We start from the raw sequence: 71,120 nt of genomic DNA, 5'->3' as shown, positions 1-71,120 counted from the left end.
TGTTTCGCTTCTCATCCAAGGGGCTTCTTCAGTTCTAACTGACTGGTGGGGAGTCCCAGGTATTTAACCTCTGTGGGGTCATTATCAAGGTCATTGATACCACTTGTTTTGTTAGTGCTCCTGGCTGTTGTAATGACAGTCGTTAAGGTCTGTGGACTCACTTGAGGCCAAGTGTAAATGACAGTCGCTGGAGTTGTCACGAGGCCAAATATGAATAGCTGTTAAATCTCCTGGGAAGGGATGAAAGGACAGCATTGTAGGTGGGGGATAAGTGGTGTCGTAAACCTCCTCCCCCTGTTGAGAGATGGTTTCTCTAATTTGACGTATATGGCCTCCTTCATTCCTGTTTCAAACCATCTGTCCTCTCTATCCAAAATAGGACAGGATAAACTCAACAGGGGAGGAGGTCAACGACACCATTTATCCCCCACCTCTCGATTCAATCCTCCTTGGATAACCGTGACCTGGATGACTGAGAATCTTCACAGACGTTTCATATGCCACTTGGCGAGAGAATATTTGGATTAAATTAAATGTTGACAATTAAATGTTTTGTGTTGCTGTCAACGCCTTAACAGCTCAACGGGAGAGGAAGCTAATACAGTAAATGCTTGAAACAAGTCAAAGTAAAAAAAAAAAACAGCTTTACTAAAAGTGGAATTGCTTTGAAAGTGGTTCTTCTTACTTGTATTGTCTGCCGGTTGTATACTTTGACCACGTGAAAGCTGAAACTGTAGACTCCTTTTCTGGGAGCCACAAAGATACTCCTCGCTGGGTCAAAATGGCCGCCAACGTTTACTAAGATCTGAAAAGGAAAAAAAGAAAAAGAGAGAGAAGTAGTACAATCAGGCCTTGAGTCAAGCTTCTAATAGTCCATTCAATTTTTTAATATTTGATCAAAAATATGTAATTCGAGGAAGGTTTGTGATATTTGTTGAGCCACAATTATGTTTTTTCATCAAATTTTTCATCATCAAGCACTTAAATCCTGCCCACTCTCTTTGACGCTAATTTGAAGAACAAGAAAATGAGGATGTGAAAAAAGTGTTCTAGCAGGACTTTTGAAAGAAGATGCAGTACACCCACTGCAAGACACAAACCACTCTGAAAACCAATAGAAAAGAGAATGACGTATAAACCAGACCGAACATGACATATAAGGACTCGTCATGTCTGGTCTGGTTTGTACATCTCTTTTTTCATTATTGGTTTTCAGTCACAGTTCCTAGAAATTGCATTCATTACTCAGCATTACTGCTTAGTATCATTATTATGCAATACTTCCAGGCTAACAAATTAATATGAGACATGCAGCTTGGTGTTTGTGGCCCTGTTGATGATGATAATTTAGATACCGATAATGACTCAGGTTATAATGTTTGCTGCCAGTAATGCAGTGTGCCTTCTGTGTTTATAGTGTGATCAGTGACTGGGGAGTCAATGGGAATAGATCCTGTTTATTTGCAGTATTTGCAGGCAGTATTATCATAGATCCAGTTATGATTGCAGGAGGCGAAAACACAGAACAAAGACAAACAACTTAAATTGAGCTCACTATTTAATATGTAGAAAATGGGGGAGCTACAAATTACACTATACATTTTGGTCTGGGACTTCATTTTATGATTTGGACCCTTAGTGTCAAAGTTCCTGAATTAAATGATGGTATCTTAATATGTTTGTCATCTCTAGTCTTTTATTCACTTTTTATCACTGCATTTTCACAACTAGTGTCACACTACTGTTGTCCCTTATAATGTGATGTTATGTGAGTCCATGTTGCCTTTTGTCTTGAGTACATCCTAAAAGCTGTGGACTGCTTATTCTTGGGATTCAGTTGTCCACATTTGGTGCTTGTGTTGTGATATTTCGTCAGACAATGAACTCTTGTCCCCATTTTGTTAAATGGTTGATGATCTGTGAAAGCACCACGGACAACTATATAAAGAAGTCTAGGACTTTACTGTTCGGTCCCTGAAAAGCCTACCTAAACCTAAACCTAAAGTTTCAATGAAGGGGAATCTTAATGCTACAGCATGCTTCCAACAAAATCTTGTGAACCATCCCAGAAGAGTACGCACCATGTCTGGGTCTCCACATACCTTTGGCAATGTAGTGTATGTTTAAATGGGTAACTTGAGTTAAGATTATATGTAATTAGCTTTGTAGAAATCATGCTTTTTGTCCAGAAAACATCCACTGAGACTCCACTGAGCTCAACATCAATCAGTTACAAAGATTTCATAACTCTTTCTCTCCTGAACTTCATGAACTATTTAAACTATGCATTGCTGATATAAAATGAAACACCATTCCTTGGCTGCATAATGTTTTTTGTACCTCCAATATATTCAGGAACCCACTTAACTAACATCTCTAGTAGGCGTCCTCGTTTTTGTTTTGTTTTTACAATCAGAAACATAAATCCAATCACAGACCAGTACAGCAATTGGAGTGTTCATCCAATCTGGCGCAGAAGAGGTAAAATATTTTGTTTCTTCTGGGATGCTCTGCAAGTGGTTAGACGTGTATGAACTCTCTGTGAACTCAACTTTTAAACTTTTTTTTTGCAAAGCCAACTGACTTTTTTTCTTGGATTAACCAAAATGCCAAGACGGGAACAAAAGACTGAAGCAATGCTGAGTTCAAATTTATTTTCATCAATTCCCACTGAGCACTGCTAGATTGGGCTGTCTTTGTGAAGCTAAGGTTCATCTGGACATCATCCAGATAATAAGCTGCTGAATCCTTGTTACCAATAAACAAGAAGCATATTAGCACAAATACTACTGAAACCCACCTGGTCAAAGTAGATTGTCATGGTGCGGTTGCTCATCTCTGAGGGTTCATGGTTGGTGTTACGGATGGCTGAAAAGGCCACCCGACCAGTTCCTGACCTTACCGACATGCCCAGAGCATTACCCGCTGGCTCTGCTGTGGGGTTGGAGTCGCACACCACCAGACACTTTCCCTCCAACACGATTGGCTCTGTGTCATTCTGGCAACTGACCTCTGATGGCCCCCAATGGATGAGAAGCAGCAGTCCAACGAAAAAGACAGAGCGGGGAGCAGAGTAGAGTGAAGCGGGAGGAGATGGATAGGGCATAGTTCCAAATGAGGACGAGCTTTGAGACCTGTTAGGTCTTCGTTGGTGTTTTCACTCCCCCCACACTGAGGAAGATCCTCAGAAACAGTATGGCCACCACAAATCTTCAGCGAGAACGTGAAGATGTGGTTGGAGCGCACCTCACTTTAGCAACAGGGTCATAATTTCATCTGAAAAGAACACATCAACCAAGGATTTCTCGCATCCCGTGGGACATGAATCCTCAACTAACAGTTCTGCCAAGACTGGGTGGAGATGGCGTCTCTTCGGAGAGGGCTATTAGTTGGCACCAAGATGGTGGCCTCCCATAACAGCAGACAGGAAGTCCTTATATGGACAGTAAAGATGGAGGCTATTGAGCTCCTCAGATCACAGTGAGAATGCCCATCAGCTAGTTGGATACTGACAAAGAAGTCCAAATCATTTGGCTGTCAATGTTTCAGGCCTGTTTGACTAGAAGAGAAATAAAAGCACAATTTTGCACATGACAATTTCACATATTTTATGTATGTGATATTCTACTATCTGCATCATATTTTAAATTTAGAATTTATGGTTAATACAACCATATATTGACTTTATTAATATTTAACCAAATAATTTTTCAGTATTAGCAAAGACCACAATCTTTCCTTAACCTTAATCAAGTGCTGTGAGTGCCTAAACATAACCATTAAAATATTTAATAATGCTTAAGTTGCAGTGAGCAGGAAAACAAAGGAAAACAAATGATATGTCAGTGATTGTCTTGCAAAAATGTTAAGTGCACATTTACAGATATGTTAATTAAAACCTTTTTCTAATAATGCTGATTAAAAAAACCCAAATTTGGGCAGCATTATGTTTCTGTCAAAATGTATTTGCTGGTGCAAAACAGGATAACGTAAATTTAATTTCTGGGAGACAGGGTTAGATAAATACAGTACTATAGAAGCCCCCACTTGACCGAATAAGTTCCTGTTTTACATAATTCATCTTATTCAAGCTCAAAATATGTATGTGTGCATATTTTTGCTATTCTATGCATGTAATACATGTATAAGTATGTATCTATTTCATGCAAGGTTATTATCTAAATTAAAACTGAATTAAAATCAGACAAAAAAGGGCAACAAAATACACAATCTCCAGCATCTCCAACTTCCTGGTGGCACATTTCTGCCACAAATCTTCACTGTATAAATATCAATGTGTTTATTACATTGGTCACCTGTGGAAATTCTTTAAACTTGCATCGTGGCTTTAGGTATATTTTAAAAATCACATCACACCAATATATTTGGCTGTCCAGCAATGTTAAAATCTACGGTGCTGTAACATGAAACGGCCCAGATCACATAAGACAGGAGAAATCCAACATCCAATAACATATATAAGTGGATGGCAATAAAAAATACAAGAAAAATTATTTGAAGAAGAAAAGTGATGAGGTAATGCTTTGGCCAGGAAGAGGCCCTGAGTGCTGCCAGCTGGACTCAATAGGGGGGATAGTGGACTATCACAATCCCACCACCGAGAGGCCATCTGTGGGTAAATACTCCCCCTCTTTCCCCCCCTGCACGTTTCCAATTGAATCCCTGTTTCTGTTCTTGCATTCCTTTACATAAACACACACACATAGAGTACTGCAAACACATATTCCAGCTCTGTCTTAAAGTACACCCACATTATTTGAGAACACTATTACCAATTGCCAAAAGTCACACAGCAGTTGTTTCATACTTTGATTAATGATAAAACATCTGTTCAGCGTAGTGAAACTGGAAGACTTCATTAAACATTACTAAAGATATTGCATCATTCTGCAAAGTCAGACGACTAACCACAAGTAGCGCTTCAATATCACACCCAACAATAAATAGAACAAGCATTTTCAAGAAAAACTACCCTTGCAACTTGTATACAGTAAGTATGTCATGAACAAAATTTAGAAGAAAAGTGAAAAACACCCACCTCTCACTCTTAGCTTTGGCTCTGCAGTGAGATACAGTAACCAGCTTGCCTCAGTAAAGTTAGAGCATCCCAACAGCCCGGTTCTCCCCTTACCTGCAGCTTTATCTCTGCTTCTCTCCCTCTCTTTTCCCCATCTCTCTTCCTCTATCTCTCTGTTCCAGGAAACCCCAGTGTTTGAGCAGACGTTTAATTACATCACGAGCATTGCGGCCCTTCTGTTCTCACGTCTCCTCGACCCCCTACCCGTTCCCCCCCCCCCCCCCCTTCCTCCTCCTCTCTTTTAACTCAGATCACACATCGGATGCCGGAAATGAAAGACTTTATCCCAAACTGCTATGTATCCGTTCTATGGGGAAAAAATCTGTCATTTCTGACAAAAACATCCCTTTCATGCAGGTTTAGAAAAACAAAACAAACGATTTGGCAAAGCTGTTATGTTCTGAGGTGTCAAATAAAATTTTTCACAGAATTTATCTCATTAAACTGGAGAAAGAATTTGTGACATCCACCACTTCATATCACATCCCAGAATGGGGCGAATTCATTGGGTTTTAGAAAGATATGTAGCTGGATATCATCTGCATGGAAATTAACAACATCAACTGAGAAGAGCAATGGGCCTAGTATTGACCCCTGAGGAACTCCAGGGGTACAGCTTGCACAGAAAGAAAAGACCTAACAAAGTACAACTCAATATGTTTAGTCACAAATGTAGGATTGAAAACATGGGAGTGCAGACTGTGATTGATGGTAGACCAACAAGCTATGGGAAGATGTCCATGGAGGAGAGAAATCCACTTTTATATGACCCTTCTCTACCAGATTCCAAGGACATGGACAAAAGAAATGCAGATTGGCACAAAGTAGTGCAAACTGTCAGAGAAAGCGGTGAGTTATTTATTTACTTGTTTATTGCTAAGAAATGTTAACAAGCTAAAAACTTGTTGACATTATGAAGTAAACATCTCCACGTTCTTGCCAGCAGGTGTTGACATGCCCATAGTGACAATGGAGAAGTGGCGAAGGCGATGTTGTGTGAATTATTCGCTTCTAGTGGGTCTTCACTGTAAGGGTTTTCAACAGCTGTGAGACTACAGCATGCTTTAGGCTAGAAGTGAAAGAGCCAGTGGAAAGAGTGCTATTTATAATGAAGAGAATAGGTTTCCATGGCTGTTGGGCTGATTGGGATCATGTCATTTGTGCAAGAAGTGAATCAAATCTAATCTATAGTTTCCTTTTAGATAAGAGAGAGAGATCCAAATTGTTCAGCACTGGAAGGGAAGGGTAAAATGAACAGACAAAAGTGTGGTCTCTAGGGAGGTTTACTGTCATACACTCAACATTTTTTATTTTAAAAAGGTGGAAAAAATGCATACATACATCCCATCAGATGATGGGTGAATTACAGGGACTAAAAATGCTCTCAGTGTTTTGTTGCTGTTACCAGCAATGTCAAAGGAATAGGTGAGTCTTTAGAGGTGTGTACTGTTTTAATTGTTTGATCTGAAAACCAGTTTTTACACAATAAGAAACCATCATCTGATAACATAATTACTGCTCAGAAATGAGCAGGCTCACACCCAGTCATATGGGTATGAATTTTAAACACTGAATAAAGTTCATATAAATTTTAGAGTCATGACATGGTAACATTTTGTAAAGATTCTTTTGAATAATAAAACAGTGAAAAATTCTAAATTCTAAAAAGCAAACAATTCATGTTGTCTTACTGCCATGTTGTAGACAGTGAAAACATGTGCCTCATGTCTTCCACAGAGCGTAAATTTCGGCCTGTTGCAGGTCAATGTTGGTCAAATACTATTATACAATAAATGTAAAAAAAAAAGGTGGCTCAACCAAAATGGTCAAAAAATGTTATTGAACAAGAACTTAGATATGTGCTTTTTTGAACATTGGTTTGCAACTCCCTTTCTTTTGACACATCATACAGCTGCCTCAATGAGTACATTCTGTCGTTCTCTGACCCCTACCTCAACAGGACAGATCACTAATGGGGCGATGTTCTTGCCGTTGTCTTGAACACAGGGATTAAAGTATGGGTGGAGAGATTCAGTGAAGGTGCACCCGCTGTACGTATAAATGTGAGTCTTTGCTTCTACATCAAAGAAGGAGACCACACCTTCCTCATAGTCCAGGAAGACGCCCACTTTCTGTGGGGTTTCTTTGAGGTGGAGGGTGATGGAGGGGCTGGTGCAGGCACTCAGGCTACCGCCTTTCCGTCGGCAGATTACCCAGTAACCACTGTCGGGACGCACCTTGATGGCCCCCTTCCTGTTTATAGAGTCTCTGGCAACGCCGAGATCCCAGTCTGTTTTATCATCAACCTGAAACACAACGTCCAGAATATTGAGTCAGACAGGCAGCAATAAAACCAGAGAAAAACAAAACATTCTTAAGAAACACATTTGCTAGGTGCTTTCTCACAATGAAAATGTGTGATGCACTTTTACAGCGTATCACAGTTAGATCAACTGTGCTTGAATTTACTACATGGAGAATGTCTTGTGTGATTTTTAAGCTTTTCTTTTAATATAACATGTTAAATAAGGTATTACTTCAAATGAAAAATAAAAAAAGACCATGAAACAACAAAAGAAACAGCAGAGTAAACTAGCAAAGTCTAGAGAGAGTGTTTAAACTGATGTTAAATACTATTCATTACATCATTACTGTGTATGCAACATGTTTTTTTTTTTTTTTTAAAAAAAAGGCAATTCAGATTAAGACCAACAGTACATGTCACAAGTAATCAAATTCAATATATTTATGCATGAAATAAAAAGGTGGATTTTTGACACAAATGTACTTCCGTATTTGGTTACAATCGCTATTATATGTGCACTAAATGTCAGCACAACCTTTACTTTATCCCCACAAAACATGCCTAAAACTGGTCATAATTACAGTATTAATTGTGATTGGTTGTGCATGTTACTTGTACCTAAAAGTAAAGATAATATGTAGCTTGCTGTGTCTGATCAACCAGTTTAAAGATGTTGGTGTAAAACTATGGTTCCTTTGAAGACCCAATATATTAGATTTTTTTAAGTGTACTGCTGGCTTAAAGTGTGTTTTTATGTTTATTAGCTCCTACCTGAACCACCCAGTAGCGTCTTCCAGATGCAAAGCTTTGTTTCCCCAGGACACAAACACAGGAGTCAAACCGCTGAGGATTGTCTGGGAGTGGAGCCTTCTTCTTCTGGCAGCTGATGCTCACCTGAAGATCATCATCATCATCATTATCATCACTATCATCATCATCATCATAACGCAGAGCTACCAGCTGGTTATTGTTCTCCAAATAAACAATTAAAGCACTTTTAGCTTCACTTCTAATGCCTCCTCACACCTCCATTTTTAAGTCAGTGTCACATTACCACCACCTCTATTACAGTGCAATACAAGCCAGCAGGGGGTGTTTCAGCACAAACACTAAAACAATTTTGGCTCAACACGCTTTCAACCTGCTGCGTCAGAACAAAAGATATCACACAAACTTGAAAAAGATGTCCTTTTCAATGCCATCCCAATCTTAAATGTGAGAAACCCAAACGATCTTGTAATCTCCTTTTAAAAGTGAGTCATTTACACTAATTATTTAGCAATAACACAGTCATGCTTTACCCTTTTTCCATCTGGAGACAGCGCCAGCCAGCCTGAAGCAGTCGCAGGATCCAGAGTGACATCAACTAGAGAAATAGAAAAGAAAAACAATTTTGAGTACTCAAAAGGGGCTCTGATCAATTTAAACATATTTACTGAAATAAGCAATTGGATGTCTGATCGAGCGCTTACCTGCGTATTGATTCATCTTGTCTGCTTCTGTAAAAAGGGAGAAAAAAAGGGTTATTTTCATGTATTGATTTCACAAGAGTCTCTTAAATCTTTGGTCATTCTGTGAATCAATCAAAGGATTACTGACCTGCTGCATACAGTGAGTTTGCAAGCTCCTGGCTGATGTCCACAAGCTTAGCTATGCCTCTCCTCACTGTCCCCATGCAATTATCTGAGTGGACTGGGACCTCAGACCAGTCCCTGGTAGATGGGAGTCTACTTAGAGATGGGAAGCTCTAGAATAGAAAAGGACATGTACTCTTGAGTACTGTTTTGGTATGTTTCCACAGTAAAGAAATACTGAAGTGTAGTTCATATATCTAACCTGTAGGAGGTGAAGAGGGTTCTGGGTGAGCTCCAGGTGGTGCAGCTCGCTGCTTCTCGTCTGCAGGTCATTGATTTCTTGCTCCAGCTCATCGAGCAGCTCCTTAGCTCTAGTCTCAGCTTCTTCCTGCTTCTGCTTGAGCTCCTCGACAAGCCCGGCCTGGTGTCTCTGAATGGTGCTTATCAGCATGCTGCAGACCTGAACGCTGCTTTGAATCTCTTTCTCTGTGATTTTCTGTTGAATGAAGTGACAGAATGTGTAAACTTACAGGTAAAAACAGACCAACCTGACTAATTAAATCTTTCTAAGTATGCTTCCATGCAAAGCTTACTTTGCTTAGATCCATTGAATGTTTGATTTCTTCCACTTTTTTCAGTCTGGCCTGGACCAGCTGTTGAATGTCGGACTTTGTCTGCCTCAAATGAGTCTGCGAAAGCCAGGAAAGATTTGGGTTTTTAAGACAAGAATTGTACGAAAACTTGTAAGAAATTGTTTACTGGCTTCAGGGAGAAATACGCTACTTGCGAGTTTATTTCCTTGCTTAAAAAAATACAAAATACATAAACAAATTTGTCTAGATCAATAAAATAAACTCCTCCTCACCTTGATCCTCTTGCTCTCCTTCTCCATGGGAACGATCTTGTGCTGTTTGTGGTCCCTCTTTGTGCATTCCACACACACGGGTATCTGGTCTGTCTTGCAAAACATCTCCAGAGGCTTGTTGTGATTTCTGCAAAGGTGACTGGTGGCGAAGGTAGCCGGATCCGTCAGCCGGTGTCTCTGCAGGGCTGGATCCCTCAGGTGAGACATGAGGTGAGTTTCACAGTAAGACAACTGGCAGACGAGACACGACTTTGCCGCTGTCAACTTGTTTTCGTGACAGATATCACAAAGAACATCGTCAGCCTTTGAAAGTTGTTTTGGGGAATGTTCCCCACTTCCTAGTCGCACCGCAACGTCAACATCCTCCTCTTGCTTTAGTGTGGGTGACAGAGACCTTTTGATTTGAATTAAATTCAGTTAAATTTCAATTTAATTCAAATAATTTGCTCTAAATTAAATGGCTTACACGAATTTGAAAGATAAACGTTATTGAGATAATAAATATAACAAACCTTTTAAAGAATTCAATGATATCAGCAAAGTTCCGGTTGATCCTGAGGTCTGGACGACCTCGAAACGTCTCTTTGCACAGCGGACACTCCGACTTGTCCTTCGTATCCCAGAAGTGTTCAATACAGTCCAGACAGAAGTTGTGTCCACATGGGATGGAGACGGGGTCGGTGTAGATATCCAGACAGATGCAGCAATGGAACTGCTTCTCAAACGGCTTGGAGGCCATGTTCCTGACTGGAAAATTAGATTATTTTACTCAAACATGCTCAGAGGTCATGTATGCACAAATTACATGTCATGTATGGAAGGAATTTTTGCTTCTAAAAGAAGGGTTGAACATGACACAAATAGTGTTTTTCTCCTCCCACGCAGGTAAAGGTGTAGTTCAAATGTTTGCTTGACTTCTTGCGAAAGCCATAAACCCATATCTAAAAATCTGACAGAGCAGGAATTTTGTTCACCCTGTTAAACTAGTGGTGTGTTTTCAGTCCAGCCAAAAATAGTTTCTACTCATTGCAACATTACATCTGATGTTGCACGTCTACATTTATTCAGGAGAACTGGTGAAAGCTTTTAGTTTAATGTCAAGCTGGGCTAAAAACCTACTGACTCTTGGGTCATAAATCTAATCACATAAAAATATTACAATAAACTGAAAATGTGAGAAAAAATGTCTATTTGAGGAGTTTTCCTGCAATACTTTTAAGCAAACTGATTTATTTGTTCATGTAATGTAATTATATTCTCAGGTAAAACTAGTACTGACATATAACTTTTATAAAACATATATACACTAGTGCTCACTCGCCATATCATTACAACATGAAAAACAATATCCCACTGCTTTGACACACTCAAACACACTGGCCATCAGCCCGTATTACATGCTGAAGTCACTCTAGTCAACACATGTTAATGTTCCTATTAACTTCTGGGCCAGCACACACATGCTGAATGATAATTACACAAAGAAAATAAAGTTTTTCAGGATTGTAGCACATATATGACTCATTGTAATTGAGTAAAAAAATGAAATCTAACACTGAACAATATTAAGTTGCTGTACAACAGGCTGCTAATGAATTGCACTTTGCAATGACATTTATAATTACATAGGATAGATTATAATGTAATGACCAGTTGTTGCCAGACAAGAAATAATAGATCCTATAAATAGCTATAAAATATAATAGACTTACGCTCAGTTACCTTTAATGACACATTAATTACTGTTCTTGTGTTAAGAACAAACAGTAAGTAGATTTTGGTGAAGTTTTGAGAAGTTTTTCAGTTATAAATCTAAATTTGGAGATTAGAATTGAACCATCTCTGTGGCTGCAACGTCTTGCAAATACAGAGGTTTGATTAAATAACGTAAACACTTCATGACAAGGGATGAAATTTGAGGTACCTAAATAACAAGACAACAACAAATACTGCAATTAAAGTGAGCCGAGTTAAGACTGATTGACAAGATGTAGAATTTTTCTCTTGTATTTATGTCTATCATGTCTCTGTTACTAACTCTTTAAATTTAAATCATGATACAGTAATGCTGCATATTGAAATTGTAAATTTACAGACTGGTCCTGTACATTTTAAATAATTGTACAGTTTTTTTTTAAATTCCTATGCACTTGCATGCTCATGCTGATTTGAAAACTTAACTAATTGAGTTACATCTGTGTTGAAGTCCTACTGTCGATAATTAATAATTTTAACAGTAAGCAACATTTTTTTGGTACATTTTCTGAAATAAAGGTGTTTGTCATCAGCTATGAACAGGTTTTAAATTTACAGAATGATGTTAATTGAAGCCTGTGGAGCAGCAGCTTTGCGCTGCATCAATCTCACAGTATAAAAGTTTGTTTTCTTGCAGCAGCAGTTGAATATCAGTAACGTCTCACCTGTGTGGGTTGACATCTCAAGAGTCCTGATCATCCTCATGAGATACTGTGCTGATGCGGCCAACAGTGGTTTTAGACACAAGTCCACAGTCACACCCACTATTAAGCTCCTCCTGACACCATTCAGATATATTTCCTTACATAACCTCAACTGTTCTGGTATTTCTGGTTTTTTCACTTTGCTGTTACTGTATTGCACCACTGAGCTTTAATTATGTGCAACAGTTGATGTTGAAGGATTGAAGGGTTGGGTCTGTGTGACTGCAATACAACACAGAAGCTGCAGAGTGAGCTGTAACTGGAACTGTTTATAAAAAAGTTTGATCCTTGTGTTACGGGAACAACACTATGTCAGTCATTGAGTAACAGCCAGGAACTTGATCAGGATAGAAACCCTTCTAAAATGATGTGAAAATGCCAACAAATAAGCAACTGAAATCTGTACATGTATGTGCACTTCTTCCAATCTATCATGTGATTTGACTGAAATTTAACATAATAAACTATTCTTAAGAATAATATTCCCTTTTACTTGCAGGTAAACAGGAACTTACACACAGAAAACTTTAATTTGTGCAATTTTGTATCTTGAAATGTATCCAGAGTAATGCCCCGACAAAGTGCAGTGGAGGTAACAAGGAGGAGAAGACCAGATTCAAAAATGTGACTAATAAACTCACATTTCTTAATGGGCTAAATGTTAGCAGTTAGAAAGTTTATTGTTTTGTCTTTAGCTAACAAGGTAGTATGTAGTGTTTTTTTTTTTCTCCTGTAGCACTGTGATGCTTTCACATTTCCAATAAGCTGAACCATAGCATCTATCTATCTATCTATCTATCTATCTATCTATCTATCTATCTATCTATCTATCTATCTATCTATCTATCTATCTATCTATCTATCTATCTATCTATTTATCTATCACCAGACTTACCAGACTGTTGTCTTAATCTTATCAAAAATCAAAACTATATATTTCTGACCGGTTTTTAAAGATTTACATCTTTAGTAGGAACAAATGGGTTGTGTCTGAACACCACAGACAGGGTAAGGAGGACAGAAAGAGAAGGACTAACTAATACATTGTTGGTTTAGGCATTATTGTTTTGGAAAAATACAGAATGACACTAGACTTATCCTTTACATTGACCTGTTTGTGTTCCTTTAACGTCCAGTGTGTAGAGTTTAGTGGCATCTAGCAGTGAGGTTGCAGATTGCAGTCAAATAAGTACCCCTCCCCTTCCAAGCGTTGTAGGGGAACCTATGGTGGCCGCAAAACTCACTGTTTTGACTGTGGTTTAAAGTTTCCTTTGGCATGAACAGTTGTTCAGTCTGGTTTGCAACCAATTATTTAATCACCTTAGTTCACAATGGAAGAAGGAAGCGCTGTGTGGTTCTGATGGCTCATATGACAGGTGCCCTTTAGTGGGGTGGGTTAAAGTACAAAAAACAAGGAAGTCTTGCTTGACATTTGTCCTTCCTGGATCTTGTTTCTTGTAAAGGTGCTTGATTTTTTTTGACTAAAACCCCCAAATTTACTGTGTGCAAGACAAAAGCTAAAGGAGAGTTCAGGCAATCCTGGTCGACTTTGAGACATCAAGCTTACATATAATTGTCATTTCAACTGCATTTTGATCTCTAGATTTTGTGTTTAATTTCATTTAAAAAAAAAACCCCATATTGAACAGATATAGAATGGATGAACAAAGAGGTGGACTGGATTAATATGATTTGGTACAGAGTGTCTTGTTGACTTGTGTTGTTTTTGTTTGTTGTTATTGTTTCTATGCAAGTTATATTTATTCTCTTGTGTTGTTTTGAATGTTTTTTGGCTTTGATTTGATCAATAAAGTATACAAAAAAAGGGGGTAGTACTAGAAAAGTTCTTTATTTCATCCTACGCCCTTTTCAAACATTGAAAGGTTATTATTTGTGTTGCTTACTGAAAATTTGCTATTATTTTTGTTTTTTGTTTTGTTTTTTCGCTGCCTATATATTTTATTTATTGTTATTTTAACATGTTCGAAATAAAAAAAATAATCTAAAAATCTATTTTTTCCCTCAGTTAAAAGATGTGATTAAAATCTAAATCAATTACAGCTCTAAAATGGAGATCATGCATCATTACAACATAATATGGTCTTATTTCTCTTACTTCTCTGCCCTGTATCAGTCTATACACAACCATTAAGTGGAAGAAGAAGTTATTTACTTGGCTTTATCTGTTTAAACTTCAGGAGAAGCTTGCCTGAAAATAATTAATCACACAAGGAGGAGGGACATGGAGCCACATTGCAAAGATGCTCTGCCTTCATGTGCCAGCTGCAAGGTGGCTTGTGAAAGAGCCTTTTATTATAAAATGCCAGGGCAGTTCCTTCAGATTGTCTTCAAAACAACAATGAAAATCAGACACAGAATGTTCACACTCACAATACCAACTGTCACGTGTCATTATTCACTATGGTGCCAATTAAACCTGCTTATCATGACACAATAGTGTTTCTACAGTTCATTCTGACAGGAGGATTAAGATCTAACAGTACAATCTGTCCTTTACAAACAAAATAACAATATGTACTGATGAGATCAGTGAAAAATGCCCACAACGTCACTGAATCAGAATATTTTCTTAAATCCAATTACAAACTTGTCTGTGTACTTTTAAAGGATAAATCTAGTGATATTTTATATTTTTCTTATTGTCAATAAAATTCCATGAAAAAAACAAAAGCAAATCCACCACAAATGCACTATTTACTCCTGTCCCAGCTTCTTTTAAATTACTTTTACTACTTTACTGTGTGGCAATGTCAGTCCAGAAGGAAATATCTCAAAGACTTGTAGATAGATTCCCATAAACAAGTTTCCTTTGGCAAGAGAGGGTGAGAAGGCAGATTCCTGAGGGGGGAGTTGGTTGGTCTGGTTTGCGGCCAATTATTTAATTATCTTACTCAGTACCTTATATAATAAAGTCACACTGAAGGAAAGGTGCTAGATTTCTTTTTAATAGATTGACATGTGTCAGAAGCACATGCACACACCCCTCCAGTATTATATAAGCATCTTTTGTGTAGGTTCAGCTTGCAAAAAACATTTGTTGGTATTAATAAGGTAAAGTCTAGTACAATTAATGTGCAACTAATGTCAGTTATGTAGGCCAAGTGTTGACCTCTTATAATCCTGTAGCCATAAGACTTTTGTGTAACAGTGTCTACAAAAAAATGCACACCATGTTAGGAATGCAGGATGCATTTTACATTTCTAAGAAGGTGGGACGTTATGTAATAATGTGTATGGGTTAAGCAGACTATTGGCTGCTTTCATCACAGTAGTGTCATCATTGTGCTCATGTACACGTGCTCAAACGTGAAACTGTCATGTCATGTTGATTTGTGTTTCATTTGCATTTATGTCTTTTTATAGATATGTTTAAGGTTTTGTTCTGTTTTTTCTGTTCTGTAATGATTTACTAGATGTTAGAAAATATTGGAAAACCTTCCACAGTTAATGGAAGAGTGTTTGTGGTGCTGTGCAGTATATTTATGCTTTGGACTCTGACAGCTTTGGACTGCAACACCAGTTTTCTCTTAAAGGACGCCAGCCTGGACTCTGGTTCCGGCCAATCAAGATACAGTCGATGTATCCCAATTAAGGGTCTCGCGAGGCCTGTTCTATTTCAAACGCTCCTCATAATGCAGCCTTCTTTGGTCCATATTTATCACAACCAGTGTATCAACTCACAGCCCCCAGTAACCCAAAATCTAGACAATAGCTAAAGGAGAGTTCAGGCAATCTTGGTTGACTTGTGAAGGCAGAAAAAGTCACATAACCACACTGTACTTAGAAAGCAGCATTCAGGCACCGTAAATACATAACATCAGACATCACCAGACCAATAAAACTGCACCTACATGATTAATCTTAACTGACACAACCTGCAGTACAACTGTGAAACATGAGGACCAAAACATGCCCAATTGGAAGACTGCAGTCAAAATGAAGCTCAACATGTTGCCAGTGTGTATAAAGTAACGTTGGAGCAAAGAGCTGCTTTGTCTACAAATTAGTAGTAAATAATGAAGTATTGACAACACAACGGCAATTAATCAGTGGATGTGCTGCACAACCGGTTCTTGACATCACACACATATCCAGTGTTAACTAAAGGATGAGTAATAAAGCTTCAGGACTTTTCCTTTCAACGACTGATCTATTCATGAATGACACACGCCACCTGGTGAATGTTTTGATGTCACTTCAGTTCAGTCGTGGTGGCCACAGTTGAAACAGAAGCAGTAACTTGGGAGGTGGACAATCTAGTTACATTCAAAGTCCCTGTGGGATTTCTAGTTTTTTTTTTTACAAACAAAAACATATGCCAGATGTAAAATAGTCATATTTAATCATCCCTAATCGTCCAAATCGTCAACATGTTTTATTTAAATGTACTGTTAATAGTTTAGCTGGCAGGCTAACAGTGTTGCACAATGGAAAGTAAACAAACTGCTGCAGCTACAAGTCATAGACAGACAGTGTGTCGCTAACAGGGATTTTATGGAGCAATGACCAAACCAGAATCTAACTGATCAGATATGTTTACATGCTGTGTAATGTGCTGCAGCTGAGCAGCTAATTAGCTATCTAGCTTGCTAACTGATGTTAGCGGTGCACTTCCCCCCCATGAATGTTTGTTTGGTGGCTCGTTCAACAAGCTGAGGTGCAGGACAAAACGTGTTCATGTCTGTACGTTAGATAAGAAGGAAACTTTAGCAGAAAAGCTAATGTGGCTTTTTGTTCAGAGTCTTTGGCTCTTGTGTTGTGTAGCAGGATGCTGTCAGGCTCAGTGTGACTGTCTGCGCTGCCTATCAAAACACCATGTTATTGCTTTGTGCAAGATTTCAAAATGAGGTCTTCAGCTACGTAACGGCAGATAAACAGAAAGGTATTTAATCAAAAATAATGTAAAACTAGGGGTCACAATCATGAAATTAAAGAATTTAAAATATAAATTTCTCAAAGGAGAACACAGAACAAGTGATTCAGGGAGCAGATATGTATGTTGTAGTTGACAAAAAAGGCAATTTAATTTCAGTTGGACTTAGATAAGACCAAACCAAAAAAAAGACAAAAATGTAAAAACCAAACTTGTTTTTCCATTTTTTATTATGTTTATGTAATTAGTGCAAGAATATATATAGTCCTGTGTACAATGAAAGCTTACACCTCCAGAATAAACATGATCTTGTGGTCATTTGTCTCTTTTCTTCATAAGTGTAAGCAAAAATAAATCAACTGAAAACATTAAGAATTTTTTTTTTAAATTGGAAAAAAAGCAATAGATCATTGTTTTAAGTCACATCTTGGTTCTAGAAAAGCAGCAGACATATATTAAAATAATAAATGCAAAAATATAGACCCACATTGTTTCACTCTTTGTACAAATATGTGGGTAAACATCAATAAAAATTCTCATTTTCAGTACACTTTTACAAAATACTACAAACACCTAATGGAAATTAACATAAACTCTGAAGTCACTTCATAACAATTCTTCACAGCTGGTTTATATTAAGGTGATTGCTAATTAGCAGCATTTGTCAGTGGTAAAACAGGTCTGGCATTCAACAATCTAACATGACTTTTCAAAGCAGCAGCTGACAACAGAGAAGTCAAATCATCTGTTCCCAAATTGCAGCTGTATTTGGTAAAAAAAAAAAATAAAAAAGGAAAAAAAGCAAAATTATTTGATATGTCAAGCAGAAAAGCCCATACAATTATAAAAAATGCCAAGCATAGATTTTATAGTACATCAAATTTTATAGAGCACAAAAATGACTGAAGAGAAAGTGATGCCTATTTTACAAATGGATAAATAAAATGTTAAACAGTATCAACTATAGACATGTCTTCTATTAACATGATAATACATATATATATATTAACCCCAAAACCAGACCATTATTAGAACAAACAATCAGGTATTTCACTTCTTGTTAATGTCATTCTGATTTTGTTACAGCGCCCACTTGTGCTCCCAAATTTCTATACAACTTTGTTGATATTTTGAACATTAACCTTAAATCATATTGAGTTTGAACACATCAACAGACATCTGGGAGAAAATTTAGGGATCTTAAAACACTGGGCACTTATAACAAACATCAGTACATGTATCTTTAAAGAACAATCTTCATAACTGCCAGCGATGAGCAGATTGGTAGAGAAGAATAGATGATTTCAGCAGCCTGAGTGACAGGAGGACACAGCTGTGATTGGTGCATCAATGATCAGCCATTATTGTATAAGAACTAGGCTACTCTTTATCTTAAAGGGTGGTTAGACCTTTTATCTTTAGGGAAAAAAGATAACAGATAAGGAAATGTGCATGGACTTCAGTTTAAAACTCTGCAGTCTCTTCAGTGAACCTCACCTCAACAGGACAGATAATCAAAGGGGCCGTGTTCTTCCCGTTGTCATGAAGACAGGGGTTTAAGTACGGGTAGAGAGGCTCGGTGAACGCACACCCGCTGTAAGTATAAATCTGAGTATTTGCTTCTGCATCGTAGAAGGAGACCACCCCTTCCTCAAAGTCCAAGAAGATGCCCACTTTCTGTGGGGTTTCCTGGAGGTGGAGGGGCTCAGGTTGCCACCTTTTCGCCGGCAGATTGCCCAGAAACTGCTGTCGGGATGCACCGTGATGACTCCCTTCCTGTTGATGGACTCCCTGACCATGCCAAGATCCCAGTCTGTTTTATCGCCAACCTGAAACACAACAAACAAAATTACAGAATTAGACAGCAAAGCACATTAACAGTGGAACAAGAGCTGCTGTTACAAGGATTGTCTGGTTTTCTTTAGTCTGAAACCATAGCAGAAATCGACATTTTTGCTGTGGTTTGGATTCACATTGTGGAAATACAAGCTCACCAGGGCTTGTAAACAAAAGTCACAAGAATTTGAAATTGGGAACAAGGCCAATTTTTTCAAGTCTATCTTAAAACAACAGTCAGGTGCCCATATGAAGATTGAAACAGGTTTTTCTGGTTGTAATCATTCCTCCTGCAAATATGCATAAATTGATGTTTATTAGCATATAGAATAGCGCAAATATTACTGGATGAAGCTGAATGAAAGACATGCTGCCACTGAGTTATCTGGACCATAAAACAGTGTTCCTGCAGCTTCTTTTAAAGTGAAAGACAACACTCAATTCACATTTATGATCCTTTTACAAAAAGTACCACAAAATCCATACATTCAATTTACGGGCGGTTACAGTGGTAGAGGAAGCTCTGGATTATAATAATAACCTCTGGATATCTGTACCTAATGTCACTGTAACCCATCCAATAGCCATCCTGCTAATGGCTAAAAACATCATATGTAGCTGTGTAGGAACCTTTTTCATTACTGCTTTTGTTCCTTCTAGAGCTGGTGAAAGATTTAGTGGCAAATTGTCTGATTAAAGTGTAGGCAACACAATAATCTCTCTCAGCTTTTGTGAAAACAAGTGGGGACACAAGTTTCTATCACATAAATGTTCATGTATATAACTGAAAAACACAAGAATGCAAACTTGCTTTGCTCATCTCCACTGAATTTTTGATCTCCTTACTCTTTCTGATTCTGTCCTGAATCATCTGTTGAAACTCTGCTTTGGCCTTCTTCATCTGAGTCTGTTCGAAGGTGCACACATTGATTTCAAATCAGATCACTTTTGATTTATAAGGTTATGGTTCCTAAATAGTTACATTATATTTGTAGACTCAGCAGCATAAAGTTAGTTATCATACAGTGGTATCGTATGGTAAAATGCATTATTATGAAAACTCACTGTACAAGATATAGATCACAAGATAAAATAAACATCTCTCACCTCGACCCTCTTGCTCTCCTTCTCTATGGGGATGATCTCATGGTGTTTATGATCCTTCTCTGTGCATTTCATGCACATGGGGGTCTGGTTGCCCCTGCAGAACATCTCCAGGGGCTTTCTGTGATTCCTTTCACAGGTGACCATTGATGAATGTGGCTGGATCCGTCAGCCTGTGTTTTGTCATCACTGGATCCCTCAGATGAGATATCAGATGAGATTCACTATAAGGTAACTGGCACACAAAGCACAACTTGACCGCTGTTGACTTGTTTCCGTGGCAGATGTCACAGAGAATATCATCAGACTCTGATTGTCTTGGGACACGTCTCCTTGGTGGTGCCACAGGGGCTGGCTTGTATATTGGCTTGTCCTTCAGAGACCTTTGGATTTGATACGGATAATTCAAATCACACATGGAAACTAATGTGCCAAAAAGCTCATAACATTAAAACCAATAATTATACCAACAGACCTTTGAAATTGCTCCGTGATGTATTTTAAGTCTACATTGATCCTGAGTTCTGGACACTCAGCAGGCTTACGTCGTCTTGTATCCCAGAAGCGTTTGATGCAATCCAGGCAGTAATTGTGCCCACAACATCTATAATAGTACCTCTATGAAAACACAGATTTATCATCTATTAATCTGTGTTTTGAATCTAAATCTCAAACATTTTTTATCTTGGCTTATGTTTTTGTCTTGGCAGTCATTAAATAGTCTTCACAGTCTTCTGTTGGATGAATGTACAAGTATTGCAGCCTGACAGCCATTTATAACAGAGTGGAGTAAACAGTAGCAGGGCCACATCTGTTCATATGTTTGTATTAAACCTCCAAGCATCTGCTTTGTGACAGTCCAGATGAACTTTGCGAATATGTGGAGCTGCTAACCAGACGCGCTGCTGGAGGAGCGACTTTGAACTATCAGACTTCTCATCTCAGTTACTCTGTAGCCTTTGAGCTTTTTAGTGTCAGGTGGCTGCCCCATTTTTTATGACGTTATCTTCACTGGAAATACAACAGCATTACTTGTTCTTCAATGGACTTTTTCTCTAACAATCGACCTTTTGCGGTTGACTGTGATGTGATGTTATGCCTCCACTAAAACTCTCAGGAGGAGGGAGGGTGGGTGGATGGTTAGGTAGGTGTAAAAGCATGTGATTTCAACAAAGGTTTATGAGACAGATAAAGAAAGAGACAAATTAGACAGACAAACAGAAAGTGAGAGTGAGAAAGCTGCAAACTGTGGTCTTGAAAACAGTTTTTAATGACTCCAACAATTTTTCGCATTTATTCAACTCTACCTCTGAAACTATTCTTAATACAGACTTAATATGCCTGTTAATTATTTTTTCATTTGTGGCTATGAAATGTATTATACTTTTGTGGTCAACGCCACGCATTTCCTGTGTTGAAATGTGTCTGGAACAGATTGGCGCCCTGATGCTGCTGGAGAAGTTGATGATTCAACGTTTAAGTGTATTTTTCTTTTGATCAGTCAGAAAAAGCCACAATAAGTCATCTTTTATTCCATGTTGTAAGACAATAAAACACTACTAAACAATACTTTTTAAAGGCACTGTATATCTGTGTGTTTATATACAGTCCAGACTAGTAAGTAATTGAACAGGTACTATCAACTCTGAGCTCTTCATTCTCCTAACTAACATTGAAACGACACACAGCTGCCCAAGAAACATTTAGTAGCCGAGTGTCTAATTACTTTTGAACCCTTGCAATTTGGGCGTTACGTGTGTAAAGGACTATATCTCACACACAGTTCTTTCTATATTGATGTAAACCTGCTCCAATTAAACTTGAGAATTGACACTTTAATGCAGTATTCATTGAATGAAGCACAGAGCCTGAAGAACAAAAATACAGACGGTCTAGACTGTATATGATAAATGTGACACTGAGTAGAGGTAATTTTCACTTTTACTTTTGATACTTAAAGTACATTCCACAACTTATACCTCTGTAATTTTACATAACTAAGACTTTAAATGCAAGACATTTACTTGTAAAAGAGTATTTTATACTGTGGTATTGCTATTCTTACTTAATACTTCTTCCAACATTAATTTTTCCCTTTTATTTCATAAATGCATTTTAGTCCAACCTATAATTACATTCTGTCATATTTACATTGTATTAAAAATGTTTTTTGTCACTTTTTGAAGAGCAATGAAACCATTCTATTAAACATCGGAAAACTTAGTAGGTTTTTACGACAAAGGTGATCTACTACATTACTCAGACTGACCTCATGGGGACACAAAATGACTTCACATGTTAGAGTAGTAGTCATAAACTCAAGATAGTTTTTCCTTTCATCACATAAAAAGAGGAACTGGATGCTTCTCTGCTTGTCTTGTGCTTTATTGCCACCGAGTGGATCAATCAGAGCATTGCAAGAAATGCTTGTATATTAATGAATTACTTTCATTTTAAGGTATGTGACTGTAATTATTACGTGAAATGAAAAGCCCTGATATCAATAAGGTCCTGGCTTTAAAGTCATTGAGGTCCAAGATGCATGTTGGACAACATAAAGATGCTCTTGTCCTTTAGGGTTGGTTTGTTACGAAAGATCATCAGTGAGGCTCCTTGAAATGTATGGATGTATGGATCTTACTAGCATGGCTCATACTGAGTTATCATGCATTTACATAGATGGGAGTTTGACTTGATTTAGACCATTAGTTTATACAATGAACATGAACCCAGAAGTAGCCAATATACTGTGCATATATATATATTCAATAGTATAACATAATATATGCACTTAATATAATTGTGCATCAATCGGTGAAAGTCTTAGCTTCTAAATGTTGCATAATATAATCTTTGTATACAAAATGTTCATTGACATTTCACCAGATATCACTGTGTAAATGTAAGCTTTATATGTTATAAGTTTATCCTAAATTTATTGAAGTGAAAAAAGAGGTTCTTTTAAACATTAATGTTCCCCAGTGGATTTACTTTAAAATTAAATAACACACACACATACACACACTCAGACTGATCTGGTAAAAGGAGAAAACACAGTATGGCAGTTCTTCAAAAAACTGTATAATATATAATTAACATTTACAATATAACTTGTGCATAATTTAGTCACAACCCCAATACAGTTTTCAAGTCACTGATAAAAAGAGAAATATACTACTGATGTTTTTATTATTTTAGAGGGATTTATGGATCTACAGGCATTCAGGATGGTGCATCAGCCACAATATTTGGTCTTCTAATGACCTGCTGCACAACAGGACTATGAGGCAGTAAAACCATTGACCAAGCAAATACTCACTAGTTTGCAAGGCTGGGAATGTCGAAGGATCATGCTAATTACTGACTGCCTTCCCTATGGTCGAATAAGCCTGCTGGAGTTTTTTGTTTATGTTCATGCATTGAAAAAATACTTTAAAAATACACATTTTTTTGTTTTTTGCTCAAAATAAAAAAGTTTTATCTGAATATGAATATTTTAACCTATGCCATACCTTAGCATACTGGACTGCAGGCTGGTGGCATTTTCAAACTCTCCAATAACAGTTCTGTATCTAAATTAGTCTACATTTTTAAACTATCTTATTTCCCCCATTCTCTGTCTTCTTCTTACTTTCTCTCTTTATAGCACATTTCGATCACTTGACATGCAGAGCACTGACCATCTCAACTCAACTGACAGCTGTCATGCGATCTCTCACACCTCCTTTTGAGACACTAACAGTGATTTAAGCCTCTGTGCCATCCCAGGAGCTGCAGGAAAATGCGTCTGATATGGATTTTAAAGCACCTCATAGTTGAAAACCAAATTAACAATAAAAATACTCCAACCGGAGTAGGTTAATAATAATTTAGAGTTATTTATAAAGGAGAGGAAGTTCTCATTTGAGGGTGATTGACATTTTTAAATCACTCAGAACTGTTAAAATGTTTTCAGATGGTGGAAAGCAGTAGAAGAAGTGAAGATAACTGTGACACTGATACAACAAAACTGCAGCGTCAGGTTACGTCAGTCATGGATGGTTTAGAAAATGTTTGATGTGGTCTTGCGCTGTGTGCACACATGCAAAGCAAATGCAAAAAGTATGCTAACATGAGAGTCGTTCCGTGTTCAGATGAGTGAACGTATCTTTAAAATAAAATCTAGACAGATTGTTTTCCCCCACAGGAGTAGGTAGTAGTTTGATCTTTCTGTCTCTTGTGTGTGGTGTCACCATCAGGACTTCTGTCACTTCTTGACACATTCTCCTGTTTTGATTTTACATGTTGTCTTTTCAGTTATTTAATGGCTAATTCAACATCTGGATGAAATACAACAGTTAAAAATTTGACATTTTTAGGGTTGGGGTTTGTTTCACATTTTATTAAATCAGAATCTAGTATTGAATCTTCTTATAAAATCAATTTATGTTCAGCTTTCCATGCAAATCATCAGTTGCAAGCTGCAGAAACACTGCAGTTTTGAGTGGCAGCCTTATTAATGTTCACATCTTGTAAATGAGCAGAAGATGAAGTGTGGATTAAATATGTATCTGACACACTTGCATTACTTTCTCTTTCAAACAAAAAGTCTCTGTTCTTGGTCAGCATCACTTAAAAAGACAAGCATGCCATCTGTATAAGTGTGTGAATATTTGCTAAGAAAAAACAAGAGCAATCAGAGGTATTTGAAGAGATTTGATTGCCTCAAAGCTTTTCACATCCGTTTTTATCAACCTGGAAACAGATCCATATCAGACCCCAACTGTAACTAACCCTTAACACTAACCCTAACACTGACACATGATGTTGATCAACCGGCATTAACCCTGTAAAAACATAAAATAAATGAATAAAGAAAAATTTCTGGACACAACCTTCCACACCTACCACATCATCACTGCTGCAGAGGCCAATAAGATGAAGAAAGTTAAAAACCTAATGTATTACACCTAGTAGGTCTTGATTGACAACTCTTATTTGATTTTATCTATCAACACAATGAAAACAAGGAGAACTTTTATATGAAGGTTCCAGTTTGCACCTACATTACCACAACACAACTTACTGGTTCTGTACTCCAGGATTATGTTGTTTTATGTTGAAATGTGTAAACCTGAATGTTCTTTTTGACCACACCAGCACATCAAATGGAAATGTTTCAAGAGATCAATCTAGAAATACATATGGTAAATGTCCTGTAAAGAGGTATTTGATAATGTAGCTAATGTGGCAGTAATGCTAATGACACGCTATTTGTAGTTAAACCTGCCGTGTGGAACTTTGAAATATAAATGAACGTCCGTTACATTCAAGCCCTTGCCAAATGAGTTCACACAATCCTGATTAAACCTATCACCATCAGATAAATCTCTCTGTATTTCACAGTATACTGGAGTTTTTAATCTGGTGTTGGGGTTTGACATTCCAGCGCTTCCACTGGTCGAGCCAGCTAACTTCCGGTTAGCTCTCTGCTAATTTGAAGGGGGATAAAATCATTTAATCACGCGGTAGACTTCCCAAATGTTATTGAACCGAATGGATCAAATTCTGAAAGTGAAACGACTCATTCCGTGGGGGTTGAGTGACGCTAAAAACAATTTATCCATCGTTTTACAGCCACAACAGTCGCGACGGAGTAGGCTACGGCAAACCCTATGATGTAAGCACAAGTCGACAGTGTTTTTTTGTAATTACTCTCACTGCCAGAAGGGGAAGACAAAAGTCCTGCACTCCAGCTTTAAATATGTATTTTCATAGTCCTTTATTGCAGAACCTGTTTGCCCTTTATGAGCCTATAAAAGGTTCACACACCTGTCACCTGATCTCTAATCTGTAAATGAGCCAATAATTTAGGTCAGCTGAGCCGGTCACAGACATTATCTAACAGGGTAACAATCACTCCTGCCTTATTAAAAAGATTATACTACATTCTTAGGGATAATTATAGTCAAATGTATGTTTCTTCATAGTGAGAAGTAAGAAATTAAGCATTTAACATGTTATAATGCTCTTCTATGAAGCAAAATGCTTCAGCATGATCATGATGCAATGTGGACCTGCAACATTCCTCTGGTCAGGTCAACAGTAATGTATCTCAGGTGTGTCACAAGTGGAAAATGTTAACCATTGGACTCACACACCACACCCGGGAGGCAAACACACTCCTTCCCCGTGTGAGAGCTGCTATTATGTATCCCTGTGATCACATATGCACACACACACACATGCATACAAAGGTTGAGCCACGACACGGGAGCGTAATACAACTGGATAATAACAGTAGGGTTGTGCAGTAAAAGCTGCTATTTTAAGATCAGGGAGTTAGAGTTAAGCAGACAGGAGGACCAACGCTGGGCTCAGGAGAGGGAGGGCTGGGCTGATGAATAACTGTGTTGACGTTACATTTTCCTGTTGCACAGATAACACCCTGTAACATATTCATACTCATTCATACAGCAGGGGAGTCACCTGCTCTGCCGTCACTAAGGACAGAAGTGTGACCAGCTTCAACTAAGAGACGTAGCTGTAAGTTTGAGCAATATGCAATATGACAATATGGAATGAGAGAGTGAAAGACTAAAATTTAAATGACATAAATTGTTTGAAAGGTGGAACAATGCTTTTATAGGAAGTTGTCAGTGCAGTTATATAGGTTAGCAGTGTAGATGACCTGCTGTATACAGAAGGAGAGTTTCAAGATATTTTAAAGTATCCTGTCTTTTGTCGTTGCTCAACATTCAGTGTTTAAATGTTTTATGGTTGCTGTTATGTCAAAATCACCTTTATTTCTGTGCCAATGTCCTTCACAACTTGACTTGTTGGCAGTTAAATTAATATGATTGTTAAAAATCATATGTACTGGTTGTTTCGGGACTGAATGAGAGGATGTGTTGCAGTAATAGAGAAAGTATACAAGTGTCTTCCTACAGTCAGAGAGGATTCGAGGAATCAGCCTCAAGCTTTCCTCTGTTCGCTTGCCAAAATACCAAGAGATGGTTTGGCACATAACCCCCCGTAAAACCACCAACTGTTTTTACGCTGCAAATCAAACAAACAATATACAACATGTTACTGGGCTTTACAGGTGCAAGTAGAAAGATTTATTTATTTATTGGCTACTGTACAGAGATGAAGAAAGTACATTTCATAATTGTTAAACCCTGAGTCAACACCTGTTGAATTACCCTGGCAGTGAATCACTACAACTTCCATAGTCACTATTTTGTAGGTGAGCTTAGCGTCTGTCCAGTTCAGGAACTGGTTGCATGTCAATAAATTAAATTGGGTTGCACCACACAAACTAGTTTTTACATAGTTGTTACTAAATATTTACAACAAGTAACTGCTGGCTGTTTTATAGCGAACTGACAAAACTAACGTTAGCTTGCTAATATACCCGTTTAACTTGAAGAGAAAATGAGGTAATGAACTATGGTCGACATCTGACACTCAAAATACTGTTAAATAATAATGTAAACTGGGGAGATTTTTAATTATATTTCCCAAAAATAACACAGTACACATTACAAAGCAAATAACAGGACCAAATTACTAGTGTTAAATAGCATTTGTCAGGTTAGCATAATCTCCCACTCATGCTAAACTGCATGAATGCTATTAACTTTGAAACACATTTCTACATGTATGCACATATAAATAAAACAAAGTAATACCTACATTAACAAATGACTGGAAGTTTAATGTATAGCTAGGCCACCTTAAATTGTTATCTTTGACAGTTATATTACAGTCTGTGATGCTACAATGACTTTCCATTTACACAGCTGATTGCTATCGAATGGTACTGATATTTTCCAGGAAACTGATTTACACCTTACTTAAATCTTTACTAGCAAAGACATTTCTTAAGATTTATTGATTCAATACAGTTAAATAACTTGTTAGATCAACTACCCAGTAATTTCTAAGAACTTAGGGAGAACTTAGTATATTAAATTTACAAATAGCTGGTGTTTCTTTTTGTTGCAAGCAATGATAACAATATTCATTGGTAGTTCATTGGTTCATTGGTTCATTGGCAGTGTGGTGTTGGTGTGCTGGTGTAATTAGGTGGATATTTTCTGTGTGAAGCATGGGTGTGTCTGGTGTGTGTATTTAACTGAGAAAACAATGACTAATACATCAAGCACACCAAGCAGTGCAGGGTGTATGAGTCCTGAATTTCAAGACATGCATGGGCCTACATATTTACACAATTACAGCATCTTCTACCTATTTTACGTGTCTTTTACCTATTATCACTGGTAAATATCAGTTATATTTTTTAGACATTGTTTCTCAGTACTCTTTCTGCCTTTGAATGCACTTTTGTGTTTGTTTTGCAGATATAAATCTTTAAACTTCCTCTATTAAAGGTCTTCCTCATCGACCAACTTCCTTTTTCTCTTTTTTATTTCCTATTGCCGTGCAGATAATGGCTTCCTCAGGTAACGTTATAGCAGAAAAACATTTGCAGTGCTCCATCTGTCAGCAACTGTTCACCGATCCAGTCACCATTCCCTGCGGACACAACTTCTGCCAGGCCTGCATTCAGAGTGTGTGGGACAGCAGTGAGGTCTGCAAATGCCCCACCTGTGGCAAATCATTCACACCCCGGCCTGAAATAAGCATCAACACGGCCTTCAAAGAGCTGGCAGACATGTTCAGAAAGATGGCAGTCAGCCAGCCGGCTTCACCGCCGTCCACGGCCAAACAGGGTGAGGTGGTGTGTGATGTGTGTGCTGCCACATCTCTGCAGGTGAAGGCACTGAAGTCCTGCCTGGTGTGTCTGACCTCTTACTGTGAAACCCACCTTGAGCCTCACCAGAGAGTCGTCACCTTGAAGCTGCACAAGCTGATAGATCCGGTGACGGACTTGCAGGACAGGATGTGTAAGAAACACGAGAGGCTGCTGGAGATGTTCTGCAGGGACGAGCAGAAGTGTGTTTGCCAATTCTGCACCGAGACCGAGCACAAAGATCACCAGACTGTTACAATTGAGGACGAGAGTGAGCAGAGGAAGGTACACATAGTATAACTCCGCATTGCCTAATAATCTGTGCTGGTATTTTTTTTATTATCATGTGGATTGACACATTAAAAGCTCTCCTGCCTGTCTGGAGGGACAGTTACACCTAAAAAAAAAACACGCTCAGGGCAAAAGATAAGAAATGGTCCAACATACTCCAGCAGTTGGGAATAAAAATGGTGAAATCTGTTCTCAATTGCATTTTTGTCAGGGAGGAAAAGCCTCTGAAGTACCTGTGAAGAAAATAATCTCAACTCAGGTCTACTTAATAACTTTCTCTGGGCTTTCAACCACATCTTGTTGACTCAAGTGGCCTTTAGTATAGGATGGCCTTCTTGATCTGTTCGCTGATGAAGACTGTGAAATGAGGTTAAAAGCTCAGACAAAGCTATTAAGTGGACTTTGGATCATTTTATAACATCTTCTACTTCCAAAGTCAAGAATGAACTTTCTTTGTACCATCACAGGACAGTAAAACTTTACAAACACTATGACATTTAGGCATCTGACAAATATAAACTATTCTTTTATATGGGTATCTCTGGTGCTCATTATATTTACAGCAGTTTATGAATGTTTCTTTAAAGATCCAGTGCTGTGTGAGAGCAAGGGCAAACACGTTACATTAAATCATATCTAGCATCTGTTTCTCTCTATATAAGTTATTTTTTAGACATATATCTTTAAATGGAATAATTAATTCACAAAAACACAGTTTAACAATGAAGTCCAACAACAAACTGTTTTTATGTAAATGTAGTCAGTCAGGAACTTCCATGATACTGATGCAGGACGATATATGATATGAAATTGAATGCTAATGCAAGATCTTGTTCCTCTCTCTGGTATTGTTGGTGACAAGCTTTCAGTGTGGAGGCTGATTTCTCTTCTGCCTGTTTAGGTCCAAATGAAGAAGACTGAGGCGGATTTTCAGCAGATGATTGAGGAGCGACTGAACAAAGTGGAGGAAATCAAAAACTGTGTAAAGCTCAGCACGGTGAGCCCCGATGGAAACATTAATCGCTGTCAGGAAGCATTTGGATTATTTGTCATTTGTCTTGTTTCGATTCGGCTGGTGACTCAGAGTTATTATCGAGCATTTTATTCCTGTTGCGTTACTTATCTTTTATTCAAGTCACAGTGAGATGTTTGTCTCAAAACTGCTTCTCAAAGTAAAAACCATCAAGATGAAAAGATTGAACAGATGACTCAGTTTACAGCCTTAAGACGAGGCTCCAAATCGATCCACTGTGAATGTTTTTGAGCACTTGACAAGACTGCAAGGATTTTGAGTCTTTCATTTGCCCAAATGTAAAGATGCAACATCAGGGCAAAATTGTTCGATGACATGCATTGATATTTAATAATCACACAGGTTAAAATGAAGACTTTCTTGTAGTGACTGTTAAAAGTAATTCCAGGAAATGTAGGAAATTGATAGGTTAAAGGAACTTTATATGCCAAAAAGTAAATTACACACAATCACAATGCAATGAACATCACAAATGACATCATCTAACTGTTTGAGAGTGGAAAATATTTATAAATAGAAGTGTCTTCTTCATATTTTACATTTATTTTTATCCTCAACCAGAGGAGTGCAGAGAAGGAGATGAAGGAGAGCGACTGTCTCTTTTGGTCTCTAATTCGCTTGGCCGAGGAGAGACGGGCCGAAGTCAACACCGAGATCGAGGAGAAGCAGAAAGCAGCAGAGAGGAGGGCGGAGGAGCTCATCAACGAGCTGCAGCAGGAAATCGCTGAGCTCCAGAGGAGAAACACTGAGCTGGAGGAGCTGGGGAACACAGAGGACCACCTGCACCTCTTACAGGTTAGAATCAACCTTAAACAGCTGTTTTAAATTATGGGGGCAAATCCAGTTTTAGTGTCACTTGCAGTCAACACTTTTTCAGCATGATACACACTGAATATTTTCATTTTTTCTGTTTAAGATAATGAATTTTGGCAGAAAATACAACCTTATGGACTTTTTAGCTGAGCATTACTGACATTATTCAGCAAGAACTGTCATAGAATTGAATTTATCTTCTGTTTATATGCTCACATGCATGGTACATCTCTTCCTAAATCAATGCACGGCACAAATTCATACAGTAATATTCAAATTTCATTCAGTGTTTTTTCTTTGTGACAGAGGTTTCCCGCTCTTACGTCACCTCCGCCCACCAGAGAGTGGATGGAGATTGGCGTCCACCCCAAACTCTGCGTTGGGACGGTGAGGAAAGCGCTGTCCAAATTGGACGACACCCTGAAGAGTGAGCTGGATGGCCTGAAGAAAGAAGGTAAAGTATATTGTAGGCTATCTCTGCGGATAGAGCAATGACATGCACCTGTGCAAATGGATCTTTGAATAAAAAACAGAATATTAGAGGAAGTGACAATGACATTTTTATACCGTATTGACAAGTGTTTTCTAAAGTTTTATTTCAAGTGTCTCATTGAAACTGGCAAAACTAATAGACCATATTTATCTTCCTGACAGAGATGAAGAGGGTGCAGAAATATGCAGGTATGTTTGATTATTGAATGATTAAAGCTGAAAGTAGAATTTGAAAATTTCTGACTCCAGTGTTAGATACAAGGGCTGAAATTAACATACAAACTGTACTAATGTTCACCACATTTTGAGTTATTTTTATACTGTTATAATGTCAAATGTTTATATTCAACATGGTCAAAGTTCCTTGAGGTGAATGTATATAAAAATGCTGCCAGATAGTCAAAAGTGACCTCTGTTTCCTTCATGATGTCAGATTGTTCACATAGACCCACAAACAGCTGTACCTTGTTCTGTAGCTTTTGCTACTGAGGTTGCTGATAAGGTTGTTCAAGTTGTCCACTCACCTATTTCGGCTTGAACATGAATGGATGTATTTGAGACATTGACATTTTGAGTAAAGAACAAGAAAGGCAGCTTCCGGGAACTAACCAATCAGAACAGAGTGGGCTCATCTGGAGGGGGGCCTTAAAGAGACAGGAGCTAAAACGGCCTGTTTCAGACAGATGCTGGACTGAAGGACTGCATAAAAGGCCAGTATAAGATAAATAAGGGGTTTTTAAATCTGTAAATCATGCAAAGATATTTCAGTCCAGCCACAGAATATAAATATAGACCTGGAAATGCACATGATACATCCCCTTTATAAAAATATAGTGAAATAATGCATAGTGGGAGTCAAGCCAACAGGGAAGTAGCCAGCCACCATTAGACAAATCTCATGAATCAGTTCTAGCCTATCTATGACTAGAAATCTGTATTGTTGCCATACTAGCTGATCAATCCACATTAAAGTGAGGTTTGGGATAGGTTTCCATACTGAAGTGCCAGCCAACAAGTGGCAGTAATGATGGTATTTGTAGTTAAACTAGTATTAATGGACCTTATGCCCATGTTGTCTTCCCAGTTGACGTGGTGTTAGACCCGGACACCGCCCATCCAAACATCATCCTGTCAGCTGACGGGAAGCAGGCGGGCCGTGGTGAGCTGCTGCACATAGTGCCTGACAACCCTCAACGCTTCGACCCAGTCATCTGCGTTGTGAGCAAGAAAGGCTTCTTGTCCGGGAGGTTCTACTTCCAGGTCGGTGGCTTTTTAGAATAAAGTTCTTTTGTGGATTGTTTTTATCTAAAAGCAGAGAAAAGGATGATGCTACTCCTAATTTCTGTTGATAAATGCATCACACAGTTGTTCTCTCATCAGTTTTTAACATAAACCCACAGGTGGAAACACCTAATTTCAAACAAATTAATAATTTTTTCTCCTAACATCTTTATCCCCAAAAAACCCAATATCTTCTCTTGCGTTGTTAATCAGGTTGCAGTGGGGACAAAGACCTTTTGGGACCTGGGTGTGGTCAAAGAGTCTGTCAACAGGAAGGGGATGATCACCTCCAAGCCGGAGAACGGCTATTGGACGGTGCGGCTGAGGAGCGGAGATGAGTACCGCGCTCTGGATTCACCTTCAGTCCCTCTGTCTCTCAAGGAGAAGCCGCAGACTGTCGGAGTATTTACTGATTACGAGGAGGGGACGGTCTCGTTCTTTAACGTGGACTCCAAGTCTCACATCTACACCTTCAGTGGGTGTTCGTTTTCTGAGCGGATTTACCCTTTCTTCAGCCCAGGTGTTTATGACGAAGGGAAGAATACAGCGCCATTGGTCATCACAGCTGTCAATCAGAAGACATAGGCTTGTGGATAAACCCTTGACTGTGATTTAAAGCTCAACGGGAGACGTTTCTTACAGAACTGATTCAGTATTTAATAGTAAAATTTTTGTTTTTTTGGCATCTTGACATTTTTCCTTGGTGATGAATAAAGTCATTTGGGCGGCATTAAGTTCCCTACAAAACATATTTACTAATAGTAGATGTTTATGAATGTTTTAGGAGACTGGATTAATCAGATGGACAGATATCTCAAAACCTTGGCAAATGAAACCAAAGATATCTATGAAACTAAGGGTACGTGAAAAAATGTGTTTGTTTTTGGCTTCAGTGGCCCAAATCTCACTTTTAGGGTCGACATGTACAAAAAATGCCAAATGCCAAACTTAATCATCATACCTGACATGTTTTTGTAATTTAATGGGACCATGCAAGCTTTGGATAGTATTTTACAGCATGTTGGCAATTCAGATTTTTAACTGAATTTAGACATCACATGGACATATGGGGGGGGGGGGGGGGGGGGGTTTCTGCAGTGATCTGATTTTGAAATAAACATGCATTCATTTTTTTTTAACTCCAGAAACCTGTCCTGTTTTGTAATATCTTTGCATCAGTCCCATCAGACCTTCCATGTTTCCATGTGCTTTGCAGTCCAAACCATGCAAGGGTGACATAGAAGGAAACATCCAGTGACAAACTTTAATAAACACTTTAAACTCTATTGCCAAGTGCCCTCATACAAGAATGCTTCTGTGATTCTGAGCTCTGATCTCTGTCCTGCTGCGTCAGACATCAACTCTTCTTCAAAGGCTGCACACCATCAAAGCTTTTAAAGTCAGTGTCTGTGCAGCTCATGTTTACTTAAAGGATAGAGTCACAATTTTTCAAGTCTGTCTTAACAACAGTCAGGTGCCCATTTTCAACACAGGAAGAGGTTTTCCTTGCTGTAATCATTCCTCCTCTTCATACCGGCTATTAATAGATCCCCTCTAAAGGATCTTTCAATGTGAGTGATGGGGGACAAAATCCACACACTCGTTTTATGTAAAAAAATGCATTTAAAAGTTGATCTGAAGCTTTTATGAGGCTTCAGCAGCATATCAAGTGGATATCTGACACATTTACAGTCTTTTTAGCATCACATTCCCTCTTTGTGTTTCCTTGTTGAGCTGCAGTGGAAGAATAGTAACAAAAAGAGGGACTTTGGCACTAAAAAGACTGTAATATTGAAAGATATCTACTTGATTTGACTAAATTGGACAGCTAAAGCTTAATATTTGCTTCAGATAAACCTTTAAACATTTTTGCACAGAAGAAGGCTGTTTTCAGAGAGACAAAGTGCAGGCTGCCTGTTTTGAATACACAGTAGCTCATAGGGTATGCTGCTTTAAAAGGAAGAATAAAGAAACAGGAGAGGACTACACCAGGAGGTCATCACATTAGAGGTTGTCTTGCTTGTGAGCATTTTTTCTATATTTGGCAGACCCTTGAGTGTCAGTGTTTAAGACTGCAGAGTTAAATTTTATCCATTCAGAACCATTATCAAACTTAGAGGATTTGAGAATGTGTATATATTGCATTGATATCTTATTGTAAAAGCTTTGATACTGATTTTGATACTGAAATTATTACTTGGTGTCAATAAGCTGACATATATTATGCATTCCTAAATGATATCATAGTCTAAGTCAAAGTTTGAAATGCTCTTTTAACCCTCCTGTTATGTTCATTTGTCAGGAACAGCAATGGTGTTCCCGGGTCAATTTGACCCAGTGCATGTTTAATTATCCAAAAGATGTCCAAAACCAGAAAAATCCTAACAAGCAGTGTGAATATTTAATTACTAACTCCATTACTAACTATTCTATCAATATTTGGTGCAATGGTGTTCCTTACTTCTAACAGGTAATGGTTCAATTCACTCGTTTTTCATTAAAAAAAATGCATGTTCAAACTTTTTTAAAAATGTTTCACCACTTTATTGCTTTTGAAAGACCAACAAACGAAACACAATAGTTTTACATAACATTGAAACATAGCATTTAAATTTTGTTTTACATACATGCACTGTTTGTAAACCAGAAATGAACAAAATCGCAATACAACAATACAACAAACAAGCAATCGCAATATGAACATGTGTGTGTGTCTGTTTGTCCAGGTGTGTGTGTGTGTGTGTGTGTACATCTACACAGCACACGAGTGACATGTCACCACACTGTGCTTTGTGCAAATGAATTTTGCACATTTCACACAGGTCATGCTTGTCTTGACATCGTCAGATGGCCTGCAGACCTGGCACCTCTTCCTCTTTCTTTTCCCCTCAGCAGCAACCTAGAAACAAGAGGACCATGATTACTTTTCTATGGTGTCTTTTTGCTGATCCCAAGACACGCACAACACACTCTCATATACTTGTACACACACATGCACACGCACCACACACCACACACCACACACACACACACACACACACACACACACACTTACTTACCTCACGCACTGGTGTAGTACTTGGTGCAGTCCTCTCCTGGATGTCCCTCACTGTGGCTGCAGCGGCTGGGGTCCTGGGGACTGGGACTGGATTGGACCAGGGACTGTCATCCTTTAACTTCTGCTGCTCATTTTGTAAAGGTCTGCCTGACAGAGTGTAATGTTGGTAGGACTCCCATGCAGAGAATCTTTTATATGTTTTGCCCCTCCCCTGTTGAGTGTCCACTGAATGTGGGTGGAGTTTTCCCACGAGAACATAAATGGTTCTCGTCAAATATCATAACACCTGCACCTGTGTGTGTGTGTGCGTGTGCTCTGTGTGTGTGCTCTGTGTGTGCACTGAGTGTGTGTGTGTGTGTGTGTGTGTGTGTGTGTGTGTGTGAGTGATTGGGATGAAATATGTCTCACAGTTGCAAAGAAAAAAATAGTCTGACATTTCTGATACCCTTTTACCTCCAGTTTGACTGCTGGGTTAAATTGACCCGAACAGTATCTATGTGATATAAACATGCAGGGGGTGGTTGCAAACATGTGAGATGAACCATTTTCATATTATATGTTGATTACACGTATTAAGGCAAGCAGAAGAAGTTTCATACTGAAAAAATACTTTTAACTATTTTTCCTAGATCTTCAAACTTTAAAATGGGTCAATTTGACCCGGAACATAACAGGAGGGTTAACTAATTTAATATTTCTGCAATATATGAGAATTATAAATACACAAAGCCATAGATCAGGGCTGCATGATAGGCCAATCACAAGACATGTCAGAAATAATGAACTCTGAGGAGTCCTAATATGCAAAAATTATAGATGAAGGGTGAAGTCCATTATTTTTTATATTTTACAATTGCGATATTCTCTATAAATTAAACTCCAGGCCTGTATTTGTTGTCTACATAGTTTTGTACCTGTCACAATCTGCTCTTCAGTCCTGTCTGTCTCTGGCTCCTGCTCACTTCTCCCAGGCCATGTACTTTCCTCCAACTCCCCAGACCTGCCATCCTCAAGTTGTCCACCAGATGTCATCAGATTTTCCCATCTTTCCCCATCTACAGACCTGTTCTCACTTCTCACCAGTCCTCCACTTACCAGGCCTACTCCTCCCACTCCTCACCTGCAACTCATTCAATGTTAAATTGCCATGTGCTTCATGTCCTACTTTCTAGCCTCTGTTCATCTGTTGTACCTGAGACCTGTTACCTGCCTGTTTGGGACCTCTCCTGTTTATTGGATTACTGGATTCTTGCCTGCTCCCTGTTGAATTTGTTTGCCTATTTGGACTGCCTTCTTCTGGTTTTATTAGGAAGAACTACCAAAACATTAAAATTGTACCTCATGTTAATTGTACAAATAGTAAAAGTGAAGACACTGATAATTTTGCACATGAAGCTTTATGGACAATCCTTGGTACATCTCCCATATCAGACACCTTCATCAGCATAACCTTGCATCACATACAAGCACACATTTTATCCAGTTTGCTGCAGCTGTTCACCACGCAGCAACTACCACAGCATGAGGCTGGAGTCAATGTGGAAGTAACTTAAAGTGATATGCCACTGACAGCTGCTAGATGCTAGCTCCAACTGACTCCCATTCAAAAAGCATCACCTTCTCTCTAGAACGATGGTCTCAACTCATTTGAGCCCTCTAATAAGTATGCTGGTGGTCATTATGGAATTATAGCTCTGTTAATAAATCTAAGAAATAAGTTTAATGTTACTTGATTATGATACCTGCCCTGTTAGCAAAATTTAGCTAAAGTAGCTAATGTTAGCTCAAGAGTGCACCAGTCGGTGTTCTCAGTAAGCTAACGTTAGCTTTGGTTTGAGGTAGTGGGGCATGTTTCCAGAGTGTGAAAGGCAACACGCTGCACTCCTTATTGGGAAGGTCCTGACTCCAAACGCAAGAGATGGCAATGTAATATAATGCTAGAATTGTTAACAACATAAGTTATGTCCAGTTGCTTATGCTAATTTATATTAGGTGGTAGTAGTAGTTAAAAATATCCACTTCGGGATTAAAACTGATTATTCTGTATTCATGACACCGTTTATAGGTATATATTATTTCTGTATGTTCCTGGTTTGCTGTTAGTAGATGCACTAAGTAATGCACATGAAAAATCACATATAATCACTGTATTTCCTCTAAAAGAATGAAAATTATAATGGATGTATGGTAATGTCTATTTGCTGTGATTAAATAATAATAATGTTCATATACAATGTCTGATGTCCAGACAGGTTTTAGTTGTTCCAGTAGTGAGAAAAATTGCAATCAAATTTAAAACTTGGCATCTACTTTGCATCAAGATCAACGACAGGATAATTTCCATGTGATTTGCATGCTGCGGGACAGGTGTTTTTTTCTAAATCACCCATGATGACAGTGTCAGGGTGGGTGAGTGGAGCAGGTGGACCCAAATGCAGAGACGGTAGGCAGGGAAAATCTGATGCAGATATATTTAATGAAAATGCAAAAAGGCACAGGAACACTAACAAGGGACATCGAACAGAAGCAGACAACTCGACAAAGACCGACCTGAAAACTGGACTATAAATACACAGGGAGTGATTGCAAATGAAACACAGGTGAGGGAAACGAGACACAGGTGAGACACATGAAATAATCAAACACAGGAAGTAAACCAGACACAAGCAGGAAATATTTCAAAATAAAACAGGAACTAAAGTAAACAAACAGGTGACACAAAAAATACAGGAGGAACACACAAGGGAACAGAGAAAAACAAAACCAGGAAACAAACGCAACACAAATGAAAGAGTCCCTCAAAAAGTCCAACTAAAAACAGAAAAAGTCTGAGGGCATCAGAAGGATAACAAAAACCAAAGAAGTAAAAGGAACAAAAACACAAAGATTCCAAAAAAACAGAAAAAGTCCCAGTATGACGTGACAGAGAGTGGAAAAAATTCAAAATTAAAATCAAATATTCCTTTTTGGAAGCTTCAAGTTACAACATCTGATATGGTGATTGGAACTGACCAGCAAATGTAATAGTGTATTTACATTGTTTTAAGTGTGAGTGGATGACATACTGCACCTGCACACTAATTTGTATTATAGAAATTAAAGCATTCATTAAAATTTTTTTATTATACCGACAGATAACCAATAGTGCCAACTTTTAAGTCCCTTTTTAAAAGACATGTTCTCAAAGACACTCCTTAATGTTTTGGTGTTCTGTTAATTATATGTCCTTGTATTGTTGTATATGTCATACATTCACATCTGTCAATCTCTCAAGGGAAATTTCCATTAGTTTTATTTTCATACACAATTGCATGTTTTCGTGTGTTGTATAAAACAAGCAAGGACATATTTTATATGATTAGGAAATTGACTCGCAACATTTTAATTCAGATTGAAATATCTCATTAACTATTTGATGGACTGCCATGAAACACTGAGACATTCATGGCGTCCAGATAATGATAAAGAATGAATGACTGTGGTGATCCCCTGACTTTTCCCATATAGTCCAACATTTCTGTATTCCACCTTCAGGTTCACATAAGAATATGGATGTTTCTTGTTAACCGGTTGAACTCTAATACAGAAGGAAAAAAGATTTTTGTAGAGAGACAAATCATTGAAACCACAACACTCTCTGCCTTTAAACTTTTGCTTTAATGACCTACAAGAGCTTTCTGAACTACATCAGCTCTAACATGAAGGAAAAATAATGAAGAAAACCACAGCTGGATACAAAATATTATGAATATTATCATAAATGATAATTAACATTATTGTTATTCATAATATTCACTTTCCTAAAATATATAATTACATAGCTCATTTACTAAACTAATCACTAAAACTAACAGGTAAAGCAGCAGAATAATTGTTGAAACTACATGCGCATTTTTGGGTATTCACATCATTTTGGAAACCAATCACAGTACAGGACAACCCTCAAAATGATCTCTGAAAATGAAAATGTTAAATTGTCTCTCAATTAAATAATAGTACATGAACAAATGGAGCATTTATGCTTTAGGATCTTTTTTTCAGAATCTCAATGGAGATAAAAACAGATGTAAAGCCTTCCTGTCAGTATGTTGATCTGAGACGTGTGGATGAGTGTACAAACCATAAAATAAAATCTGAGATTATACTGACAAATGTTCAGTAACACTGACAGTGATACCAGACAACAAGTTAGATTTATATATGATTGAACAATGCCATAGGTGCAATATATATGGATTATGTTGTGGTTCCATTTTAGCTGTTGAAATTAAGAAGAAAGTAACTACTGTTATTGTTTGGATGAAAACTCATGGAGTTACCAAAATGGCTTGATCTTCTGTGAATCATTAGATTTTTATACTTTTCGTCACTTTTTATGACATGAAGTTGAAAATGAAACAGTCAAGACTCATTGGACTAATGTTTCAATGATTTATTTTGGTTGAATATAGTAACATCTATCTGTTTAATCGAAATTTGAGTTTTATTGGTAGCACAGTAGATGCTTCATTGATCTCATGTTTTTGGATGTACAGTATATTCAGGCAGGAATAAACTGAAACACAAAAACCATTCTGGGGTCATTGATTCTCACATGTGACGGACCAGAAAGCCACTGAAGTTGGTTTGGCTTGATCCCCAAACATGAGTATTTGCACCCAGGCGCACAAAAACCTGATCACCTTCCTTCAACTGCAGGAATGCTGCATTTCCTCCATTATCAGCTGAGTCATTGCTTGATTTGTGATCAGTTGTCATGACAATGGTCTCGCAGTTCTTCATCAGGAACAGCTTTGATGGATGTTTTCCTCCAGCATGATAGAAGAAGGTAAAACAATAAAGACCTGCAACAGGTGCACTAAAGATACCTGCAGACACAAAATGGGATTTTTCAAATATTAAAAGTTTTTGAAAAGCTCTGAAAGACCTAGGGTTAAAAAAAACTGAATCAGAAATAAAATTAACATTAAAATGCATACAAATCTTACCAAGTGTATAGAAGTACCATTTTTTTTTTATTCTTCATTATTTTCAAGTCATATATTATTTATATTTTTATTGTAACATTGTAACACAACACATTATTATCGCAATTGATTGTACCCATCACCTGTTTTTTGAGTTTAAATAACTTCAAATAAGATAAAATGACAATACTTGCATAAACACATGAAGACATAAATATTGTTAATACTGTAGAAACCTATAACATACTGATTATATGTTGGGTTTTCAAAGCTTTGTTTATCTTTAGGAAGATCTTGTTGCAATATCATTTGCAGAAAGTTCTGATCATGTCTCTCTTTAAAGCTGCATTAATTACTTTGTTTGGCTTCTGGGGGGCAGTAGAAATCTACAACAAGCTGAAAAACAAAAGCCTCCGATATGAAGTGGTTATAGCCAAGAAGTGCCTATTACACATCCAGCATACATGGAGCAGTATTAACATGTATTTTGGGTCGGGTTTCTAGCTATCTGATGAGTGAAAGTCCAATATTCTCTCTCTTTTTTAGCTCTGTAACTTTCTAGATGCTCTTTGTTTACCAGCTAGCCAGTAGCCACTACCCTTTTTTTCTCTGCAGTTTAATGCAGATGTAAGCAGTGATAAGACTAACAATAAATCTCTGTCACTATGACTGACCGCTTTCACCTTACATGAAGTTAAAATATTCATCGTTGATGTAAAAAATATTAATTACTCAAGTTTTTTGTTTCAGTATATAGTTGAGTTGTATTAGTCTAGAATTGCACTGGTTATTAGTAAATCCAAAGCTTCAGAAACTGTGACAAGCCATGAAACTAACCAAATCAAACCAAACAATCAAATAGGTGATTATGATTGGGTCAGTATATAATGATCTTACCTGAGCAGCTATTGTAGGCATCACCAATGTTTGTAATCACCTTGTTGTAAACCAGAGTTGTGTCTGTGCTGAAGGGTCCATGGGCCCCACTGTATTCTGCCACAGCTGTGAATGCCACCATGGTTCTCTCTATATAAAACAAAACATTCTCATTATCATATTTTGTAAATGTATTTCTTTTCTATATCTTGTCTTGTGTATTTTATCAAAATACAAACATTGCTTAAAGAGAAAATTACTCATTAAAATCTTTAATGAGAAAGATTCTTTCTACCTTTTCTCTTCAGTTCCTCAATCTGGATTTGGCTGGCCTTCAGCTGGGCTTCCATGGCTTCAAGGTATTCTTTGAAGGCATCCATCTCTGCTGGTTGATCACTTGTGTTGGAATAGCAGGCGGACTAATTTTCTTTGCTCTGTCTCCAAAGCTGTGATTTGTAAGGTCACTGTGGCTGCTTTTATATTGTTCGATCGGTGATAATGTGTTGTCACGTGCCTCCTTTACCCAATTGCAAAGAATCTAAGAGGAATTCATTAACATTGACATCACAGCACTACTGTGCCAGCCTCGCAGATGCTTGCATGGCTGTAGACTCTTGACTTGTGTCATTGTTGACATTCAACACAGCTATTGCTCAATCAATCCTCTGCAATTGCGTTGGGGTGGAGTTGTATATTTCTATAACTTTTGAGTCAGCAAATATTTTCCCCTGAAATGCATTGGAAGTATAAAGTATAATAAAATGGAAATTGCTTAATCAGTTAAAGTACAAGTGCCTCAAAGTTGTACTTGAGTCAGTCAACACTGATCTTGTGCAATCAGCAGTAAAAATATTTCTTGATTTGCAGATTAAATAGTGAGACAAATATATATAATCATCTTATAAAATATGAGTTGTTCTTATAGAACTACCCACAAACTATATAGCTGCAACATTAAAATTCTGCCTACACATTACATGTAAGTACATTCACATATACAGTACATACATAAATATCTACACACACACCCACATATAAGACAGCGGAACTAAACCACAGTATGATACACAGAACAGATGTTACCAACACGAAGTGAAGCGCAAGTGATTATGAGTTGTTCTCCAAATTAAAAGAAAACATTTGTTGGTCCATGCACTCCAGAATGACCAGTACTCCCAGGAAATTGTGATTTTGCAATGGCAATTGTTAACGCAAATTCAAGAAATCTATGCAATATTTGCGAGAGCTTGCAATTTTGCTAAATTACCACAACTTTTCCGCATGAAATGGCCAAATCAACAGTCTGCTTGTGATTTGGACCAATTGTCGCATTTTGTGTTGTGGTAACTTATGTCATCACAGTGCATTCATGTAGAAGATGGACAAATACACTATACTTTTATGACAATGATTTTATTTTAATGGCATTATTGGATGATTTTATTGGGTACTAATGTTGAGGTGAAAGTTTATTTAATAAAGGCTTATAAATGGAACTCAAATACAGTATTTTCTTTTTATATAACTTTGAGCCTGTTGTTCTCATGTTCAGAGAATAAATTAAAACGTTAGCACTGAAATATAGGTGTTTCTGTGATATGCAGTATGCTTTTTATTTTTTATCAAAGGAAGTGATTACATATGACTCTTCATTTGTAGAAGTTTAATAAAAGTTGTATTATTTTCCTTTGCATGCAATTTTTCTCAATTCCCGCAATTTCACCACAATAAGAACACATAAAGCACTGCAAACTGTATTGCACACATTTTGTGCCCACAGTCAAAAAAAGAAGAAGAAAGAAATAGACAGTGCAGCCTATACTCTACATACATTGACCAAAAATAAAAACATACATGGTAAATCAAAGTAAATATTAAATAATATTAAATAAAACAGCTTACAGAAATATATCTCTACTTCCAAGGAAAATCAAGTTTTCTAGACTACTTTCAGTCTGTTGCCCAGTGGTAGAAAGAAACTACTATAAGAATTGACTCAAGTACAATTTTGAAGCACTTGTACTTCAAAATTGTACTTCAAAAACTGATTAGGCTATTTCCATTTTATTGTAATTTACACTTTCACTGCATCTCAGATGAAAATATTTCTTACTTTCTTTTCAGACGTTATACAAATATATAATCAGCTTATGAAATAGGATTTTTTGTCTTGTGTTAAACAATGAGGTGGGAGTTACACCAACTTGTTTTCTCAATTGCAGAAGACTGATTGAGCAATAGTTATGTTGAATGTCAAACGCTCTGTGACATTTTATGATTTACACCTACCCTTGGGGCATGTATGTGTGAATATTTAGTTGTTACTTAGAATTATGTTGTAACTTATCTCTGTGGTGCAACAGACAGAATCAGTCATTTCAGCAAGTGCCCCAAATGAGTAATAATAACTAAATGAGTAAAAGTAATAATAACTGGACATATAACTGAGATTAGCCTGAGCTCTCCCAGAAGCCACAAAATTTTGAATTTGGGGGCTCTTGAAAAACTGGTAGTTGATTAGTCAGTTCATCGATTAGTTGATTGACAAAAAAGTAGACGCCAGCTATTTTGCTAATTGATTAATCGTTTTTTTGTCATTTTCTCCTTAATTCTCTGGTTCCAGCCTCTCAAATGAATATAATACGAATGAATATTTTCTGATTGATCTCCTGTGACTGTAAACTGAAAATCTTTGGATTGTGGACTGTTGGTCGGGACAAAACAAGACATTTAAGGATGTTATCTTGGGCTTTGGGAAACAGAAATCAACATTTTGTATAGACCAAACAACTAATTTGAGATAATCCACAATGAAAATAATCATTAGTTGCAATCGTATATATTTGTAAAACTTTTGAATCTGTAAAGTAAGAAATATTTTTACTGTTGATTGCACAAGATCAGTGTGATCTTCTTAGCCAGTGAGGTGTGACTAAGAAGATATCAACATAAATTTCTCAGGAAAGTATGGGAGTAATATCAGCTTTACCGGTTTGCAGTAGATTCACCAAGCGTTGAGCAATAGCTGTGTCAAAAGTCAAACAACCACACAAGTCAATAAATCAGAGTTCAAACTCTTACATAAAGAATAAGGCTGGCGATTTTCTATATTTTTCTTATTGTAGAAGTAAAAAACATCACAGTCAACCAAAAGACATGAGGGAGCTGGGGTGCATGTAACCATGAAGTCAAAATCCAAAGCACAAAAAGGGATTCGCACATCCAAATCAATTAGATATTTTATTTTTATTTTGTTTAAATTGTCCAATACAAGCACGGGGACGTTTCACACTGAAGAAGGCATCTTGTGTGCCAACACCTTTTTGCGCACTGCTCTCTATTTTTCTTATCGTCAACAAACCTCATGTGCAGAGCCAAACCACCAATGAACTCATCCTACTTACAAGTGTTGTTTGTGTATCCAAAGTCTGATATATCTTATTCCTCTTTGCTGTAGACCTCAGTTGTCCAAAAACGAAGGAACATGTCACCCAGTGTAACGGTGTGGCTCATTGATGTGTTCCACAAGGTCTACGGCATGGAGGAATATGGTATATCAGGCTTTGGATAAAAAAACAATACTTGTAAGTAGGATCAATTCATTGTTCGTGTGTCCCCGTACATTAGATTTGTTGGCAATAAGAAAAACATAGAAAACCACCAACCACGCTAGCAGCTCTGTGAGACTGTGCTTTAGCACAGTGGTGCTTTGAGCTGAATGCTAACATCAGCCTGCTAACTTGCTCACAATAACATTTTGCAGGTTTTGTGTTTATCTGGTTGACTATCTTAGTTTAGCGTGTTAGCATGCTAATATTTGGTAATTAACGCTAAACACAAAATACTGTTGAAGCTGAAGGGATGTCAGGTATTTGCAGGTGAAGGTATTTGGTCATAAACCAAAGTATTGCACAAATTAAAATTTTGGCCTGATGACAGTTTCTTCAGCGTGACTCCAGACCGAAGACATGCACATTAGGTTAACTGGCAACTCTACATTGCCTGCAGAATGTGAAGGTTTTGCTCAAAACCCAGTAAATCTTCTGCAAACCAGTAAACAATTTGATCCATCCATTTTCCACCGCTTATCCGGGACTGGGTCGCAGTGGCATTAGACTGAGTAAGGAAACCCAGACATCCCTCATCTCCTTCAGATACTGTTCTGTTGGCTCGTATCACATGCAGGCACCTTGTTTTTATGTGAGCAGGTTTTGAGAGTAATTTAACACCGTATGCAAAAACAAGTTGGTGCAAGCCAACGTTTTCCTGAGAAAATTATTCAGAAATGTTATCAGCCAGGAACATATTTTCCAACTGCCACAGATTCTTTATATTTGGGTAAAGGAGGCATGTGACAACACAGTATCGCCGATAAAACAACATAAAAGCTGCCACAGTGACCTTACAAGTCACAGCTTTGGAGACTGAGAAAAAGAAAATTAGTCCACCCGCTATCCCAAAACAAGTGATCAACCAACAGAGATGGATGCCTTGAAAAAAAACTGTAAGATGTGGAAGCCCAGCTGATACAAGATAGAATGAAACTTTTTCATTAAGGATTTTAATATAGAAAGTGCTCACTTACACAAGATATGATGTAGAAAAGAAATGCATTTACAAAATAGGATGATGAGAATGTTTTCTTTTATATAGAGAGAACCAAGGTGGCATTCACTGCCCTGGCAGAACACGGTGGGGCCCATGGACCCTTTAGTGAGGACACAACTCTGGTTTACAACAAGGTGATTACAAACATTGGTGATGCCTACAATAGCTGTACAGGAAATCAAATTACTATCATGGCTTGTCCATACACAGTTTTTTGGGGGGGGGTTTATTGATAACCAGTGCAATTCTAGACCAATAAAACTTAAATTGAAAAACAATGAATATTTTAACTTCATGTAAAGTGAAAGCGGTCAATCTTAGTGACAGATTTATTGCACAAGTTGGTTCAGTCTTATCGCTGCTTACATCTGCATTAAACTGCAGAGAAAAATAAGAGCGAGTTAATGTTGGACATTCATTCATCAGACAGCCAGAAACCCAACCAAGTCTTGCTGGTGTTGTCATTTTATCTTACTTGTAGTTGTTTAAACTTCTTAAGTTTTCAAAAAAAACATAGGTGTTGGATGGGATCTACTGTAATAATAATTAACTTTGTTACAATAAATACATGAATAAAATATGACTTGAAAATGATCAATAATACAAATAGAAAATGGTACTTCTATACACTTGGTAAGATTTGTATGCATTTTAATGCTAATTTCATTTCTGATTCAGTTTTCTTTGGACCAGTTCTATGTTTTGTGTACTTTCAATTTGATCCAATCTTCAGTGCACCTGTTGCAGGTGTTTATTATTTTACCTTCTTCTATCATGCTGGAGGACAACATGCATCAAGGCTGTTCCTGATGAAGAACTGCGAGAGCATTGTCATGACGGCTGATGACCAAAGTTTCTCCGGGTTCGGCTATGACACAGCTGATAATGGAGGAAATGCAGTATTTCTGGAGCTGCAGAAAGGAGATCAGGTGTATGTGCGTCTGGGTGCAAAAACTCATGTTTGGGCAGCTGAGAGACGTACCATCTTCAGTGGCTTTCTCGTCCGTCCCATGTGAGAATCGACGACTCAAGAATGGTTTTTGTGGTTCAGTTTATTCCTGTCTGAATATACAGTATGTCCAAAAACCTGAGATGAATGAAGCGTCTACTGTGCTACCAATAAAACTCAAATTTCGATTAAACAGATAGATGTTACTATTTTCAACCAAAATAAATCATTCGAAACATTAGTCCAATGAGTCTTGACTGTTTCACTTACAACTTCATGTCATAAACAATTACTAAAATATAAAAATCTAATGATTCACAGGGAATCAACCCTTTTATTTTGGATACTCCATGAGTTTTCATCCAAACAACAAAAAACAAATGAAATGTAAAGTTCTTAATCTCAAAAGCTAAAATGGAACCACAACATAATCCACATATATTTCACATATGGCATTGTTCAAATCCAATATAATCTCAGATTTTATTTTATGGTTTGTACACTCATCCACACATCTCAGATCAACATGCTGACAGGAAGGCTTTATATGTTTTACACTGTTTTACATCTTTTATCTCCACTGAGATTCTGAAAAAAAGGTCCCAAAGCATAAATGCTCCATTTATTCCTGTACTATTATTTAATAAGCCCAAAACGACAACAACTATAATGATGTTTTATGGTGTAACAACGCTGTGGTTAAAGGGGACCTATTATGCTTTTCCTTATTTTCATTCATATATATATATATATTGTTACAATGCCAGATGTACATGTTAAACATGGCCAAAGTTACAAAATTTTGAGGTAAACATATGTAGATATTATCCCCGTGAGCAAAAAGGATTGGCTTTAGACTGCTGTGAACCCCCTTTTTTCTCCTTTTAACCTGAGCCGATGTCGTCTCTTGACAGATTTCTTTATATGGTCATCTGTTCACTGCTCTGCTCCACCAACACTACAGCATTTTTACATTGTTTTGGGGGTAGTCAAACCGAGCCATGACTTGAGTTGAGCTGGCATGCTGTGGGTGTTTTTCCATTACACAGCACGGCAAGGTAAAATAAGTAGTTTACCTTTACATCATCACTGTGGCTGTTTCTGCACAAAAACACATTGCACCTTTCATGCAAAACTGTAAATAATATGATAAATTGCACATTATTGATGGATTACAGATGTGTTGAATTGATGAAGTATACCCTGGCTGATACTTGATTTTTGAAGCTGACACCACTATTGATATTTTTGAGAATTTAGAAGATGTTAGCTTTTGTTTGTTTGTTTGTTTTTACATGAATACATCATATAAACAAACCTTTTCAGTAAGGATCCCTAACATCTTTTTTTTTTAAAAAAAACATGCAAGTGACTAGTTGATATACTAAGTGGAACATTACTGTTAAAAAATAAACTTCAGTGCTCTCTGGTGGACAAACTATATAATGGAAACTGTTTCTATATTACCTTTACTTTTAGTTCTTCTGAAAAGGTGTGTCCAAAGATTTTAAAGGGTCAGTTCATCTACTTCACAGGTAGTTTTATAAAAACTGTTTTTATTTTTGTTGTTTTGTATCAATAAAGTTTCTCATAATTATTTTGTTATTTGACAACTTTAGTGATTCTGGTATCAAAAGACACACAGAAGAGTCACAACAACTTCTCTCATATAAATAGATTTATTAACAATATGTACACATAATAACGATTCTGCAATTTTCCTATAATTCTGATGGATTCTCTGTAAGATGATTGATAACAGTTGAACCAACTCAGCAAAGTCTTAATGTTTCCAGTGATGGTGTTTGATACAGTGATAACTATGACGGTCTACAGATTTTACAGGTCTGATAAGATATTGGAGCGCCCCATAAGCACCATATGATGATGTCAGAACAGGTTTTAAAACTTTTACACCCATTACTGTCCTAACCAACTATACAATGCAAACAATGCAAAAACAAGCACATTCAAGAAGTTTTACTCAAGTTACAAATAGGTTTGAGTTTTATTATTCACATTTTTCTGAAAGGCAGGGGCAAACCTTAGTGTGTGGAGCCAAAGATTTGTATTTTTCAGAACCATAGTTAGCTAACAGGAGACTCATAATATTACCAATTAATTTATGATTGAGAATAGTCAACAGAATATAAGCTACAATGTTTTTCTTTATTTATAGTAAATATAATGTTACTTAGAGTTAGTTGGCCAAAAACAATTGAATTTTGACTCAACCAATGAAACTATGTCCATTGTGCAACTTAAAGCATCATTAATGAAGTTCAATATTCACTCTCCTTTTAGCTCTATTTTGGTTTTTACTAACTCTTGAGGCAAATATCTGTCTCTTTAGCTATTATATGCTTAACTATGTTCCTCAGTCACTGTCACTTTGTCTGCCTGCCATTCTGTGCTGTGCAGGTAGGGTACAATCAGTTTATCAGAGCCTTTTGCTGAAAAAGCTGCCTGCATCTACTGGAAACAAGGTTTAAGAGAACAGCTTTTCAGGCCACAAAAACCAAAACAATGATCCAAAATAGACGAAACACAGAACCGGGAAGAACAAAACAGCCGGCGGATAATTATCTGTGGGCTCGTCAGTGAAGCCGACAACTTTCACATTACACTTTGTTATTTGATCCACTGTTAACATCAAAATATTGATTAGTGCTGCTTTAAACACAAGAACACAGTAGAGACCTGAGTCAAACAGCATTAGCAAACACACACACACAAACACACATCATAGTCTACAGTACCTGTATCTTCATTGTAACAACAGCCAGTGTTCAAGAAGACCCTTTTGAAAACCAGGATCTTGTCTGTGCAGGGTCCTTTGTAAACCTCACCACCATTTGACAAAGAGGCGGAAAACGCAATCTTAGGAGCAGCTGTGTAACATTAAAACCCTCACAGACGAGAACACACACAGGTTGCAAATTTCACAATTCTTCAAACTTCTTCTAACACTACAGCTCAGATTCCCACTAATGGCTGTTATTTCTCCTCACTGGGCAAGACACTGAACCTCAAATTGTTCCCGATGGCTGTGCCAGCGTTTGTGAGAGTTGGTGTGAATGTGCATTAGATTAGATCCTGATGAGCAGGTTTGCACCTTGCATGGCAGCCTCTCCCATCAGTGTATGAATGTGTGTGTGAATTGGTGAATGTTGACATGTATTATAAAGCGTTTTGAGTGGTCGGAAGACTAGAAAGGCGCTATGTAAATACAGCATTTTAATCATTTTTTCTTGCCTGTTACTGGCCCCTTGGATGCCTCAGAATAATAAGACTCTAGTCTGTCATGGGTATAAATGCCTCATCCACATCAAAACTAACACTGGAATCCATATTTATCACAGTTGACTTATTGATATATTCTTTATAAGATCCAGTTTCTACATCATTTCCTCACACATTAAGTTACTGAGGACACCTGAAAGTTGCTCTTTAATAAATTCTTCATTAAAATCTTTAATGACAAAGTTTCATTCTACTTTTTCTCTTCTATTCCTCAATCTGGCAATTTGGCAGTCCTTCAGCTGGGTTTCCATAGCTTCCAGGTATGCTTTGAAGGCATCCATCTCTGCTGGTTGATCACTTGTGTTGGAATAGCAGGCAGACTAATTTTCTTTGCTCCGTCTCCAAAGCTATGACTTATAAGGTCACTGTGGCTTCTTTTATATTGTTCAATCGATGATAATGTGTTGTCATGTGCCTCCTTTACCCAATTATATATTGGTTCAACTCCTACTGCAAATGTGTTGAATACAAAACCAATAACAGTGCAGGACAACCCTCAAAATGAGCTCTAAAAGTGAAAATGTTAAATTGTCTCTCAATTAAATAATAATGTTGATCTGAGATGTGTGGATGAGTGTACAAACCATAAAATAAAATCTGAGATTATACTGACAAATGTTATATATGATTGAACAATGCCATAGGTGCAATATATATGGATTATGTTGTGGTTCCATTTTAGCTGTTGAAATTAAGAAGAAAGTAACTACTGTTATTGTTTGGATGAAAACTCATGGAGTTACCAAAATGGCTTGATCTTCTGTGAATCATTAGAGTTTTATACTTTTCGTCACTTTTTATGACATGAAGTTGAAAATGAAACAGTCAAGACTCATTGGACTAATGTTTCAATGATTTATTTTGGTTGAATATAGTAACATCTATCTGTTTAATCGAAATTTGAGTTTTATTGGTAGCACAGTAGATGCTTCATTGATCTCATGTTTTTGGATGTACAGTATATTCAGGCAGGAATAAACTGAAACACAAAAAACATTCTGGGGTCATTGATTCTCACATGTGACGGACCAGAAAGCCACTGAAGTTGGTTTGGCATGATCCCCAAACATGAGTATTTGCACCCAGGCGTACAAAAACCTGATCACCTTCCTTCAACTGCAGGAATGCTGCATTTCCTCCATTATCAGCTGAGTCATTGCTTGATTTGTGATCAGTTGTCATGACAATGGTCTCGCAGTTCTTCATCAGGAACAGCTTTGATGGATGTTGTCCTCCAGCATGATAGAAGAAGGTAAAATAATACAGACCTGCAACAGGTGCACTGAAGATACCTGCAGAAACAAAATGGGATTTTTCAAATATTAAAAGTTTTTGAAAAACTCTGAAAGACCTAGGGTTAAAAAAAACTGAATCAGAAATGAAATTAGCACTAAAATGCATACAAATCTTACCAAGTGTATAGAAGCACCATTTTTTATTTTTATTCTTCATAATTTTCAAGTCATATATTATTTATATCTTTATTGTAACATAGTAAATTATTATCACAATAGATCGTACCCAACACCTGTTTTTTGAGTTTAAATAACTTCAAATAAGATAAAATGACAATACCTGCATAAACACATGAAGACATAAATATTGTTAATACTGTAGAAACCTATAACATACTGATTATATGTTGGGTTTTCAAAGCTTTGTTTATCTTTAGGAAGATCTTGTTGCAATATCATTTGCAGAAAGTTCTGATCATGTCTCTCTTTAAAGCTGCATTAATTACTTTGTTTGGCTTCTGGGGGGCAGTAGAAATCTACAACAAGCTGAAAAACAAAAGCCTCCGATATGAAGTGGTTATAGCCAAGAAGTGCCTATTACACATCCAGCATACATGGAGCAGTATTAACATGTATTTTGGGTCGGGTTTCTGGCTATCTGATGAGTGAAAGTCCAATATTAACTCTCTTTTTTAGCTCTATAACTTTCTAGATGCTCTTTGTTTACCAGCTAGCCAGTAGCCACTACCCTTTTTTCTCTGCAGTTTAATGCAGATGTAAGCAGTGATAAGACTAACAATAAATCTCTGTCACTATGACTGACCGCTTTCACCTTACATGAAGTTAAAATATTCATCGTTGATGTAAAAAACATTAATTACTCAATTTTTTTGTTTCAGAATATAGTTGAGTTTTATTAGTCTAGAATTGCACTGGTTATTAGTAAATCCAAAGCTTCAGAAACTGTGACAAGCCATGAAACTAACCAAATCAAACCAAACAATCAAATAGGTGATTATGATTGGGGCATTATATAATGATCTTACCTGAGCAGCTATTGTAGGCATCACCAATGTTTGTAATCACCTTGTTGTAAACCAGAGTTCTGTCCATGCTGAAGGGTCCATGGGCCCCACTGTATTCTGCCACAGCTGTGAATGCCACCATGATGCTCTCTATATAAAACAAAACATTCTCATTATCATATTTTGTAAATGTATTTCTTTTCTATATCTTGTCTTGTGTATTTTATCAAAATACAAACATTGCTTAAAGAGAAAATTACTCATTAAAATCTTTAATGAGAAAGATTCTTTCTACCTTTTCTCTTCAGTCCCTCAATGTGGATTTGGCTGTCCTTCAGCTGGGCTTCCATGGCTTCCAGGTATTCTTTGAAGGCATCCATCTCCGTCAGTTGATCACTTGTGTTTGGGTAGCTGGCAGACTGATTTTCTTTTTCTCCGTCTCCAAAGCTGTGACTTGTGTGGTCACTGTGTCTGCTTTTATATTCTTCAGTCGATGATAATGTGTTGTCACATGCCCCCCTTATGCAATTATAAAGTATCTGTGGTGGTTCTCTGTTCCTGGCTGATTTCTGAATAATTTCCTCAGGAAAACGTGGGCTGGAACCAAGTTGTTAACTGGTTTGCAAAAGATTTACCAAGTATTGAGCAAAACAGAAGCAGGAATTGAGCCTCCTTTACCCAATTATAAAGATCGCCAGGGGACAACCTCACAGGTGCTTTCATGGCTTTTAGACTCTTGACTTGTGTCGTTTGACATTCAACACAGCTATTGCTCAATCAGTCTTCCGCAACTGCGTAAACAAATTGGAGTGGGGTTGTTTATTTCAATAACTTTTGAATCGGCAAAGTAATACATATTTTCCTCTGAGATGCAGTGGGAGTATAAAGTACAATAAAATGGAAATTGCCTAATCAGTTTAAGTACAAGTGCCTCAAAATGGTACTTAAATCAATCCTTACAGTAGTTACTTTCTACTGTTGGGCTGCAGAATTAAAGCATTTTCAGTTATTGCTGTTGCTTAATCAATCTCACTGATCACTTGTGTTGGAATAGCAGGCGGACTAATTTTCTTAATAATATTTCTTGATTTGCAGATTAAATAGTGAAACAAATATATATAATCATCTTATAAAATATGAGTTGTTCTTATAAAACTACCCACGAACTATAAAGCTGCAACATTAAAATGCTGCTTACACATTACATGTAAGTACATTCACATATACAGTACATACATAAATATCTACACACACATCCACATATAAGACAGCTGAACTAAACCACAGTATGATACACAGAACAGATGTTACCAACATGAAGTGAAGAACAAGTGATCATGAGTTGTTCTCCAAATTAAAAGAAAACATTTGTTGGTCCATGCACTCTAGAATGACCAGTACTTCCAGGAAATTGTGATTTTGCAATCGCAATTGTTAACGCAAATTCAAGAAATCTATGCAATATTTGCGAGAGCTTGCAATTTTGCTAAATTACCCCAACTTTTCCGCATGAAATGGCCAAATCAACAGCGTGCTTGTGATTTGGACCAATTGTCGCATTTTGTGTTGTGGTAACTTATGTCATCACAGTGCATTCATGTAGAAGATGGACAAATACACTATACTTTTATGATGATGGATTTATTTTAATGGCATTATTGGATGATTTTATTGGGTACTAATGTTGAGGTGAAAGTTTATTTAATAAAGGCTTATAAATGGAACTCAAATACAGTATTTTCTTTTTATATAACTTTGAGCCTGTTGTTCTCATATTCAGAGAATAAATTAAAACATTAGCACTGAAATATAGGTGTTTCTGTGATATGCAGTATGCTTTTTATTTTTTATCAAAGGAAGTGATTACATATGACTCTTCATTTGTAGAAGTTTAATAAAAGCTGTATTATTTTCCTTTGCATGCAATTTTTCTCAATTCCCACAATTTCACCACAATAAGAACACATAAAGCACTGCAAATTGTATTGCAATTTTTGAGAAAAGCTGCTGCAAAATCAAACATTTTTGGCTACAACAATCACCAAAAAACTCCTGGAGAAATTCTGGAGGGACTGAATGACACACAGAAGCTTTTGCTGATCTGATGCCTCTATCAGCAGCTGTGAGAAAGCCGACATCATTCGTCTGTTCTCTCCATAATCCTTATGAATCGCTTCTAAAATCTGATTTCTTTTCGCACGTAGTGGGGGGCTTGTCAGACAGCTTCAGGAAGGAAGGGAGGCAACTTACCACTTATTCAGAAACTTGGGTTTGTTGCGTTCCGTTGAAAAATGATAGGGTGTTTCTTCATACATTGTACTAATTTGTTTTTCTTTCTGATAAACACCTGTTTAACAAAGATGTGTGATCATCAAAGAATGTGCTGTCAGGAGATGAGCTGCAGTAACCAACACTGGATGGACCGGTTGTTGAGAATCACTGATTTGACACAAAATCCATGCACAATTTCACACATGAGCACACAAAACAGAAGCAGCCCATGAGCCATGATCCATAAAAACACCCTAAAACACCCTTATCATGTCTATCAATCATGTTACATGCTTTACTGGACATTTGATTTTATGTATTTCTTATATAATTCATTGCAGCATTAGAAATGCTACTGGTTATTTCATACATGTATACATATAGCCTGAAAGACCTCCATCAGGTATGTACTGTATATATAACTATGAAGATCATAAAGACTGAAACATTGTGATCTAATAAATTTTCCAGTAGTGTGTGGGAGCTCTTCTCATTGTTTTCAAGTTGAGTTTTATTGTTCACATTTTTCTGAGAAATTGTACTTGAGTCAGTCAACACTGATCTTGTGCAATCAGCAGTAAAAATATTTCTTGATTTGCAGATTAAATAGTGAGACAAATATATATAATCATCTTATAAAATATGAGTTGTTCTTATAGAACTACCCACGAATTATAAAGCTGCAACATTAAAATGATGCTTACACATTACATGTAAGTACATTCACATATACAGTACATACATAAATATCTACACACACACCCACATATAAGACAGCGGAACTAAACCACAGTATGATACACAGAACAGATGTTACCAACATGAAGTGAAGAGCAAGTGATCATGAGTTGTTCTCCAAATTAAAAGAAAACATTTGTTGGTCCATGCACTCCAAAATGACCAGTACTCCCAGGAAATTGTGATTTTGCAATGGCAATTGTTAACGCAAATTCAAGAAATCTATGCAATATTTGCGAGAGCTTGCAATTTTGCTAAATTACCACAACTTTTCCACATGAAATGGCCAAATCAACAGCCTGCTTGTGATTTGGACCAATTTCTGTTGTGGTAACTTATGTCATCACAGTGCATTCATGTAGAAGATGGACAAATACACTATACTTTTATGATAATGGATTTATTTTAATGGCATTATTGGATGATTTTTCCTTTGCATGCAATTTTTCTCAATTCCCGCAATTTCACCACAATAAGAACACATAAAGCACTGCAAATTGTATTGCAATTTTGAAGAAAAGCCGCTGCAAAATCAAACATTTTTGGCTACAACAATCACCAAAAAACTCCTGAAGAAATTCTGGAGGGACTGAATGACACACAGAAGCTTTTGCTGATCTGATGCCTCTATCAGCAGCTGTGAGAAAGCCGACATCATTCATCTGTTCTCTCCATAATCTTTATGAATCGCTTCTAAAAACTGATTTCTTTTCGCACGTAGTGGGGGACTTGTCAGACAGCTTCAGGAAGGAAAGGAGACAACTTACCACTTATTCAGAAACTTGGGTTTGTTGCGTTCTGTTGAAAAATGATAGGGTGTTTCTTCATCCATTGTACTCATTTGTTTTTCTTTCTGATAAACACCTGTTTAACAAAGATGTGTGATCATCATCAAAGTAAATATTAAATAATATTAAATAAAACAGCTTACAGAAATATATCTCTACTTCCAAGGAAAATCAAGTTTTCTAGACTGCTTTCAGTCTGTTGCCCAGTGGTAGAAAGAAACTACTATAAGAATTGTCTCAAGTACAATTTTGAAGCACTTGTACTTTAACTGATTAGGCTATTTCCATTTTATTGTAATTTACACTTCCACTGCATCTCAGATGAAAATATTTCTTACTTTGTTTTCAAACGTTATACAAATCAGCTTATGAAATAGCTGTTGAATAGCATTGTTTGTGTTAAACAATGAGGTGGGAGTTGCACCAACCTGTTTACTCAAGAAACAGAAGACTGGTTGAGCAATAGTTATGTTGAATGTCAAACAATGGTCAAGCCTGAGCTCTCCCAGAAGCCACAAAATTTTGGATTTGGGGGCTCTTGAAAAACTGGTAGTTGATTAGTCAGTTCATCGATTAGTCGATTGACAGAAAAGTAGACGCCAGCTATTTTGCTAATTGATTAATCGTTTTTTTTTGTCATTTTCTCCAAAATTCTCTGGTTCCAGCCTCTCAAATGAATATAATACGAATGAATATTTTCTGGTTGATCTCCTGTGACTATAAACTGAAAATCTTTGGATTGTGGACTGTTGGTCGGGACAAAACAAGACATTTAAGGATGTTATCTTGGGCTTTGGGAAAAAGAAATCAACATTTTGTATAGACCAAACAACTAATTTGAGATTATCCACAATGAAAATAATCGTTAGCTGCAATCGTATATATTTGTAAAACCTTTGAATCTGTAAGGTGAGAAATATTTTTACTGTTGATTGCACAAGATCAGTGTGATCTTCTTAGCCAGTGTGGTGTGGCTAAGAAGATATCAACATAAATTTCTCAGGAAAGTGTGGGAGTAGTATCAGCTTTACTGGTTTGCAGTAGATTCACCAAGCGTTGAGCAATAGCTGTGTCAAAAGTCAAACAACCATACAAGTCAATAAATCAGAGTTCAAACTCTTACATAAAGAATGAGGCTGGCGATTTTCTATATTTTTCTTATTGTAGAAGTAAAAAACATCACAGTCAATCAAAAGACATGAGGGAGCTGGGGTGCATGTAACCATGAAGTCAAAATCCAAAGCACAATCCAAAGTTACATCTGCATTAAACTGCAGAGAAAAATAAGTAGTATCTACTGGCTAGCTGGTAAACAGAGAGCACCTAGAAAGTTAAAGAAAAAAACAATATTTTCCTAAGGTGTTGATGGAGACCAAACCGGAGCTGAAAAACAGAGTTAATGTTGGACTTTCATTCATCAGATAGCCAGAAACCCAACCAACTTTGTTACAATAAATACATGAATAAAATATGACTTGAAAATGATCAGTAATACAAATAGAAAATGATACTTCTATACACTTGGTAAGATTTGTATGCATTTTAATGCTAATTTCATTTCTGATTCAGTTTTCTTTGGACCAGTTCTATGTTTTGTGTACTTTCAATTTGATCCAATCTTCAGTGCGCCTGTTGCAGGTATTTATTATTTTACCTTCTTCTATCATGCTGGAGGACAACATGCATCAAGGCTGTTCCTGATGAAGAACTGCGAGAGCATTGTCATGACGGCTGATGACCAAAGTTTCTCCGGGTTCGGCTATGACACAGCTGATAATGGAGGAAATGCAGTATTTCTGGAGCTGCGGAAAGGAGATCAGGTGTATGTGTACCTGGGTGCAAAAACTCATGTTTGGGCAGCTGAGAGACGTATCACCTTCAGTGGCTTTCTGGTCCGTCCCATGTGAGAATCGAAGACTCCAGAATGGTTTTTGTGGTTCAGTTTATTCCTGTCTGAATATACAGTATGTCCAAAAACCTGAGATGAATGAAGTATCTACTGTGCTACCAACAAAACTCAAATTTCGATTAAACAGATAGATGTTCGAAACATTAGTCCAATGAGTCTTGACTGTTTCATTTACAACAATGACTAAAATATAAAAATCTAATGATTCACAGGGAATCAACCCTTTTATTTTGGATACTCCATGAGTTTTCATCCAAACAATAACAACAACAAAAAACAAATAAAATGTAAAGTTCCTTTCTTAATCTCAAAAGCTAAAACGGAGCAACAACATAATCCACATATATTTCACATATGGCATTGTTCAAATCCAATATAATCTCAGATTTTATTCTATGGTTTGATCATTCATCCACACGTCTCAGATCAACATACTGACAGGAAGGCTTTACATGTTTTACACTGTTTTACATCTTTTATCTCCATTGAGATTCTGAAAAAAAAGGTCCCAAAGCATAAATGCTCCATTTATTCCTGTACTATTATTTAATAAACCCAAGTGCAATTTTCTTATAATTCTGATGGATTCTCTGTAAGACTAATTATTGATAACAGTTGAACCAGCTCAGCAAAGTCTTAATTCTTTCCAGTGATGGTGTTTGATACAGTGATAACTATGATGGTCTACAGATTTTACAGGTCTGATAAGACATTGGAGTGCCCCATTAGCACCATATGATGATGTCAGAACAGGTTTGTCTGTAGACTCTGTAATCTTTGGCCTTCAAGCAGGTGAGGTGGATGTAGGTTTAAATGGACAGAACGAGCCACATCACACAGATATGAGGCAGCAACACCTGTAAATATAAACAGTCACCTGATAGTGACTGTTTAGATGTCTTAAAAGTCATAATTTCTGCTCCTGTTTGACATCAAACATGTTTTATTCGGGACAATGGAAGTAGAAGTAATATTGACATGAATTATTACTGCTGTATTATTGCCAATACAATATATATATGACTGCAAGTTAAATATAAATTAGTTGATATGGCACAACAAGTCCAAATGTCATTTACTATAAAGATATTGATAAAGCATCATTAAGTTAACCATTTCCACACTTTGTCCTCTTAAGTTCTTTGTCTGAACGCACTAAAAGCATTCAGTTGTCCATCTAGCTAATGTCAACAGCTTTTTGATTAAGATGATGAGATTTAGGAATATTTTACCAAAACTGAAATACTGTAAGATGGGACTGTTACCACAGTTACCACTGTAGAAATACTGCAGAGCCTAATATTTATAACTGTATCTGCTCATGTATACAGACAGCTTTTCTCATAACATTTACTGGTGTCAGGAGACATTAACACTTTTGGACACATCCAGTTTGTTGTAAAGACATGTAGGAAAACCCAAATCAAAATGAACAACAAAAAACAAAGACAATTCTGATTCTCAAGGCAGTAACTACAAATAGACATATCACTGACAGTTTTTATGTGCTTTACAGCAGCTGTTGATTGGCCCAAACCTCAGGAAGCTCATGGCTGTCGATCAATACATGAACAGGCTTCTTGCCTACTACTCCTCTTGTACCGGGGCTCCAAGCTAACATTAGCCGAGAATGCAGGTAAAGGGTTTGGTGGAAAAACAGAGAAGAGAGAGGGAGGGGAGGAAGGAGAGTAGCTCGCTTTTGAGTCTCATGCTAGCACTAGCTTGGTTTCCAGAACTTGCATATTGTGGCTTTAAAAAAAAGAAGCAAATATTCTTCTATTGTAGAGGATGTAAGGGTGTAAGTATAATAGTACGATTCTAGATCATTATGAATTTATGTAGTTAAATCTACTATCTATTTAATCTTTTAGCATGCCTAGTGTACCCTAATATATAGGCTACAGTATGTTATCCATTTCAATATGTATTCAGATTAAATGTACTGTATTCATGGTTTAGTTTGAGATGGTACAATAATTATTACAATAACAACTGAAGATTAATAAATATCTTTTTACACCCATTACTGTCCTAACCAACTATAACAACAAGAGGGAGCTGCTCTTACATCAGACTTTCAGAGGGTGCAGAGAGCAGGGTTTAGTCACCAAAGAAAGGAAAAGAGACAATGTAAAAAGTTTTTTTTTATTTTGCATTTATTGTTCTGAAGATGTTCACAAACTCTACTTTCATCAAAAGTTGCTTGATCTGTACGATTATTTTTGACGTTTTTTTTTTCAATCAGTTTTTTATATATTGATAGTTGAAATTCACGTTTATGGCACAAAATCATACAAAAGCGTTTCAAAGAGCTTTACAAAGTGATAGAGCAGTAGGTAGACATGTTCATCTTATTTGAGCCAAGATGATTATACTTTTGAATTTTCATATCAGCACATGCCTGACAACAGTGTCACAATCTAGAGGAACTGGTTTTACAAACATTACTATTATTGCACGAGTGTCTCTCCTCTGGATATAACCATAATGTAAATGTGTGATGTCTGATCATCTACACAGTGAAGAGGAGAAAACCACCGAAGGTCGTGTGTGCATTATGGTTATCAAACACTCTGCCGTTCTCCCACAGTTCCAAGTGCACCTTATCGCCAGCAACCAGTTGCAGAACAGCATTATTACTGGTAGTGTCTGAGGTGTCAGCTCCACAGAAATCAAAGGTTGAAACCTGAAGGACGCAATTCTTCATTAAAATGGCCCCTGTGTTATGATTGTTGTAGCCATAGGTGTTGAAGCTGAAGTAGTCGAAACTGTTCACTGGTGCTGTGAAGATCCCTGCAACAATGCAAAAACAAGCAGATTCAAGAAGTTTTACTCAAATTACAAATAGGTTTGAGTTTTATTGTTCACATTTTTCTGAAAGGCAGGGGCAAACCTTAGTGTGTGGAGCCAAAGAATTGTATTTTTTCAGAACCAGAGTTAGCTAACAGGAGACTCATAATATTACCAATTCATTTATGATTGAGAATAGTCAACAGAATATAAGCTGCAATGTTTTTCCTTTATTTATAGTAAATATAATGTTACTTAGAGTTAGTTGGCCCAAACAATTGAATTTTGACTCAATCAATGAAACTATGTCCATTGTGCAACTTAAAGCATCATTAATGAAGTTCAATATTCACTCTCCTTTTAGCTCTATTTTGGTTTTTACTAACTCTTGAGGCAAATATCTGTCTCTTTAGCTATTAGATGCTTAACTATGTTCCTCAGTCACTGTCACTTTGTCTGCCTGCCATTTGGTGCTGTGCAGGTAGGGTACAATCAGTTTATCAGAGCCTTTTGCTGAAGAAGCTGCCTGATTCTACTGGAAACAAGGTTTATGAGAGTTGCTTTTTGGGCCACAAAAACCAAAACAATGATCCAAAATAGACGAAACAAAGAACTGGGAAGAACAAAACAGCCGGCGGATAATTATCTGTGGGCTCGTGAATGAAGCCGACAACTTTCACAGTACACTTTGTTATTTGATCCACTGTTAACATCAAAATATTGATTAGTGCTGCTTTAAACACAAGAACACAGTAGAGACCTGAGTCAAACAGCATTAGCAAACACACACACACAAACACACATCTTCATTGTAACAACAGCCAGTGTTCGAGAAGACCCTTTTGAAAACCAGGATCTTGTCTGTGCAGGGTCCTTTGTAAACCTCACCACCATTTGACAAAGAGGTGGAAAACGCAATCTTAGGAGCAGCTGTGTAACATTAAAACCCTCACAGACGAGAACACACACAGGTGGCAAATTTTACAATTCTTCAAACTTCCTCTAACACTACAACTCAGATTCCCACTAATGGCTGTTATTTCTCCTCACTGGGCAAGACACTGAACCCCAAATTGTTCCCAATGGCTGTGCCAGCGTTCATGAGAGTTGGTGTGAATGTGCATTAGATTAGATCCTGATGAGCAGGTTTGCACCTTGCATGGCAGCCTCTCCCATCAGTGTATGAATGTGTGTGTGAATTGGTGAATGTTGACATGTATTGTAAAGCGTTTTGAGTGGTCGGAAGTCTAGAAAGGCGCTATGTAAATACAGCCCTTTAATCATTTTTTCTTGCCTGTTACTGGCCCCTTGGATGCCTCAAAATAATAAGACTCTAGTCTGTCATGTGTATAAATGCCTCATCCACATCAAAACTAACACTGGACTCCATATTTATTACAATTAACCTGTTGATATATTCTTTATAAAATCCGGTTTCTACATCATTTCCTCACACATTAAGTTACTGAGGACACCTAAAAGTTGCTCTTTAATAAATTCTTCATTAAAATCTTTAATGACAAAGTTTCATTCTACTTTTTCTCTTCTATTCCTCAATCTGGATTTGGCAGTCCTTCAGCTGGGTTTCCATGGCTTCCAGGTGTGCTTTGAAGGCATCCATCTCTGCTGGTTGATCACTTGTGTTGGAATAGCAGGCAGACTAATTTTCTTTGCTCCGTCTCCAAAGCTGTGACTTGTAAGGTCACTGTGGCTTCTTTTATATTGTTCAATCAATGATAATGTGTTGTCATGTGCCTCCTTTACCCAATTATATAGAACCTGTGGTGATGCTCTATCCCTGGCTGACACCAAGTTGTTATTTCACACACAATTGTGTGTTTTCTTCTGTTGCACAAAACAAGTAAGGACATATGTCATATGATTAGGAAATTTTTATTCAGATTCAAATATCTCAATAACTATTTCATGGACTGCCATGAAACTCTGCAGAGACATTCATGGTGTCCAGATAATGATAAGGAATGAATGACTGTGGTGATCCCCTGACTTTTCCCATATAGTCCAACATTTCAGTATTTCACCGTCAGGTTCACATAAGAATATGGATGTTTCTTGTTTACCGGTTGAACTCTAATACAGAAGGAAAAAAGATTTTTGTAGAGAGACAAATCATTGAAACCACAACACTCTCTGCCTTTAAACTTGTGCTTTAATGACCTACAAGAGCTTTCTGAACTACATCAGCTCTCACATGAAGGAAAAATAGTGAAGAAAACCACAGCTGGACACAAAATATTATGAATATTACCATAAATGATGATGAACATTGTTGTTATTCATAATATTCACTTTCCTAAAATATATAATTACATAGCTCATTTACTAAACTAATCACTAAAATTAACAGGTAAAACAGCAGAATAATTGTTTTAACTACATGCGCTTTTTATGGGTCTTTACATCATTTTGGTTCAACTCCTACTGCAAATGTGTTGAATACAAAACCAATAACACTACAGGACAACCATCAAAATAAGCTCTAAAAATGAAAATGTTAAATTGTCTCTCAATTAAATAATAGTACAGGAATAAATGGGACATTTAAGTTTTGGGATCTTTTTTCGGAATCTCAGTGGAGATAAAAGATGTAAAACAGTGTAAAACATGTAAAACCTTCCTGTCAGTATGTTGATCTGAGACGTGTGGATGAGTGTACAAACCATAAAATAAAATCTGAGATTATACTGACAAATGTTCAGTAACAGGAAACTGACAGTGATACCAGACAACAAGTTAGATTTATATATGATTGAACAATGCCATAGGTGCAATATATATGGATTATGTTGTGGTTCCATTTTAGCTGCTGAAATTAAGAAAGGAACTTTATATTTTACTCATTTTTTGTTGTTGTTATTGTTTGGATGAAAGCTCATGGGGTGTCTAAAATGAAAGGGTTGATCTTCTGTGAATCATTAGATTTTTGTATTTTTCATCACTTTTTATGACATGAAGTTGAAAATGAAACAGTCAAGACTCATTGGACTAATGTTTCAATGATTTATTTTGATTGAATATAGTAACATTTACCTTTTTAGTCAAAATTTGAGTTTTATTGGTAGCACAGTAGATGCTTCATTGATCTCAGGTTTTTTGACATACTGTATATTCAGGCAGGAATAAACTGAACCACAAAAACCATTTTGGAGTCATCTATCATCACATGGGACGGACCAGAAAGCCACTGAAGCTAGTATGTCTCTCAGCTGCCCAAAGATGATGATTTGCACCCAGGTGCACAAACACCTGATCTCCTGCCTGCAACTGCAGGAATGCTACATTTCCTCCATTATCAGCTCCATCAGAGTCTGATTTGTGATCAGATGTTATGACAATGGTCTCACAGTTCTTCATCAGGGCCAGCCTTGACTTATGTTCTCCTCCAGCATGGTAGAAGAATGTAAAATAATAAACACCTGCAACAGGTGCACAGAAGATACCTGCAGAAAAGGGGATTTTATGAATGTTAAAGGTTTTTGAAAAGCTCTGAAAAACGTTGGATTAAAAAATCTTTTGTCTTAATGATTGAATCAAATTGAAATTATATGTTTTATTGCATAAAACACAGAACTGGTCCAAAGAAAATTGCATCAGAAATTAAATTAACACTAAAATGCATACAAATCTTACAAAGTGTATAGAAGTACCATTTTTATAATGGATCGTTTTCAGGTAATATTTTTTATATATTTATTGTAACATGCAAGCTGCATTAATTACTTTGTTTGGCTTCTGAGGGGCAGAAGAAATCTACAACAAGCTGAAAAACAAAAGCCTCCGATGTGAAGTGGTTATGTCTAAGAAGTGTCTACTACACATCCAGCATACATGGAGCAGTATTAAGATTTATTTTGGGTTGGGTTTCTGGCTATCTGATGGATGAAAGTCCAATGTTAACTCCCTTTTTTAGCTCTGGTTCAGTCTCCATCAACACCTTAGAAAAACATTGTTTTTTTCGTTAACTTTCTAGGAGCTCTCTGTTTACCAGCTAGCCACTATCTTTTGTTCTCTGCTGTTTTGTGCAGATGTAAGCAGTAATAAAACTGAACCAAGTTGTGCAATAAATCTCATAATGACTGACTGCTTTCACCTTACATGAAGTTAAAATATTTGTTGTTGATGTGAAAAACATTAATTACTCAAGTTTTTTGTTTTAAATTATAGCAAGTTTTATTGGTCCAGAATTGCACTGATTATCAATAAAACCCAAACCTTCAGAAACTGTGACAAGCCATGAAACTAACCAGATCAAACCAAACAATCAAATAGGTGATTATGATTGGGGCATTACATAATGATCTTACCTGTACAGCTATTGTAGGCATCACCAATGTTTGTAATCACCTCGTTGTAAACCAGAGTTGTGTCCATGTTGAAGGGTCCATGAGCCCCACCGTATTCTGCCAGGGCAGTGAATGCCACCATGGTTCTCTCTATATGAAACAAAACATTCTCATTATCATATTTTGTAAATGTACCTCTTCTCTACGTCATATCATGTGTATTTTATCAAAATACAAGCATTTCTTAAAGAGCACATTCTTCATTAAAATGATCAATTAGAAAGATTCTCTCTACCTTGAGCCATAGCTTCCAACTTGTGTTAGGATAGGAGGCGGACCAATTTTTTTCTCAGTCTCCAAAGCTGTCATTTGTATGGTCACTGTGGCTGCTTTTATATTGTTCGATCGATGATAATGTGTTGTCATGTGCCTCCTTTACCCAATTGCAAAGAATCTAAGAGGAATTCATTAACATTGACATCACAGCACTACTGTGCCAGCCTCGCAGATGCTTGCATGGCTGTAGACTCTTGACTTGTGTCATTGTTTGACATTCAACACAGCTATTACTCAATCAATCCTCTGCAATTGTGTCGGGGTGGGGTTGTATATTTCTATAACTTTTGAGTCAGCAAATATTTTCCCCTGAAATGCATTGGAAGTATAAAGTATAATAAAATGGAAATTGCTTAATCAGTTAAAGTACAAGTGCCTCAAAATTGTACTTGAGTCAGTTATCACTGATCTTGTGCAATCAGCAGTAAAAATATTTCTTGATTTGCAGATTAAATAGTGAAACAAATATATATAATCATCTTATAAAATATGAGTTGTTCTTATAGAACTACCCACAAACTATATAGCTGCAACATTAAAATGCTGCTTACACATTACATGTAAGTACATTCACATATACAGTACATACATAAATATCTACACACACATGCACATATAAGACAGCGGAACTAAACCACAGTATGATACACAGAACAGATGTTACCAACATGAAGTGAAGAGCAAGTGATCATGAGTTGTTCTCCAAATTAAAAGAAAACATTTGTTGGTCCATGCACTACAGAATGACCAGTACTCCCAGGAAATTGTGATTTTGCAATGGCAATTGTTAACGCAAATTCAAGAAATCTATGCAATATTTGCGAGAGCTTGCAATTTTGCTAAATTACCACAACTTTTCCGCATGAAATGGCCAAATCAACAGCCTGCTTGTGATTTGGACCAATTGTCGCATTTTGTGTTGTGGTAACTTATGTCATCACAGTGCATTCATGTAGAAGATGGACAAATACACTATATCATTATTTTATGATAATGGATTTATTTTAATGGCATTATTGGATGATTTTATTGGGTACTAATGTTGAGGTGAAAGTTTATTTAATAAAGGCTTATAAATGGAACTCAAATACAGTATTTTCTTTTTATATAACTTTGAGCCTGTTGTTTTCATGTTCAGAGAATAAATTAAACATTAGCACTGAAATCTAGGTGTTTCTGTGATATGCAGTATGCTTTTTATTTTTTATCAAAGGAAGTGATTACATATGACTCTTCATTTATAGAAGTTTAATAAAAGTTGTATTATTTTCCTTTGCATACAATTTTTCTCAATTCCCGCAATTTCACCACAATAAGAACACATAAAGCACTGCAAATTGTATTGCAATTTTTGAGAAAAGCCACTGCAAAATCAAACATTTTTGGCTACAACAATCACCAAAAAACTCCTGGAGAAATTCTGGAGGGACTGAATGACACACAGAAGCTTTTGCTGATCTGATGCCTCTATCAGCAGCTGTGAGAAAGCCGACATCATTCGTCTGTTCTCTCCATAATCTTTATGAATCGCTTCTAAAAACTGATGTCTTTTCGCACGTAGTGGGGGGCTTGTCAGACAGCTTCAGGAAGGAAAGGAGGCAACTTACCACTTATTCAGAAACTTGGGTTTGTTGCGTTCCGTTGAAAGATGATAGGGTGTTCCATTGTACTCATTTGTTTTTCTTTCTGATAAACACCTGTTTAACAAGGATGTGTGATCATCAAAGATTGTGCTGTCAGGAGGTGAGCTGCAGTAACCAACACTGGATGGACCGGTTGTTAGGAATCACTGATTTGACACACATTTTGTGCCCACAGTCAAAAAAAGAAGAAGAAAGAAATAGACAGTGCGGCCTATACTCTACATACATTGGCCAAAAATAAAAACATACATGGTAAATCAAAGTAAATATTAAATAATATTAAATAAAACAGCTTACAGAAATATATCTCTACTTCCAAGGAAAATCAAGTTTTCGAGACTGCTTTCAGTCTGTTGCCCAGTGGTAGAAAGAAACTACTATAAGAATTGACTCAAGTACAAAACAACTCAAGCTCCCAAAACAAGTGATCAACCAACAGAGATGGATGCCTTGAAAAAAAACTGTAAGATGTGGAAGCCCAGCTGATACAAGATAGAATGAAACTTTTTCATTAAAGATTTTAATATAAAACGTGCTCACTTACACAAGATATGATGTAGAAAAGAAATAGGATGATGAGAATGTTTTCTTTTATATAGAGAGAACCAATGTGGCATTCACTGCCCTGGCAGAACACGGTGGGTCCCATGGACCCTTTAGTGAGGACACAACTCTGGTTTACAACAAGGTGATTACAAACATTGGTGATGCCTACAATAGCTGTACAGGAAATCAAATTACCATCATAGCTTGTCCATACACAGTTTTTTAAGTTTGGAGGTTTATTGATAACCAGTGCAATTCTAGACCAATAAAACTTAAATTGAAAAACAATGAATATTTTAACTTCATGTAAGGTGAAAGCGGTCAATCTTAGTGACAGATTTATTGCACAAGTTGGTTCAGTCTTATCACTGCTTACATCTGCATTAAACTGCAGAGAAAAATAAGTAGTGTCTACTGGCTAGCTGGTAAACAGAGAGCACCTAGAAAGTTAAAGAAAAAAACAATATTTTTCTAAGGTGTTGATGGAGACCAAACTGGAGCTGAAAAACAGAGTTAATGTTGGACTTTCATTCATCAGATAGCCAGAAACCCAACCAAGTCTTGCTGGTGTTGTCATTTTATCTTACTTGTAGTTGTTTAAACTTCTGAAGTTTTCAAAAAAACATAGGTGTTGGATAGGATCTACTGTAATAATAATTAACTTTGTTACAATAAATACATGAATAAAATATGACTTGAAAATGATCAGTAATACAAATAGAAAATGGTACTTCTATACACTTGGTAAGATTTGTACGCATTTTAATGCTAATTTCATTTCTGATTCAGTTTTCTTTGGACCAGTTCTATGTTTTGTGTACTTTCAATTTGATCCAATCTTCAGTGCACCTGTTGCAGGTGTTTATTATTTTACCCTCTTTTATCATGCTAGAGGACAACATGCATCAAGGCTGTTCCTGATGAAGAACTGCAAGAGCATTGTCATGACAGCTGATGACCAAAGTTTCTCCGGGTTCGACTATGACACAGCTGATAATGGAGGAAATGCAGTATTTCTGGAGCTGCAGAAAGGAGATCAGGTGTATGTGCGCCTGGGTGCAAAAACTCATGTTTGGGCAGGTGAGAGACGTACCATCTTCAGTGGCTTTCTGGTCCGTCCCATGTGAGAATCGATGACTCAAGAATGGTTTTTGTGGTTCAGTTTATTCCTGTCTGAATATAGAGTATGTCCAAAAACCTGAGATGAATGAAGCATCTACTGTGCTGCCAATAAAACTCAAACTTCGATTAAACAGATAGATGTTACTATTTTCAACCAAAACCTCACCACTATTTGACAAAGAGGCGGAAAACGCAATCTTAGGAGCAGCTGTGGACGGGGAGAAATTATAAACATTAAAATCCTCACAGACAAGAACACACACAGGTGGCAAATTTTACAATTCTTCAAACTTCCCCTAACACCACAACTCAGATTCCCACCAATGGCTGTTATTTCTCCTCATTGGGCAAGATACTGAACCCCGAATTGCTCCCGATGGCTGTGCCTGCGGTGTGTGAGTGTGTGTGAATGTTCATTAGATTAGATCCTGATGAGCAGGTTTGCACCTTGCATAGCAGCCTTGCCATCAGTGTATGAATGTGTGTGTGAATCAGTGAATGTTGCAATGTCTTGTAAAGCGTTTTGAGTGGTCAGAGGACCAGAAAGGCGCTACATGTAAATGCAGCCCATTAACCATTTTTTCTTGCCTGTTACTGGACCCTTGGATGCCTCAAAATAGTATAATAATAATAATAATAATAATAATAATAATAATAATAATAATAATAATAATAATATTTTATGAGAAAGTTTCATTCTACCTTTTCTCTTCAGTTCCTCAATCAGCAGTTTGCAATCAGTAGTAAAAATATTTCTTTATATGTCTTACTTTGAAATTGTATAACTTTAAAAAAGTTATACAAATATGTATGGTTGCAACTAATGATTATTTTCATTATTGTTAGCAACTTGAAGTGAAGAGCAAGTGATCATGATTTGTTCTCCACATTAAAAGAAAACATTTGTTGGTCCATGCACTCCAGAATGACCAGTACTCCCAGGAAATTGTGATTTTGAGATCAAAATAATTAACACAAATTCAGGAAATCTAAGCAATATTTGTGAGAGCTTGCAATTTTGCAAACTTTGCAGACCATTTGTCCTTTGGACCAATTGTTGTATTTCATGTCCTGGTAACTGCATTCTCTTCCTTTAAAAATGGGAGGGTGTTTCCTACATCCATTGTACTGATTTTTTCTTTCTTTCTGGCAAATATGTGCCAATCAGGAAGGGCAGTAAAGAATGCACTGTCAGGAAGTGAGCTGCAGTAACCAGCACTGGATGGACCAGTGCTAAATGCTTAGTTTGTATTCAAAATTTAAACATTTGCTTTTGCAGTGTAGACCAACATTGCATAATTGTGAAACCCCTAAGAATAAAAGGTCACAACAATGGTTGATTTTTATCATTTATTTACAGATGATCTCCCGCTGAGGCAACCACCCTCTGAGGCAGAACCTGGCACCTCACAGCCAGTACCTTCCTGCATCAGTACCTCCATGTGTGCACCCAGGTCCCGTTCAGCTGTCCCAAATCTGATCTCAGATGTGATCCAGGACATTCAAGAGACGATTTTATTGACCCATCCATCCTGACCTCCTCCATGTGCGGACTGATGTCACTCTATAAAAACCTCACCGGATTTCCTTCTTTATCCAGTCATAATTACTTTGGCCACTAGAGGGCTTTGTCACTTGAGCATAAACATTTGGGTTTGGTTGCTGAAATGACTGATTATGTTGTTTTTTTTCAAGAGGGCAGTCTCGAAATATCTTAAAAGCTTCGGGAATGAGTTTTTTTTAAAAATTTGGTACAGTCAGTGTCCTCAGAGGATATATCCTAATAACTTTAGCGCAATAGGTTCATGTTTATAGATTTGCGTGACAACTCAACAGCTATTGGATGAATTTGTCATATCTGTGCACTTCT

The 71,120-nt window shown here is 37.1% G+C and overlaps 6 protein-coding genes across 6 annotated transcripts in view; 1 reads left to right on the top strand and 5 right to left on the bottom strand.

Moving 5' to 3' along the window:
* Positions 1-3,543, bottom strand: part of si:dkeyp-74b6.2 (cerebellin-1) — a 4,277-nt gene extending 734 nt beyond the window's left edge. Inside the window, exons 1-2 of the mRNA XM_044341566.1 lie at positions 2,801-3,543; positions 686-805 (exon numbers count right to left, since the gene is read on the bottom strand). Coding sequence (XP_044197501.1) covers positions 686-805; positions 2,801-3,106 — 426 coding nt within the window. The 5' untranslated portion in view covers positions 3,107-3,543. The remainder of the gene's footprint in view (positions 1-685; positions 806-2,800) is intronic.
* Positions 3,544-6,607: 3,064 nt separating this feature from the next.
* Positions 6,608-12,555, bottom strand: LOC122973788 (E3 ubiquitin-protein ligase TRIM39-like). Its single transcript, XM_044341525.1, has 10 exons — positions 12,263-12,555; positions 10,355-10,589; positions 9,843-10,236; positions 9,571-9,666; positions 9,240-9,473; positions 9,003-9,150; positions 8,876-8,902; positions 8,705-8,769; positions 8,175-8,297; positions 6,608-7,404 (listed from the first exon to the last, which is right to left on the bottom strand). Exons 1-10 carry the CDS (start codon positions 12,300-12,302, stop codon positions 7,003-7,005), a joined length of 1,764 nt encoding a protein of 587 aa, XP_044197460.1. The 5' UTR covers positions 12,303-12,555; the 3' UTR covers positions 6,608-7,002.
* A 13,817-nt stretch (positions 12,556-26,372) lies between these two features.
* LOC122973697 (E3 ubiquitin-protein ligase TRIM39-like) lies at positions 26,373-33,856 on the top strand. Its single transcript, XM_044341409.1, has 8 exons — positions 26,373-26,660; positions 28,567-29,157; positions 30,065-30,160; positions 30,758-30,991; positions 31,316-31,463; positions 31,664-31,690; positions 32,586-32,761; positions 32,996-33,856. Exons 2-8 carry the CDS (start codon positions 28,570-28,572, stop codon positions 33,365-33,367), a joined length of 1,641 nt encoding a protein of 546 aa, XP_044197344.1. The 5' UTR covers positions 26,373-26,660; positions 28,567-28,569; the 3' UTR covers positions 33,368-33,856.
* Positions 33,857-40,257: 6,401 nt separating this feature from the next.
* Positions 40,258-42,063, bottom strand: LOC122974467 (complement C1q-like protein 4). The gene is made up of 3 exons (XM_044342500.1): positions 41,979-42,063; positions 41,705-41,833; positions 40,258-40,708 (listed from the first exon to the last, which is right to left on the bottom strand). The coding sequence occupies exons 1-3, from the start codon at positions 42,061-42,063 to the stop codon at positions 40,431-40,433; spliced, it is 492 nt and encodes a 163-aa protein (XP_044198435.1). The 3' UTR covers positions 40,258-40,430.
* Positions 42,064-51,384: 9,321 nt separating this feature from the next.
* On the bottom strand, positions 51,385-53,429 carry LOC122973885 (complement C1q-like protein 4). The gene is made up of 3 exons (XM_044341688.1): positions 53,099-53,429; positions 52,825-52,953; positions 51,385-51,835 (listed from the first exon to the last, which is right to left on the bottom strand). Exons 1-3 carry the CDS (start codon positions 53,181-53,183, stop codon positions 51,558-51,560), a joined length of 492 nt encoding a protein of 163 aa, XP_044197623.1. The 5' UTR covers positions 53,184-53,429; the 3' UTR covers positions 51,385-51,557.
* A 10,923-nt stretch (positions 53,430-64,352) lies between these two features.
* LOC122974354 (complement C1q-like protein 4) lies at positions 64,353-66,013 on the bottom strand. Its single transcript, XM_044342319.1, has 3 exons — positions 65,899-66,013; positions 65,625-65,753; positions 64,353-64,760 (listed from the first exon to the last, which is right to left on the bottom strand). The coding sequence occupies exons 1-3, from the start codon at positions 65,906-65,908 to the stop codon at positions 64,480-64,482; spliced, it is 420 nt and encodes a 139-aa protein (XP_044198254.1). The 5' UTR covers positions 65,909-66,013; the 3' UTR covers positions 64,353-64,479.
* Positions 66,014-71,120: the final 5,107 nt, after the last annotated feature.

This window comes from Thunnus albacares, chromosome 22 (assembly GCF_914725855.1).
Source record: "Thunnus albacares chromosome 22, fThuAlb1.1, whole genome shotgun sequence".
NCBI lineage: Eukaryota > Metazoa > Chordata > Actinopteri > Scombriformes > Scombridae > Thunnus > Thunnus albacares.
Note: the sequence above shows the minus strand (reverse complement) of the source record. Positions and strands in the feature narration are given on the sequence as shown.

Excerpts from the sequence above, each read along its gene's own strand:
- LOC122973788 (XM_044341525.1), bottom strand. The coding sequence starts at position 12,302 with ATGAGGATGATCAGGACTCTTGAGATGTCAACCCACACAG. Across the intron at positions 9,667-9,842 it reads AGGAGAGCAAGAGGATCAAG|ACTCATTTGAGGCAGACAAA; the intron begins GTGAGGAGGAGT and ends TGGCTTTCGCAG. Across the intron at positions 9,151-9,239 it reads ACCCTCTTCACCTCCTACAG|AGCTTCCCATCTCTAAGTAG; the intron begins GTTAGATATATG and ends TTTCTATTCTAG.
- LOC122973697 (XM_044341409.1), top strand. The coding sequence starts at position 28,570 with ATGGCTTCCTCAGGTAACGTTATAGCAGAAAAACATTTGCAGTGCTCC. Across the intron at positions 30,992-31,315 it reads ACCACCTGCACCTCTTACAG|AGGTTTCCCGCTCTTACGTC; the intron begins GTTAGAATCAAC and ends TCTTTGTGACAG. Across the intron at positions 31,691-32,585 it reads GAGGGTGCAGAAATATGCAG|TTGACGTGGTGTTAGACCCG; the intron begins GTATGTTTGATT and ends TTGTCTTCCCAG.
- LOC122974467 (XM_044342500.1), bottom strand. The coding sequence starts at position 42,063 with ATGGATGCCTTCAAAGAATACCTTGAAGCCATGGAAGCCCAGCTGAAG. Across the intron at positions 41,834-41,978 it reads TGAGGAACTGAAGAGAAAAG|AGAGAACCATGGTGGCATTC; the intron begins GTAGAAAGAATC and ends TGTTTTATATAG. Across the intron at positions 40,709-41,704 it reads TGCCTACAATAGCTGCTCAG|GTATCTTTAGTGCACCTGTT; the intron begins GTAAGATCATTA and ends TTGTGTCTGCAG.
- LOC122973885 (XM_044341688.1), bottom strand. The coding sequence starts at position 53,183 with ATGGATGCCTTCAAAGAATACCTGGAAGCCATGGAAGCCCAGCTGAAG. Across the intron at positions 52,954-53,098 it reads TGAGGGACTGAAGAGAAAAG|AGAGCATCATGGTGGCATTC; the intron begins GTAGAAAGAATC and ends TGTTTTATATAG. Across the intron at positions 51,836-52,824 it reads TGCCTACAATAGCTGCTCAG|GTATCTTCAGTGCACCTGTT; the intron begins GTAAGATCATTA and ends TTGTTTCTGCAG.
- LOC122974354 (XM_044342319.1), bottom strand. Across the intron at positions 64,761-65,624 it reads TGCCTACAATAGCTGTACAG|GTATCTTCTGTGCACCTGTT; the intron begins GTAAGATCATTA and ends CCTTTTCTGCAG.